A 72089-nucleotide genomic window follows, 5' to 3' on the forward strand; every position below is an offset into this window, starting at 1 on the left:
AGCAGCTCAGGAGCGAAGAAGGCAAGAGGCCGAACGAACGTACAAGGACTTTCAATGGGATAACCTCATCGAGGGTGGCAAAGTTGAAAAGTTGCGGGTAAGAGAGCTAGACCTGTATCTCAACAAGCATGGTTTGACGACTGTGGGTCGGAAACTTGACAAAGTGAAGGCCATTCGATGTCACTATTACCGACAGAATAAAGAGACTGTGATAACAGAAGAACTGTCGAGTGATGAAGATGACGTGGAATCCGAGGATGATGAATCCGAAAGTGGAGAGGCAGAGAGCGACGATGACTATGTTTTCGTGGATTTGGATGAACAGCCTGAGATTGGCACTTCGTCGACAATTCAGTTCGTATCTGACGAGCAAATATTTACCGTTGTGGTTCAAGGTCCATGAGACGTAAGTACCACTATTAAAATATCACTTGCATATTCAAAAAGTTATTTGGCGGTGGCTGGGAGAAAAGGGGGGGGGGGATCATGAAACTTTCCACTACCGATAAGGGGGGATCTCTAAAAAACTAGATACTCTACGGGGGGATCAGGTAAATGCTCCGATGTGACAACAAAAATACTCCGACTCCCCCCCCCCCCCCCAGGCGATAAATAATGACCGGTCCCTAAGGCCTTTTACTTCCCGGCGGACAAAGAAAAGCCCGCGCTGAAGCGATAACAATGATGGCGTGCTCGCATAACTTTCTCCATTTTAATGTTAAGTATTCAGAGGTTGTTCGCCTTTTCACGGCAATTCTTTTTTTTTTCAGGAATGAGATTGCATAGTTTAGAACGTTCACCGCTGTTCACAGATATTCTTGATTTTCTTTATCCAGGAAAAAAGCCTGGACGACTTACACAACCAACACACGGAGTACCTCCGAAAATACATTTTCTGTTCTCTGCTCACTCGAAAGGCAGCCCCTGTAATGACCAACATAAGTGACCTAGGTACGCTTATACTCAAACTGCGTGCGCAGCTGTTGGCGTCCCCATGGCATCATGACCCTAGTACAGGGCACGTGACTCATCCCGCGCATGACATCATGCCTAATACTCATAACGCGTTCAAAGAATACTCTACCTTTCTCTTCACAGGTGAGATGTTTCGGGAAACGACATTTTTCTTAAGGAATTCTTCGTTCACAGTACTTGGGACTGGAGAGTGTGTCAGATGTAACAGGGGTCTGTTGAATATCGTCAGTTGCAGAGCTAAGAACTGGTTTTTTTTTTTTGTTTTTTGTTTTGTTTTGTTTTGTTTTATTGCGCTCAGTCCCTTCACGTTTTTCCGCGCTTCAGGCAATTTCCTTGTTTTTTGTCTCAATTCTCATTGGCTCCTTGTGATAGCTTTCTTGTCTCTGATTTGACGTGGTGATGTTTTCTGTGATGGTTTCATAACACGTTAGAGAAAAGCACTCTGATGGAATTTTTTTATCTTTTGGTCATCTGCGAGTCAGCGATGGGTTCGTACTGCTGCACAAAAAGGGCGCATCCGGCGTGTTGTTCTCTCTGAATAAAGGTGTTCTCCTTATTTTAAGCAGAAGAGGAAAAATAAATTGTCAAACTGATAGAGCAATCTGTTCAATTTTTAAGGATTTTAAGCGATTTTAGGCACTAATAAGAGATACTACAGGCGGTAAATTTTGCCGGTTACCGCCCTAAAGGAGAACACTTTATGCTAAAAAACCGCTTGATTTAAATTAACACTAATGTTTTTCGAATCTTTTTTTTCCAGTTGTTGGTAAACTTGTTCGCAGAGGTTATAAATCGCACTTGGCCGACTTTCTACTAAGAATCAACTTTAACAACTTCTACAATGCAGAATAAATTCGTTACCACTGGACCTCGACGTCACAAACAATATATTCTTATGATTTGTGTTATCAGGGCCGTAGCTAGCATGCGGCAAGACGAGGCAATTTTGACTTTTTTTTTATTTTTTTTTGAAGAAACGTTTAATTGGATTGGTTAAAAGAGCATTTCTGAGCCTCTAGATTTCAAAATTTTCTCGGGGGGGGGGGGGGGAGGGGAAGGGCTTGCCCCCAGACTCCCCCAGCGGCTCGCGCCTTCGGCGCTCCAAACTTGCCTCGTCTTGTTCTGAAGTCTGGCTACGGCCCTGGTTATTTATTATGTAGTGCTTTGAGATACGTAACAAACACATAAAACAGGGCTGTATTTACAGGGCTAATATCTCAACTTCGCAAAGATATGGTAGACGACTCTCAGACTATTAACAACTGGCGACTTGGAGCAGTGTTATTTTTATCAATAAAAGAGAGAAAAATCATTTTAGGAAAAGATATGGAGTCAGAGATGATCATGCGCACCTTTGATTTTTGTCTCAAGTTTTGTCATATAACGCTTTTTTCGCCTCACCCCTCCCCTCAACCTATCTACTCACCGAACTGAACCGAGAGGGGTTTATTTCAGTCTTCCCAATTGTTTGAAACCAGGTGTTTATGAAGGTCGTCTCGATGGGTTTAGATAGACATGATCTACACGGCAGTGCTATCTCTTTTGAGCTTAGTTTCTCACATTTGTTTGTTTTGTTTTGTTTCCTAAATTATCCTTCAAAGTTACGACGGGAAAATAAAGAGATCCGATCGGGCGGACTTTGGTTTTCATACAAGTACATAGCTGTCTTGAAATTTGCAACACACAAGAAATGAACGAAATCTGTTTCTCTAGCGAAATCGACCGTACTGCTCATACGGAGAAAGGCGAGTGCTTTCAGGAAAGTTCACAATGAAGTTTTCGTGAAAAGTCTTCGTGACAGGTTTTGCTCGTGTTCTTAACACACAACTTTTCTTTGAATAGTGGCGCACTTGACCCACACGTCTTGCATGACGTTTATAACGAATATGGAAACGAGCTCTTAGCCTCAAATGACACGGAACAACCTGTAGGTAACAGCACAAAGTAGTACTGACATGATTTCGAGTCAAATTGGTGTTCAAAATCGAGTAAATTTATCAAAGACCAAATATTTCACGTGCCCGTAGCAAATTGCGAGTGCAATTTGTAGTCTTTGAAAATTTATCATGTAAGCCTTTGCACGAGAAATCATGTTGTTACTTAGTAATAATATACATGAAAAAGGCATCTCTCAAAGGGAAGGCAAACGAAATTTTGACAGCGTGCCCGCTATTTGTAATTTGTATTCATATTCCAGCTTTGCACCAGTGTTACATGACTAATGCACTCGGTTTCAGCCAATCAGAAGCGCGTACATTTTTCGTGTATATTTTAAGTATAAATAACAACATGATTTCGAGTGCAATTTGGTGTTAGTAAGCACAAGTAAATTTTTCAAAGACAACAATATTGCATTCGTGTTACAACTTTGCACTCGATTTACATGAAAAATGGACTCGTTTCAGCCAATCAGAGGCGCGTAATTTTTCATGTACATTATTACACGCAGATTGAGAGTGAAATTTCGGATCAAGTTACCGATTGAAATGTTTGCAGCCTTGAATGCGACTCAATTAAACATTATCCATTGTCCTGAGTACATTTAAGGAGTTGATGGGAGCGAGATGGTTTTATAAAACCCTTATATAAACAATTCTTTTTGCCTAAAACGTTCTTGCTTAAAAATTTTCTTAAACTAGAAATTCAAAGAAATTGTGGTTTTGGATCCTCGGCTGGTTCCTCTGCATCCTCACGATGGTTAAAAATGGATAAATTGCCGTGGGAAACCTTTGAAACACTTGACATTGATGAAGCGCCGCCATGTCATTCAAATGGTTTTTACATCTTGGTGAATTCCTTTTCTTTTTATTCTTACTTTTTCTTTATTGTCAGTTAGACTCAATTCATTCGAACATGCGATGATCATCGTCGGCTACTTGTATTTGTTTTTCGAAAAAATCTTGTGCTTGATGCTAATCTTTTTTGCATCCATGTTTCTTGTTGTTTACAATCTGAACTCTAGAGATCGCACTGTAGCCAGGCAATTGAATTTTAATCATCGGATCGTTAAAGTTCAAACACAGAACAAATCAGCTGTAAAATGGGTGGTTTTGGTAACGTGTGTGTTTCTATTGTGTTACGGAATATTCTTGCGTTGTAGTTTATTATTTTTGTTAAATGATAAAATTACAATTATAGTTAATCTATAATATCGTAAGGGTTTTCTGTATTGGTGTTAGAAGGAAAAGAAATGGGAATATTATATTATTCTAAGTCATTTAAAGTAAATTATAAAAAGGGCAGGTTGATTGCTTCGTACGCCTTCTTGGTGGTCTTATCTTATAGGTTGAGTCTAACCACGTTCTTCTTGTGAGTTTGGCCATGTTCACCTAGTGAGTTTAATCACGTTTTTCTTCGTTGTGATCGTGAGGTTGACATGGAACTCGTGATAGGCCATGTTCTTAAATAAGTTAATTTGTTAGTCCAGGAAGAGTAAATCTCCCTGGTAATATGTCGCGTTCGACACCTTCGTGTTCCCAGAGGTAATTTAAGGGTAAACAGGTGATGTCCCTCATGTTTTCGCAACAAGAAGCAATTTGGGGGCGGTACTTGTGAGCGCCCTTCTTCTTTAACTCTTGTGACCAAGATGTTGTTATGTAACAATCCTTAAAGGTGATTTGCTCTTAAAAATACACTTTCAGGTATAAATAATACCCTACACCAAGGTTATTTGTAATTTTTATATTGTCGATCTCGTTTCTGTTCTAGCCGATCTCAACCGTAAAGATATGAAAATTAGGAAAGAAATTGATTTTGTAACTGCGTAGACAACCCTGAGTGCTTACTCAGTGTGTGGGAACTATAATACGTAGTCAAGCGTGATTCGCTGGTTGAGATGGTACGATGGCGACACAAGAAGATTGACGTACTAGAAATGTCATCCGCAGTGACACCTTTATAAGCGGAGACTCTAGTTTTCCTAGTTAGATTGAAGCTAGTCCCTACTGTAACAACTTAACGAGAGAAGCAAATAAAGAAGGTTCCACCAGTCCACAACGAGTGTTAGAGAAAATAATTCTAACATTTTTAACTGGTCATAAATATGGAAACGATTTTTATTGGAAAATAACTCAACAAGCTGTAATCTCCGAATTAAACCGTTAAGTTTACGTTTTCTTCAAAAGAGATATAAAGCAATGATGCGGAAGGCTTCTCTTCAAAAGACGTCGTTACTTAACAACAGAGTAGTTCCGACGCAAGAAAAACATTAGCTGATGCATATACTTAAAACTTTCCTTAGATCCCGAGGACTTCCGGTTCAGAATCTATTCGAGACATATGAATTTTTATCTAAACTGCCGTTCAGTTAAAAAGCTTCCAATGAAACAAAGATAAGTCACCTGTTTTAGAGAAGTAGTGTTGATAAGGCCACATATTGATTATTTTGAGGCCGTTTTTTAGTTACTGGAGAAAATGTTTTTCTTAAATTAATCATTTAGGCTGGCATGTATTTTAGTCTTAGAAACATCTGGTTCTTTTAACTATGAGCTTGCGTTGTATATTTTAATAATACAGAGTAAAAATATATCATTTTCCTCCTCAATTTTACCATGTTTTTCACTGTATGTTCTCTCGATGTTTTAGAGTATTAAGCTCTTGTTGATGAATAACGTGATTACTTTGAAACGATAAATACTGGAAAAAAGTGCTGTATTGCCTGACTTTTCGTCAACGACAGTCGATTTGCATATGTGCAACTTCCCCATGAGCTCTGTTTAATTTAGCAGGGAATTGACCATCATCTTTGTTAGTCAAAGTCGATATAAGATTCACTGATATAAATACTATTAATTTCCCCGTTTTCATTTGGAAATTTTTCACATTTGGTAGCGTAGGTAACAATGATATAACATTTCCGAGATGCTCGTTAAAGAAGACCTTCGTTCGATTAAAAATGAATTACTTGACAAGTATTCAAGTCATGTACTTCATCTGTCGTATGTCAAGATAGATTGTCAAAGGCGAACGCTTTCAGGAAATTTAATTTCTGTTTGTGTGTTTAACAAACAATTTTTTAAGAAAAGAGACGCACTTAATCCACAAGTGTTGCACATGATGAGCTTTTAAACGAGTATGAAAACGAGTTATTTGGTTGCAGCTGATGTAGAACAAGTTGTGAATAAATATAGTTTCTTAGACGTTTTGCTGAGTAGTATTGCTGAGCATTTTTGCGAGTTGTGCCGTATTTTGACGAGCCCGTATGGCGAGTAAAAATACAAACAACGCCGCTTCCGAAATGCTTTACAACAGAACAGTGCTTCGAGGCTTCTTTATTTGTTAATAGCGTCTTTTAATTGATAATAAAAGGGGGCGATTTACGCTTAACACTGACCGATTGAAGATTTTGAAATTATTGTTATTGAAATAAATTATTTGTTGTTGGCTAAGTTTCGTTATTTTGCATCTTATTTACACTATCATGCTGTCTGATAGTCTCAAAAAAGGACTGCCGTAATTTCTTTGAATTAAAACACATTAGAAGACAAATTAAATAAATGTTCCGCGTTTGTTATCAATATCCGATTGCAATTGGTTTATTCTTCTTGGAAACCAATAAAGAGACGTCAAACTCCGCGCATGAGGCGTCTGACAAGAACGTTATTAAGTGATGGATGTTTGCAGCCCTGAATATGACTTAATTAACTTTTACGTAGGTTGGATGGGGTCAGATGGTTGAATAAAAACTCTATATAAACACAATTAAATTTTTTATCGTTAAAACCTTTCAAAACACTCTTGGCTTGACCGAAGAAAGCAACTAAAAAGTCATAGACAGCCATTTCTAAGAAATTAAATGGAAACGTGGTTTTGGGTTCTCGGCTGGTTCCTCAGCATTCTCACGATGGTTGTAAATGGATTTGTCATCTTCCTCGTCTGCAGTAAACGTCAGCTTCGCACCAAAACCAACGCATTTGTCGTGTCTTTAGCGGTGGCTGATTTTGGCGTTGGGATGATCGTTGTTCCCTCATTTTTTTTCTGCAGCCTTGCAACCGAATGCGCTCCACGCTCAAAAAAGAGATTAATTGTAACATTTGTAAGGGTGTTCATTGTTTACACCTCTGGAACAAACTTGGTTGGTTTAGTACTGGAACGTTATGTTGCTGTTGTGAAACCTTTCAAATACTTGACTTTTATGCAGCGCCGTCGAGTCATTCAAATGGTTCTCACATCTTGGGGAATTCCTTTTCTTTTCACTCTTATTATAGTGTCGATTGAACTTAGTGTAATCGATGGTGCCAGAACTATAGGCGGCTACTTATCTTTCCTTTTCGAGGTAATCTTGTGCGTATATCTTATCTTTTTTCTTGCATCCATGTTTTTCGTTATTTACTCTAGAGATCGCACTTTAGCTAAGAAATTGCAGTTTAATCATGTGGTCGCTAGAGCTAAAACTCAGAACAAGGCGTCAGCAGTAAAATGGGTGGCTTTGATAACATGTGTGTTTCTATCGTGTTACGGAATAATGATGCGTTGTAGTTTGTTATTTTTAACTGGTCAATCATGTAACGATTATTCTTTCAAAATACCTCTAGAAGTTATCAACTCTGGAATAAACCCTATAGCTTATGCTTTCTTCAAAAGAGATATACAACAAGAATGCAAAAGGCTTCTCTTTGAAATGCGTCAGTTGATAAACGACAGAATAGTTCCGACGCAAGAAAAAAATTAGTTGATGCATATACTTAAAACTCTCCTAGATCCCGAGGACTTCCGCTTCATTGCTAAATTGTTACTCAGTTTTTGTCAACGACAGTCGATTTGCATAGGTGCAACTTCCCCATGAGCTGTAATTAATTTAGCGGGGAATTGACCATCACCTTAAATAGTTCATACCGATATAAGAGTTTATTATGTATTTCTATCGTGTTATGTAATAATGATGCGTTGTAGTTTGTTACTTTTAACTGATAATCATTCACGTAATGATTCTTATTTCAAAATATCTCTACGAGTTATTAACTCTGGAATAAACCCTATAGCTTATGCTTTCTTCAAAAGAGATATAAAACGAGAATTTAAAACGCTTCTCTGCAGGAGGCGTCAGTTAATAAACAACAGAATAGTTGCGATGCAAGAACAACAGAGTAGTTAAGGACAGTCATTAAAAAGAAATTCAATGGAGATGTGGTTTTGGGTTCTCGGCTGGTTCTTCTGCATCATCAGGATGATTGTAAATGGATTTGTCATCTTCCTTGTCTGCAGTCAACGTCAGTTCTTCGTCATTTGTCGTTTCTTAAGCGGTGGCTGATTTTGGTGTTGGGATGATCGCTGTTCCTCCTCGCTTTTTAAACAACCTTACAACCGAATGCACTCCACGCTTTGAAACCTTTGACTTTAATTTGCAGCAAAATTTACTTTGGAGTAATGTTTTTTCTTTGAACCATTAAAGCTGACTTGTATTTTGATGTAAGAAGCATCTATTTCTTAAAATTATGAGCTTACCTAGCATAATAAAATAAAAAAAGTGAAAACAATTGATGTGTCCGGTTCTGTAACAGATCGCTTGATCCACGCGTAGTTTTATCCGACTATACCATACAGAATATGGTTAGAATTTTAACGTTGAAAGAGAGCTTTGCACAACATTTCCATCGGTTCCTCGAAAGATGTCGTGCATTGGGAACTTTCGACCCTCAACAATCCCTTTGAAAACTTGAACTGAAGCAATTTCTTGCGCAGTTTTATTATTGATCTATAAACGAAGGTTTTGCATAGCAGCCTTTCGCGAGGCATATCACCCTGTTTGTAGCATCGATTATGACCATTGTAGCCATCTGTATCGTCCAACCTCCTCTCCCTCCCCCCACAGGGGGATAAATGACGACCAGTCTCTTAGAGCCAGTTTTTGTTATGGAGAAGTCAAGAGAGTAAGTCAACAGTTGATATTCTCTTGAGAGGTTGAAATGCGTACGGGTCGTCGGCTGGTTCCCCGAAAAAAATGACCCTCGTTAGGATGAGTGCGAGGTTTGTTAACGTCACTCATTTGATATTAAAATGGGGAGATTCACGCTTGAAATTATTGTCATTTGAAATATTTGTTGCTCTTGGCCAAGTAGAGGCTAATTTTTTACTATTTCACATCTTATCTGCACTCTTCTGTAGTTTTGAGAAATGAATACATCAGATGACGAAGTAAAAAATATTTCGCTTCTGTTTCCAATTTCTGATTGGTCCATTCTTTTTTTAAACCAACGACTGGCGTCAAATGTATGTACAGAAGGCGTCTGACAGAACATTCTAGATTGATAAATGTTTGCAGCCTTGAATGTGACGTAACTAAATCCATTGTCCTAAGTAAATTTTAAGAGTTGATGGGAGCGAGATGGTTTTATAAAACCCTTGTATAAACAATTCTTTTTTCCTAAAACGTTTTTGCTTAAAAATTTTCTCAAACAAGAAATTCAATGACATTTTGGTTTTGGATCTTCGGCTGGTTCCTCTGCATCCTCACGATGGTTGTAAATAGATACATTGCCGTGGTGAAACCTTTGAAATACTTGACTTTTATGAAGCGCTGTCGAGTCATTCAAATGTTTTTTACATTTTGGAGAATTCCTTTTCTTTTCTCTCTTCCTTTTTCCTTTTTGTCGATTAGACTCAATTCATACGAACATGCGATGACCATCGTCGGCTATTTGTATTTGCTTTTCGAGATAAACTTGTGCGTAAAGTTGATCTTTTTTCTTGCACCCATCAGTTTTTTGTTCAATTTACAATCTGAACTCTAGGGATCGCACTGTAGCCAGGCAACTGAATTTTAATCATCGGATCGTTAAAGTTCAAACACAGAACAAATCAGCTGTAAAAGGGGTGGTTTTGGCAACGTGTATGTTTCTATTGTGTTATGGAATATTCTTGCGTTGTAGTTTATAATTTTTAACTGGTCATAAATGTGGTAACGATTTTTATTATAAAATAAGTCTGCAAGTTATTAACTCCGGAATAAACCGTAAAGTTTAACTTTCTTCAAAAGAGATATAAAGTAAGAATGCAAAAGGCTTCTCTTCAAAAGGCGTCGTTATTTACCAGCAGAGCATTTCCGACGCAAGAAAAACATTAGCTGATGTATATACTTAAAACTTTCCTAGATTCCGAGGACTTCCGGTTCAGAATCAAAAAGCTTCCAATGAAACAAAGATAAGTCTCCTGTTAAAGAGAGGTAGTTTTGATAAGACCTCATATTGATTATTTTGAGGCCATACTTTGCTGGAGAATATGTTTTTCTTAAATTAATCATGTAGGCTAGCATGTATTTTAGTCTTAGAAACATCTGGTTCCTATAGCTGTGAGCTTGCGTTTTATATTTTAAAGATACAGCGTAAAAAAATATCATTGTCCTCCTCAATTTTGCTGTGTTTTTTACTGCATGTTCTCTTAAATGTTTTAGAGTATTAAGCTCTTGTTGATGAATTACGTGATAACTTTGAAACGATAAACACTGGAAAAAAAGTGCTGAATTGCCTGACTTTTCGTCAACGACAGTCGATTTGCATACGTGCAACTTCCCCATCAGCTGTCACGGTTTAATTTCACGGGGAATTGACGATCACCTTAAGCAGTCAATGTTCACATAAGATTCATTGATATATATATATATATATATATATATATATATATATATATATATATATATATATATATACTTTTAATTTCCTCGTTTTCATTTAAAAATTTTTCACATTTGGTGGCGTAGGCAACAATGATATAACGTTTCCAACACTTTCTATTCTATGAAAACTTAACTCGGAGATGCTCGTTAAGGAAGACCTTCGTTCGACTAAAAATGAACTACTTGACAAATATTCAAGTTATGTAATTCATCGGTCGTATGTCAGGAGAGATTGTCAAAAGCGAGCGCTTTAATGGAATTTTACAATTATGTTTTCTTGATAAGTCTTTGTGAAATGCTTTTAATTCCTGCTCGTGTGTTTAGTAAACAATTTTTCAAAGAAAAGTGACGCACTTGACCCACAAGTATTTCACATGATGACCTTTAAAACGAGTATCAAAAAGAGTTATTTGGTTGCAACTGATACAAAACAAACTGTAGATAAATCTATTTTATTAGACGTTTTGGTGTGTAGCATCGCTGAGTATTTTTCCGCTTCCGAAGTGCTTTACGACTGAACAGTGCTAAAAACGTTTTAAACTTAATAATAAAAGGGGGCGATTTACGCTTAACACTAACCGATAATTTAGAAATTATTGCTATTTGAAATATTTGTTGTTGGCTAAGTTTCGTTAATTCGCATCTAATTTGCACTATCATGCTGTGCCGATAGTCTTAAAAAAAAGGACTGCCCGAATTTTACTTTAATTAAACACACTGGAAGATAAAGTCAAAAATGTCCCGCGTTTGTTATCAATTTCTGATTGCAATTGGTTTATTCTTCTTGAAAACCTACAAACAGACGTCAAACTCCGTACACGAAGCGTCCGACAAGAACGTTGTTAAGTGATGGATGTTTGCAGCCTTGAATATGACTTAATTAAACAGCATATAATTCTCTAATTAACTATTGGTTGGTTGGTTGGGGCCAGATGGCTGAATAAAACTCTATATAAACATAATTAAATTTCGTACCGTTAAGACCGTTCAAAACACTCTTGGCTTGACCGAAGAAACAAATTGAAAAGTCCTAGACAGCCATTTAGAAGAATTTCAATGGAAACGTGGTTTTGGGTTCTCGGCTGGTTCCTCAGCATTCTCACGATGGCTGTAAATGGATTTGTCATCTTCCTCGTCTGCATTAAACGTCACCTTCGCACCAAAACCAACACATTTGTCGTGTCTTTAGCAGTGGCTGATCTTGGTGTTGGAATGATTGCTGTTCCTTCGCTTTTTTTCTGCAGCCTTGCAACCGAATGCACTCCACGCTCAAAAGAGGGATTAATTGTGACATATGTAAGGGTGTTCATTCTTTACATCTCTGGAACAAATTTGTTTAGTTTGGTACTAGAACGTTATGTTGCTGTTGTGAACCCTTTGAAATACTTGACTTTCATGAAGCGCCGTCGAGTCATTCAAATGGTTCTAACATCTTGGGGAATTCCTTTTCCTTTCTCTCTTCCTTTAGTGTCGATTAGACCTAGTGGAATCGATCTTGCCAGGACTATGCTCGGCTACTTGGGTTTGCTTTTCGAGATAATCTTATGCGTAATTCTAATTTTTTTTCTTGCATCCATGTTTCATGTTGTATACTCAAGAGATCGCATTTTAGCGAAACAATTACGGTTTAATCATATGGTGGCTAGAGCTAAAACTCAGAACAAGGCGTCAGCGGTAAAATGGGTGGCATTGGTAACGTGTGTGTTTCTATCGTGTTACGGAATAATGATGCGTTGTAGTTTATTATTTTTAACTGGTCAATCATGTAACGATTTTCATTACAAAATACCTCTACAAGTTATTAACTCTGGAATAAACCCGATAGCTTATGCTTTCTTCAAAAGAGATATACAACAAGAATGCAAAAGACTTCTCTTCGAAAAGGCGTCGTTAATAAACAACAGAACAGATCCGACGCAAGAACAACAGAGTAGTTAAGGACAGCCATTAAAAAGAAATTCAATGGAAACGTAGTTTGGGGTTCTCGGCTGGTTCTTCTGCATCATCACGATGGTTGTAAATGGATTTGTCATCTTCCTTGTCTGCAGTCAACATCAGCTTTGCACCAAAACCAACACATTTGTCGTTTCTTAAGCGGTGGCTGATTCTGGTGTTGGGATGTTCGCTGTTCCTCCTCGCTTTTTCTGCAACCTTACAACCGAATGCACTCCACGCTTTGAAGCCTTTGAAATATTTGACTATAATTTACAGCAAAATTTATTTTGGGGTAATTTTTTTTCTTTAAACCATTGAAGCTGACTTGTATTTTGATATAGGAAACATCTGGCTCTTAAAAATATGAGCTTGCCTTGCATAATAAAATAAAAAGAGTGAAAACATATCATATTCCTTGTCAATTGATGTGTCCGGTTTCGTAACAGATCGCTTGATCCACGCGTAGTTCAATCCGACGATACCGTACAAAATATGGTTAGAATCCTAACGTTGACAAAGAGCTGTGTGCAACATTTCGTTGGCATAGTATCCGTCCATTCCTAGATAGAGGTCATGCTTTGAGGACTTTCGACCTTCAACAGTCCACTTGAAACCTTGACCTAAAGCAATTTCTTGCCTAGTTTTACTATTGATCTATGAACGAATATTTTGCAAGGAAGCCTTTCGCAGCAATCTTCAAGTTTGTAGCATCGCTTATGACCAGTGTAGCATCTGTATCGTCCAATCTTCTCTCTCTCCCCCTACAGGGGATAAATGAGACCAGTCCCATGGAGCCAAGTTTTGTTACAGAGAAGTCAAGAGAGTAAGTCAATAGTTGATATTCTCTTGAGAGGTTGAAAGAAATGATCCTCGTGAGGATATGCGCGAGGTTGTTGGTTGATGTTCGACTGCACGTTTCTTTCTCCTTTCCTTTTCTTTTATCTTTGGCTTTCACCCTTTATTAGAAATTGGAAAAAAGGCACCTATTACTTCGACCATAATTTTCTTAGTCGAGGCAGGTGTAGTTTGAAATAAAGGAGAGACCTCTATCGCGAAATTGCAAGGGAATCGAAAAAAAAAATGATGGCGATTCCAGGAAGATCGAGCACGCTGATAGTTAATAAAATGAAATGGAAATAAATTAGATAATTTGGAATTTAGCAGTGGCTCTTCGAAAGGTTAGTGTTCGTGCGTTGTCTAATTTGAATCAGGACAACGATTTTAATAACTGGAGAGTTATCTACATGCAATAGTTGTGGTATTGCTATGGTCGCTGCGATATTTTTACCCCTTTATTAGAGTCTACTAAGTCTTAAAAATAGCCAACTATTACTTACGATCGTAAAAAAACTAACCGAAAAGCTTGTCGTTGGTATTCAGCCCGTTGTTAAAAGGCGGAAAACTCATTTGAGTGACAAATCATTTAAAAAATTAAAATTCATGAATTTACTATCAGTCTTGGACGTGGAAAGAGCTTACAAACTAAAAAGAAATTTAGCGTCTTTTTCAGCCAGTTTGTGGCCAAGAAAGAGGTCATTTATCAACTTATTAACTTGGATATCGTCAGTTCTACGAAAATTGGCGATTGTTTCTTTAAATCTGCAGATTAGAGTGTTGAAAATTTCGACGTCGCGAATTGATCGATGACACTCTGTTCCGACTTTTCCCAAGGTAAATAACTTATGTATTAATACAAATTGGATTCAAGTACAGTGTTCTTTTTCTTGTTGTTACCGTTGAAAATTAAGTTACAGAGTGACATGTAGAAGGGGGAACTTATTAGACAGTACAGCACGTACGCTGTAAGACGAACTTCTGCCCATTCGTAGTCGCCATGACAGTTTTTATTGAACCAAGTGACTCCTGAGGCAGCAGCGAGAAATTTTTTCTTTCATTGTTGTTGTATTGATCGCTTATTTACTTATTCAATTCCTATTTTAATTTTAAACGTAGTTATACAGTATACACATCGTGCTCAGAGTTTTAGTATTAAGGTAACTGAAGATGGTTTTGATAATTTGAAACAAATTCTATGATGTATCGACACAACACACTTTTGTCATGTTCCCTTTAAAATGGCATCAAAATATTATGAAATTATTCTTAACATTTAAAGGTTATTTTTCTTTCATGACATAAATGGTTAGTAAAAGTACAGCCTCGCTTTGCCTTTATTTGGTCGGTGACCCCTATTTTATGTAGATAAATGCATAAGCATGCTACGATTCATCTTTCTGGGCGCTTTCTCATCGGGAGGAAGGTGCTTGATCGAGGGGGTTCTTATTAACAAACTATGAACCTGTGTTGATTTAGCTGTGGTTGAAGTTTAAAGAGATACAAATTAAGTGTCAGTAGCAATAGGTTTTCCTTGTATCCCTATTATCTAAGAAAGGAAGTGAGGCAAGAAGAGGGTGCTTATTCAAGGTGGGAAGGGGGATGGTTGTTCAGTATGTTGCACATCTCCACGCTTTTATGTTTGGTCTTCATTCAACGCCCGAACCTTGATTAAGTGTACAATTCAAAACTAACTACAGTCGAAAACAAAGAAAAGAAAATCACAAAAACAAGGAAACAACTTCGATTTCTAGAATTGTTAATGTTTTGGATGCCTATCAAATGATCATTATTGCAATCTCCTTTAAGGCTATCTCATTGAGATGGATTTAATTGGAAGTTTAGAACACGGTTTCTGTGAATCAATTGATTCTAAGATTAACTTCAAGGACTATATGCTGGAAAAATCCTCAAAAATTTATTTGAAAGCAAATTTTCATCAATAGCTTGAATTGTAAAATTTTTGAACAGAAATAGGTAAAGAAGAATAAAGAACTCGGAGCCGAATGATAAATATTTTGGCTTTTGAGGAGAAAACCAAATTGAAATGGACCGGTCCTAATTTGATGCTTTTCAAGTTTTCCCTGGAGTTCATTTTTTTTAAAATCTACACACAAGCATAGGTCGGGGAGTGTGTTTATTTCCCTTCTCTGTTTAATTTTTTTGGTAAAAATAAGACCTTTTTGCCGTGCAGCCTGATTATCAACTGTCTTAGCTCTTGAGGCTAAACTAAAGTCAAGAAGTATTTTTCAAACACTGGTCTTTCTCTAAGTCTTTTCAAAACTCGTTTCTATATCCATTATAAGTCTTATACTCTGACGATGTACGTTTTCTAAATTCGAAAGTTTTTCGATAATTTCAACAACAGTCTTGAAGTCTGATTGCTTTTGTTCAGATTTCTACTTTAGGTTTCCTAATTTATTTGTTATCTTATTTTATTTAAAAAGAAAAAAGCATTTTTTCTTTTGGAGCCTTATTGTCAAATGTATCAGCTTTTGATACAATAACCAAACTCGAAGAGTTTGCCTCAAAAATTGATTCTCTAGAAGTTGTTTTCCCCATAATTCATTTATATATTTTAAAATATATGAGTTGATCCACTGATAGATTTTATTAAAAGAAAACGTTTGACGCCTAATTGTCAAGTGTTTTAGCGAACAAGGAGTAAGTCTGTTCCATAGTTTTTTCTTAAATTCGATTCAGTTTTCATTTGCTTTTTAATTTTCTTTTATTGAAAGCTGGAACCTCTTTAAAACCCATGACAATTGATCATTTTAGCTTTTGTGATTAATTCAAAAGAAAACTTGGAGTCTAATTGATTTTAAAAATATTCGAACTATTGAGACTAAAACGAAACCCTAGGAGTTTACTCCAAACATTAGTATTCCCCAAATTATTTCACACTTAATATCTATATCTCTCCCCAACCAAATTCAACACACACCAATGAATTGAACTTTCCCCAATATTTACCTAGTGTCATGTTTTCTTTTATTTTTTTCTCTGATAACAACTTTTCTAAAATAAACCTTTAAACTCTTGGGCCCAGTTTTATAAAGGTCAGAAAACGCCAACAAACAGATAAATTGCTATCCAACAGATAAGTGACAACAAACACGTACTGCACTATCCACCAGATAAAGATTTATCCACTGGATAGCGCTATACCACCTTCGAACAACCGGTGACTAGGTGGAGAGGGACATAATTCGTTTATACTCTTAGGTGGAGAGGAACGGTATTTATTTATACTCTTGGGTGGAGAGGGACAGAATAAATTTAATACCCTTGAGTGGAGAGGGACAGTATCGAATTATACTCTTGGGTGGAGAGGGATAGCATCCACTCATACTCTGGGGTGGAGAGGGACAGTATTCACTTATACTCCTGGGTGGAGAGGGACAGTATCCATTTATACTCCCGGGTAAAGAGGGACAGTATCTATTTATACTCATGGGTGAAGAGACGCAGTGTAAGAATTTTATTGTTTTGCCCAAGCACTCAACAGAATGCCCCGGCCAGGCCTTGAACCCATCCCTTAAGATCAACCGCGTTTCCTGTAGAGAGGATGGAAGCTTGCCGTTAGGTTCTCTTTATTAGCGTCGTAGGACGCGCGTTTCTTAGCCCGCCGTAAGATTTGAGAAGAGTCGGGGAGAAGTTTGCCTTGGGCCTGGTTCTAATAATGAGGTCACAAGTGCCAGGCCCCTTTCAGACCTCTGGCAGGCTCGCGTTGCTTAAGGCCTTTTACCTCTTGGCAGCCAAAGAAAAGCCCGCGCCGAAGCGATAACAACGATGGCGTGCTCGCATTACTTTCTCCATTTTAGTGTTAGATACCCAGAGGTCGGCTGATTTTGTATATTGAAGTGTCTCGCACTTTTTACGATGCCGTGGTCACGTCGTTTTTGTTTCCATTTTTTATGCACGAAATGCAAACTTTAGGCATAATTTTAAAGGACACCTAGGCCTGTCAAACCAAACTCTTAACGTTACCTGGTCAGAGTTTCAAGAAGGACTTTTGAATGTAGGTGGCCTGGGGATGATTTAGCTGCATTATACTTTATAAAGTAAGTTGAATTATAGAGGCATTATGATTGGTAAAACGTTCGCCTTTTCACGGCCATTCATTTTCTTTTTTTTCGGGAAGGAGATTGCATAGTTGGAACGTCAACCGCTGTTCACAGCAATTCTTGATTTTCTTTATCCAGGTAAAAGTCTCTGACGACTTACACAACCAACACAGTAGTATACCTCCGAAAAGCCATTTTCCGTTCTCTGCTCAGTCGAAAGGCAACGCCTGTAATCCATTATAAGTGACCTCGGCACGCTTATACTCAAACTGCGTGCGTATCTGTTGGCGTCCGCATGGAAGCAAGATACTGGCACAGGGCACGTGGCTCATCCCGTTACATCATGTGTAATACTCGTGAAGTATTCAGCAAAACATTCTACCTTTCTCTTCACAGGTGAGGTATTTTGGGAAACGATATTTTTCTCAAGTAATTCTTCGTTCACAGTACTTCAGGACTGAAGAATGTGATAGATGTAACAGGGGTCTGTTGAATATATTCAGTTGCGGAGCTAAAGAAAAAAACCTTTTTTTTGTTTTTTTTGTTTTGCGCCCTAATCGTTTACTTTTTTCCGCGCTTCAAGCAATTTTCTCGTTTTTTTATCTGAATTCTAATTGGCTCCTTATGATAGCTTCTTTGTCTCAGATTGGACGTTGTGATCGTTTCTGTGTTGGTTTCATAACACGTACGAGAAAAGCACTCTGATGGAATAAATGGTTTTTTTTTTCCATCTTTTGGTCATCTGCGAATCAGCGATGGGTTCGTACTGCTACACAAAAAGGGTGCATTTGGCGTGCAATGCTCTCTGAATAATGGTGATCTTCTTATTTTAAGTAGAAGAGGTGGAAGAAATTTTCAAGAATGGAATCGTTTTCAGCCAATCAGACGCACATTGTTTTTTCATGAATATTATCACAGGCAGATAGAGAGTGAAATTTCGGATTAAGTTACCGACGAATACACACCGACCCGCAAATAGTAACAGGAAAGGCAAATGAGAGGTTTGTAAGCATGCTAAGCGCCAAAAAGCAAAGAAAGCACTCGACTACGTCTCGTGTTTCCCCCTACATTTCTTCTGTGCTTCAGCTGCTGCTTATATTTGTTAACGTCACTCATTTGATATTAATTTCAACCGATTCCCGCTTGAAATTATTGTCATTTGAAACATGTGTTGTTCTTGGCCAAATAGAGGCTAATTGCCACTAAATAAACACGGAATAAACCTTAAAGTTTATGCTTTCTTCAAAAGAGATATATGGCAAGAATGCAAAAGGCTTCTCTTAAAAAAGCATCGTTAATTAACGACTGAATAGTTCCGACGCAAAAAAAACATTAGCTGATGCATATACTCAAAACTTTCTCAGATTCCGCGGACTTCTCGTTCAGAATCTATTCGTGACATATTAATTCTTATCTTTATTGCTGTTCAGTTAAAAAGCTTCCGATCAAACAAAGATAAGTCACTTGTTTAAGGGAAGTAGTGTTGATATTACATACGTCTCTAATATTTAAGACCACATATTGATTATTTTACAGGCTGTACTTTACTGGGGAAAATGTTTTTCTTAAATTAATCATTTAGGCTGTCATATATTTTAGTCCTAAAAACATCTGGTTCTTATAACTAGATTAAAAAATATCATTTTCCTCCTCAATTTCGCTGTGTTTTTACAACAGTCCGCCAGTCCACTGTATGTTCCCTTCAATGTTTTGGAGTATTAAGCTCTTGTTGATGAATTACATGATAACTTTGAAACGATAAATGCTGGAAAACAAGAGCTGACTTGCCGGACTTTTCCTCAACGACACTCGATTTGCATACGTGCAACTTCCCCATGAGCAGTGTTTAATTTAGCGGGGAATTGACCATCACCTTAAATAGTCAATACCGATATAAGAGTTTATTATCTTCAATTGATAATCAATTATGGAACGATTTTCGTTACAAAATACTTCTACAAATTATTAACTCTTATAACTATGAGCTTGCATTTAATAATACATAGTAAAAAATATAATTTTCCTCCTCAATTTTGCTGTGTTTTTACAACAGTCCGTGATTCCGCTGTATGTTCATTTCGATGTTTTAGAGCATTATGTTCTTGTCGAAAAAGTACATCAATAATAAATTTGAAACGATAAATCCTGAAAAACAAGAGCTGAATTGCCTGACTTCTCCTCAACGACAGTCGATTTGTGTACGTGCAACTTGCCCATGAGCTGTCACGCATTAATTTAACGGGGAATTGCACCTTTGTTAGTCAAAGCCGATATTAAATTCATTGATATCAATACTTTTAATTTCCCGTTTTCATTTGGAAATTTTTTACATTTGGTAGCGTAGGTCATTATGATATAACATTTGCAACACCTTTTTTATTCCATGAAAAATTATTAACTCTTATAACTATGAGCTTGCGTTTAATGATACATAGTAAAAAATATAATTTTCCTCCTCAATTTTGCTGTGTTTTCACAACAGTCCGTGATTCTGCTGTATGTTCATTTCGATATTTTAGAGCATTATGTTCTTGTCGAAAAAGTACATCAATAATAAATTTGAAACGATAAATCCTGAAAAACAAGAGCTGAATTGCCTGACTTCTCGTCAGCGACAGTCGATTTATGTACGTGCAACTTCCCCATGAGCTGTCACGCATTAATTTAACGGGGAATTGCACCTTTGTTAGTCAAAGCCGATATTAAATTCATTGATATCAGTACTTTTAATTTCCCGTTTTCATTTGGAAATTTTTTACATTTGGTAGCGTAGGTCACAATGATATAACATTTCCAACACTTTTTTTATTCCATGAAAACTTTTCTTGGAGATTCTCGTCAAGGAAGACCTTCCTTCGACTAAAAATGAATTACTTGACAAGTATTCAAGTCATGTAATCCATCGGTTGTATGTCAAGAAAGACTGTTAAAGGCAAACGCTTTCAGGAAATTTTACAACGTTACGTTTTCTCGGTAAGTCTTTGTGAAATGCTTTTAATTTCTGCTGGTGTGTTTAGCAAACATTTTTCCAAAGAAAAGTAACGCACTTGATCCACAAGTCTTGCACACGATGACCTTTAAAACGAGTATGAAAACGAGTTATTTGGTTGCAACTGATGTGGAACAAGCTGTGGATAACTGCACAAATCACATGGAGATGGAAAATGACATTTTGGAAAGTAGCCGCCAAGAAGTAAGGAAAACATTCCACTACGTCTCGTGTTTTTCTCTCCATCACTTTCGCGCTCTGTCGCTTCCGAAGTGTTTTACGACAACACAGAGCTTAGAGGATTCGTTTATTTGTTAAAATGTCTTTAACTTGAGAGTAACGAGGGGCGAATTACGCTTAACGTTGACCGATTGAAATTATTAGTATTTTAAAATATTTGGTGTTGGCTAAATTTCGTTTATTCCCGTATTTGAACTATCATGCTGCACTGATATTCTTAAAATAGGACTGCCGTAATTATCCTTTGAATTAAAACATATCAGAAGAAGAAGTCAAAAATGTTCCGTGTTTGTCATCAATTTCTGATTGGTTCATCCTTCTTGAAAGCCAATTAACGGGCGTTCAACTCCGTGCACAAAGCGTCTGACGAAAAACCTTAAAAGTGATGGATGTTTACATCCTTAAATATGACCTAAGTAAACAATAGATAGTAGCTCAATTAGCTTTTACGTAGGTTGGATGGGGCCAGATGGTTGAATAAAAAAAAAAAAATATATATATATATATATATATATATATATATATATATATATATATATATATATAAGCGCAATTTTTCATCATTAAAACCTTTCAAAACACTCTTGGCTTGACCGAAGAAAACAATTGAAAAGTCCTAGACAGCCATTCAGAAGAAATTCTATGGAAACGGGGTTTTGGGTTCTCGGCTGGTTCCTCAGCATTCTCACGATGGTTGCAAATGGATTTGTCATCTTCCTCGTCTGCAGGAAACGTCACCTTCGCACCAAAACCAACACATTCATCGTGTCTTTAGCAGTGGCTGATTTTGGTGTCGGGATGCTTGCTGTTCCTTTACGCTTTTTTTGCAGCCTTGCAACCGAATGCACTCTACCCTCAAAAGAGAGATTAATTGTGACATTTGTAGAGATGATCATTATTTACACCTCTGGAATAAACTTGTTTAGTTTAGTACTGGAACGTTATGTTGCTGTTGTGAAACCTTTGAAATATTTGACTTTTATGAAGCGCCGTCGAGTCATTCAAATAGTTCTAACATCTTGGGGAATTCCTTTTCTTTTCATTCTTACTTTAGTGTCGTTGATTAAACTTAGTGCAATCGATCTTGCCAGGACTTTGAGCAGCTACTTGGGTTTGCTTTTTGAGGTAATCTTGTGCGTAATTCTTATCTATCTTCTTGCATCCATGTTTCTTGTTGTTTACAATCTGAACTCTAGAGATCGCACTTTAGCCAAGCAATTGCGGTTTAATCAACTGGTCGTTAGAGCTAAAACTCAGAACACGTCAGCAGTAAAATGGGTGGCTTTGATAACGTGTGTGTTTCTTGCGTGTTACGGAATAATGATGCGTTGTAGTTTGTTACTTTTAACTGATAATCAATCATGTAACGATTCTTATTTCAAAATACCTCTACGAGTTATTAACTCTGGAATAAACCCTATAGCTTATGCTTTCTTCAAAAGAGATATAAAACTAGAATTTAAAAGGCTTCTCGATCTGCAGAAGGCGTCGTTAATAAACAATAGAATAGTTCCGACGCAAGAACAACAAAGTAGTTAAGGACAGCCATTAAAAAGAAATTCAATGGAAATGTGGTTTTGGGTTCTCGCTGGTTCTTCTGCATCATCACGATGATTGTAAAATGGATTTGTCATCTTCCTCGTCGGCAGTCAACGTCAGCTTCGCACCAAAACCAACACATCTGTCGTTTCTTAAGCGGTGGCTGATTTTGGTGTTGGGATGATCGCTGTTCCTAGCTTTTCCTACAACCCTACAACCGAATGCACTCTACGCTCTGAAACCTTTGAAATGCTTGAATTTAATCATGATTTGCTGCAAAATTTACTTTAGAGTAATGTTTTTTTTCTTTAAACCATTAAAGTTGACTTGTATTTTGATGTAAGAAACATCGGGTTCTTAAAAATATGAGCTTATCTTGCATAATGAAATAAAAAGAGTGAAAACATATCATATTCCATGTCAACTGATATGTCCGGTTCTATGATAGATCGCTTGATCAACGCGTAGTTTAATCCGACGATACCATACAAAATATGGTTAGAATCCTAATATTGAAAAAGAGCTGTGCATAACATTTCCACCAGGTCCTCGATAGATGTCGTGCATTGGGAACTTTCGACCCTCAACAATCCCTTTGAAAAGTTGTCCTAAAGCAATTTCTTGCCCAGTTTTATTATTGATCTATAAACGAAGGTTTTGCAAGGCAGCTTTTTGCGCGGCAATCTTTATGTTTGTAGCATCGCTTATGACCATTGTAGCCATCTGTATCATCCAACCTCCTCTCCCTCCCCCCACAGGGGATAAATGACGACCAGTCTCATGGAGCCAAGTTTTGTTACAGAGAAGTCAAGAGAGTAAGTCAACAGTTGATATGCTCTTGAGAGGTTGAAAAGCGTACGGGTCGTCCGCTGGTACCCCGAGATAAATGACCCTCGTGAGGATGAGTGCGAGGTTGTTAGTTGATGCTCGACTGCACGTTTCTTTCTCCTTTCCCTTTCTTTTATCTTTGGCTTTCACCCTTTATCGAAAATTGGAAAAAATACACCCATTCCTTCGACCGTAATTTTCTTCGCTGAGACAGGTGTAGTTTGAAATAAAGGAGAGACCTCTATCGCGACATTGCGCGGGAATCGACAAAAATTATTGCGATTACAGGGAGTTCAAGCGAACTGATAGTTAATAAAACAAAATAGAAATAAATGTCATTCAGATAATTTGGAATTTAGCACTGGCTTTTCGCAAGGCTACTGTTTGTGCGCTGTCTCCAAGTCTAATTTGAATATGGACAACGATTTTAATAACAGTTGCCGTGATATTTTTACCTCTTTATTAGAGTATACTAAGTCTTAAAAATGGCCAGCTATTGATTACGATCGCACAAAACTAACCGAGAAGCTTGTCGTTGATATCCAGCCCATCGTTCAAAGTCGGAAAACTAATTTGAATGACAAATCATTTTCAAAAATTAAAATTCGTCTATTTGCCATCAGTCTTGCACGTGGAAAGAGCTTACGAACTGAAAAAAAGACATTTCAGCGTGTTTTTCAGCCAGTTTGCGGTCAATAATAAAGCCATTTCGACCCTATTAACTTGGATATCGTCAGTTCTGTCAAGAGCAGCGACCGTTTCTATGAACCTGCAGATAAGGGTATTGAAAATTCGACGTCGCGACTTTATGGATGATACTCTGTGCCGACTTTTTTTTACAAGGTAAATAACTTTTGTATTAATACATACTGGATTTAATACAGTGTTCTTGTTGTTATTGCTACCTTTGAACATTAAATCACAGAGTGACACGTAGAAGGAGGAACTTATTAGACAGTACAGCACGCACACTGTAAGGAAAAACTCCTTCCTATTCGTAGCCGCCATGACAGTTCTCATTGAGCCCAATGACTCTTAAGGTACCTGCGAGAAATTTGTTCTTTCATCATTGGTGTCTTGATAGCTTATTCACTTATCCTTTCCCAATTTTTAATTTTTCAACTTATTTCAATAATATACACAATCCATCGTGCTCAGTGTTTAAGTATTAAGGTAGCTGAAGATGGTTTTGATGATTTTAAACAAATTCTATGATGTATCGACACAAACACAATTTTATCATGTTCCTTTAAAAAATGGTGTCAAAGTATTATCAGATTTTTCTTAACATCTTAAGGTTTAATTTTTTAGTTAGATAATGGTTGTCATAGTAACGATACAGCCTCGCTTTCGCCTTTATTTTCTCGGTACCCGCTATTTTAAATAAAAATTACAATAAGCATGCTATGATTTATCTATCTGGGCGCTTTCTCATTGGAAGGAAGATGCTTAGTCGAGGGGGTTCTTGTTAATAAACCATTAACCTAATCTGATTCAGCTGAAGTTGAAGTTAAAAAAGATGCAAATGAAGTGTCAATAGCAACTGGTTATCCTTGTATCCCTACCATCTAAGGAAGGAAGTGAGACAGAAGGAGGAGGTGGGGAGGGTGGTTGTTTATATATTGGCCAAGGGAGTGGGCGCTTATCCGGGGGAGGGTGCTTATCAGAGTATAAGCGCTTATTCGAGGAAATACGGTACATGCAGTTCAGAGCCATTTCATTTTCCAGATGATTCGAGGTGGCTCTGTTTCAAGGAAACAAATGAAAAGTGTGGGAGCTAACATCCGACAAAGAATACATTTTCAAAAGTATGTGTATTTATATGTTAATATAAATGTGATCACCACTTTTAAGCTTTTGATCAGAATAATAATGATTTGCATTTACAAATAAAGAGTTCTCACCCGGAACGATAGGCATGGCCATATTCACAATATATTTTTCTTTAGAGGGGCGTCAAGCAAACACGAAAAAATCTGGAAGTAAAGAAATTAAAGGGAATAAAAGGAAATTAGGATTCTTTCTTACCAGGTTAGTTACTTATTACCTTTTTGATAACGAATTAGCTATCCGCGCTTTTATGTTTGGTCCGCGTCAGTGAACGCTCGAACCTTGATTAAGTGAATGTGTGCAATTCAAAACTAACTACAGCCGAACACGAAAGAAAATCACAAACAAGAAAACAACTTCGATTTCTAGAATCGTTAATATTTTGGATACCTATCAAAAGATTATTTACAATCTCCTGTAAGGCTATCCAATTGAAATGGGTTTCACTGGAATTGTAAAACACGTTTTCTGTTAGTTGATCAATTCTAATATTAACTTCAAGGACTAGATGTTTGGAAATTCTCAAAAAAGATTTTGAAAGCAAATTTTCATCAATAGCTGAAATTCTAAAAAATTTTGAACAGAAATAAGTAAAGAAGATTTTGGCGTTGGAATATTTGCTGCTCCTTCACGTTTACTCTGTAGCATGGTAAATGAGTGCATCTCCGATAAAAAAGCAAGTTTACATATAATGAGAGTATGGGTGTTCTTCGTTTGTGCTTCAGTAACAATCTTGTTTAGTTTAGTACTGGAACGCTACATTGCAGTGGTGAAACCTTTGAAATACTTAACTTTTATGAAACGCCACCGAGTCATTCAAATGGTTTTTACATCTTGGGTAATTCCTTTTCTTTTCACTCTTTCTTTTGCTTTATCTCGGTTAATTCTATCCTGTGGTGACTATCGTCGGCTGTTTGTATTTGCTTTCCGAGATAATCTTGTGCGTAATTCTAATCTTTTATCTTGCATCTATGTTTCTTATTGTTTACAAGCAGAACTCTAGAGATCACACTTTAGCTAAGCAATTGCATTTTCATCATCGAGTCGTTAAAGTTCAAACTCGAAACAATTCAGCTGTAAAATAGGTGGTTTTGGTAACGTTTATGTTTCTATTGTGTTACGGAATATTCTTGCGTTGTAATGTATTATTTTTAACTAGTCATAAATGTGGTAGCGATTTTTATTACAAAGTACCATTACAAGTTATTAAATCCGGAATAAGCCCAATAGTTTACGCTTTCTTCAAAAGAGATATAAAGCAAAAATGCGGAAGGCTTTCATTCAAAAGGCGTCGTTTATTAACAACTTAGTAGATCAAGCGACGCAAAAAATACTTAGCTGATGCATTAACTTAAAACTCTCCTATATTCCAAGGACATCCGATTCTGGATCTATCTGTGATGTCTTAATTTTCATCCTAATTGTTTTTTAGTTAGAAGCTTTAAAAAGCTCAAACGAAGAGTAGTCACCTGTTTAAGAAATACAGTGTTGATATTACAGTTATTTCCATCGAATACACTGAGGTATTGTTTTTCTTAGATTATAGAAGCTTATTTGCATTTTAGTCTTTGAAACGTCTGGGTCTTGTGTTGTATATTTTAATGATATAGAGTTAAAAAAATATCATTTTCCTCCTCAATTTTGCTGTGTTTTTACAACAGTGCGCCAGTCTGCAGTATGTTCCCTTCAACGTTTTAGGGTATTATGTTTTGGTTGATGAAGTACATCAATAATAACTTTGAAACGATAAATGCCGAAAAACAAGAGTTGAATTGCTTGAATTCAATTTGCTTACTTGCAAATTCCCCATGAGCTGTGTTTAATTTAGCGGGGAATTGACCATAACCTTTGGTGTAAGTTTCAGTGATATAAATACCTTTAATTTCCCCTATTCGTTTGGAAATTTTTCGCATTTGGTTGCGTAGGTGACAACAATATTTTATTCTATGAAAACTTTTCTTAGAGATTCTCGTTAGAAAATATTCGTTCGACTTAAAATTAGTTATTTGACAATATTTTAGTCATGTAATTCGTCGGTCTATGTCGTCAAATGCAAACGTTTTTAGGAAATTTTGGAACGTTACGTTTTCTTTATAAGTCTTTGTGAAACGTATTAATTTCTTGTTGTGTGTTTAGCAAACAATTTTTCAAACAAAAATTGACGCACTTGACTCACAAGTCTTGCACATGGTGACCTTTAAAACGAGTATGGAAACGAGCTGGTTCGTTTCAACTGATGTAGAACAAGCTGTCGATAACAGCACAAATTACAAATTACAAATTACACGGAGATAAAAAATAAAAATTTTGGCAAAGTGACCGACGAAAACACCAAGCCGGCAAGTAGCAACGGGAAAGGCAAACAAAGGTCTGCAAACATACCAAGTCCTAAGAAGTAGGGAAAACATTTTACTTCGTCTCGTGTTTTTCCCCACATCACTTTCGCGCTCTAGCCGCTTCCGAAGTACGTTACGACCATACAGAGCTTCGAGGCTTCTTTATTTGTGAAAGCGTCTTTAACTTGATAGTAAAGGGGGGGGGGGGGGCGATTTACGCTCAACACTGACCGATTGATAATTTTGAAATTGTTGTTATTTAAAATATTTGGTGTTGGCTAAGTTTCGTTTATTCGCATATTTGAACCATCATGCTGTATTGATATTCTCAAAAAAGGACTGCTGTTATTTCCTTTGAATTAAAACACATTAGAAGAAGAAGTCAAAAATGTTCCGCGTTTGTTATCAATTTCTAATTGTTTCCTTCTTCTTGAAAACCATTTGACGGGCGTTAAACTCCGTGCACAAAGCGTCTGACAAAAACCTTAAAAAGTGATAGATGTTTCCACCCTTAAATATGACTTAAGTAAAAAATAGATATTGGCCTAATTAATTATTACGCAGGTTAGATGGAGCCAGATGGTTGTTGAAAAACTATATCTAAACACGATTTTTTATCATTAAAACCTTTCAAAACACTCTTGGCTTTACTGAAGAAAGCAACTGAAAAGTCCTAGACAGCCATTTAAAAGAAATTCAATGGAGACTTGGTTTTGGCTTCTCGGCTGGTTCCTCAGCATTCTCACGATGGTTGTAAATGGATTTGTCATCTTCCTCGTCTGCAGTAAACGTCAGCTTCGCACCAAAACCAACGCATTTGTCGTGTCTTTAGCAGTGGCTGATTTTGGTGTTGGAATGATTGCTGTTCCTTTACACTTTTTCTGCAGCCTCACAACCGAGTGCACTCCACCCTTAAGAGAGGGATTTATTGTGATGTTTGTAAGGGTGTTCATTTATTACACCTCTGGAACAAACTTGGTTAGTTTAGTACTGGAACGTTATGTTGCTGTTGTGAAACCTTTGAAATACTTGACTTTTATGAAGCGCCGTCGAGTCATTCAAATGGTTGTAACATCTTGGGGAATTCCTTCTCTTTTCACTCTTACTTTAGTGTCGATTAAACTTACTGTAATGAATCGTGTTAGGACTATGCTCGGCTACTTGTCTTTTTATTTCGAGATAATCTTGTGCGTAATTCTGATCTTTTTTCTTGCATCCATGTTTTTTGTTGTTTACTTTAGAGATCGCACTTTAGCTAAGCAATTGCAGTTTAATGTGGTCACTAGAGCTAAAACTCAGAACAAGGCGTCAGCGATAAAATGGGTGGCTTTGATAACGTGTGTGTTTTTATCGTGTTACGGAATAATGATGCGTTGTAGTTTGTTATTTTTAACTGGTCAATCGTGTAACGATTTTCATTACAAAATACCTCTAGTAGTTATTAACTCTGGAATAAACCCTATAGCTTATGCTTTCTTCAAAAGAGATATACAACAAGAATGCAAGAGGCTTCTCTTCAAAAGGCGTCGTTAATAAACAACAGAATAGTTCCGACGCAAGAACAACACTAGCTGATGCATATACTTAAAACTTTACTAGATCCCGAGGACTTCCGGTTCAGAATCTATCCGTGACATATTCATTATCATCTTTATTGCTGTTCAGTTTAAAAGCTTCCGACGAAACAAAGATAACTCACCTGTCTAAGAGAAGTACTGTTGATATCACACGTCTCTAATATTTAAGACCACATAATGATTATTTTGAGGCCGTACCTTACTGGAGAAAATGTTTTTCTTAAATTAATCATCTAGCCTGGCATGTATTTTAGTCCTAGAAACATCTGGTTCTAATAGCAATGAGCTTGCGTTGTATATTTTAATGATATAGAGTAAAAAACTATCATTTTCCTCCTCAATTTTGCTGAGTTTTTACAACAGTCCGCCAATCCGCCATATGTTTCCTTCAATGTTTTACAGCATTATGTTCCTGTTTAAGAAGTTCATCAATAGTAACTTTGAAACGATAAATGCTGAAAAACAAGAGCTGAATCGGCTGAACTTTGTTTACGACAGTCAATTTGCATACGTGCAACTTCCCTATTAGCTGTTACGGTTTAATTTAACGGGGAATTACACCTCTGTTAGTCAAAACCGATATTAGATTCATTGATGTGAATAATTTGGAAATATTTCACATTTGGTAGCGTAGGTAACAACATAACTTTTTTATTCCATGAAAACGTTTCTTGGAGATGCCTTCAAGAAGATCTTCGTTCGACCTCAAATGAGTTACTTGACAAGTGTTCAAGTAATGTAATCCATCGGACGTATGTCAAGATAGCTTTTCAAAGGAAAACGCTTTCAAGAAATTTTAGAACGTTACGTTTCATTGATAAGTCTTTGGGAAAAGTTTTTAATTTCTGCTAACGCGTTTAACAAACACTTTTTCAAAGGAAAGTGATGCAATTGACCCACAAGTCTTGCACATAATGACCTTTAAAACGGATATGAAAACGAGTTCTTTGGTTTCAACTGATGTAGAACAAGCTGTCGATAACAGCTCAAATTACACGGAGATGGAAGATGAAATTTCGGCAAAGTACCCGACGAAAACACCAAGCCGGCAAGTAGCAACAGGACAGGAAAACAAAGGTCTGCAAACGCCAAGCGCTAAGAAGTAGGGAAAACATTCCACTACGTCTCGTGTTTTTCCCTACATTACTTTCGCGCTATAGACGCTTCCGAAGTGCTTGACGACAACACAGAGCTTCGAGGCTTCTTTATTTGTTAAAACGTCTTTCACTCGATTAACACTGACCGATTGATAATTTTGAAATTATTGTTATTTAAAATGTTTGGTGTTGGCTAGGTTTCGTTTATTCGCATATTTGAACCATCATGCTGTACCGATATTCTCAAGAAAGAACTGCCGTAATTTCCATTGAATTAAAACACATAAGATGATGAAGTCAAAAATGTTCCGCGTTTGTTATCAATTTCTGATTAGTTCGTTCTTCTTGAAAACCACTTAACGGGCGTTTCACTTCGTGCACAAAGCGTCTGACAAAAACCTTAAAAAGTGATGGATGTTTCCAGCCTTAAATATGACTTTAGTATGACTTAAGTAAACAGTAGATATTGGCCTAATTAACTTTTACGAAGGTGAGATGGGGCCATATGGTTGAATAAAAGCTCTATATAAACACAATTTTTTCATCCTTAAAACCTTTCAAAACACTCTTGGCTTTACCGAAGAAAGCGGTTGAAAAGTCCTAGACAGCCATTTAGAAGAAATTCAATGGAAACGTGGTTTTGGGTTCTCGGCTGGTTCCTCAGCATTCTCACGATGGTTGTAAATGGATTTGTCATCCTCCTCGTCTGCAGGAAACGTCAGCTTCGCACCAAAACCAACGCATTTGTCGTGTCTTTAGCGGTGGCTGACTTTGGTGTTGGGTTGCTTGCTGTTCCTCCACAATTTTTCTGCAGCCTTGCAACCGAATGCACTCCACGCTCAAAGGAGAGATTAATTGTGATATTTATAGAGGTGTTAATTATTTACACCTCTGGAACAAACTTGGTTAGTTTAGTACTGGAACGTTATGTTGCTGTTGTGAAACCCTTGAAATACTTGAATTGTATGACGCGCCGTCGAGTCATTCAAATGGTTCTAACATCTTGGGGAATTCCTATTCTTTTTACTCTTTCTTTAGTGTCGATTACACTTAGTGGAATCGATCCTGCCATGACTATGTGCGGCTACTTGTATTTGCTCTTCGAGATAATCTTGTGCGTAATTCTTATCTTTTTTCTTGCATCGATGTTTCTTGTTGTTTACAATCTGAACTCTAGAGATCACACTTTAGTTAAGCAATTGCGGTTTAATCAACTGGTCGCTAGAGCTAAAACTCAGAACACGTCAGCAGTAAAATGGGTGGCTTTGATAACGTGTGTGTTTCTAGCGTGTTACGGAATAATGATGCGTTGTAGTGTATTTTTTATTAATGATAATACATCATGTAACGATTCTTATTTCAAAATACCTCTACAAGTTATTAACTCTGGAATAAACCCTATAGCTTATGCTTTCTTCAAAAGAGATATAAAACAAGAATGCAAAAGGCTTCTTCAAAAGGTGTCGTTAATAAACAACAGAATAGTTCCTATGCAAGAACAACAGAGTAGTTAAGGACAGCCATTAAAAAGAAATTTAAGGGAAATGTGGTTTTGGGTTCTCGGCTGGTTCTTCTGCATCATCAGGATGATTGTAAATGGATTTGTCATCTTCCTCGTCTGCAGTCAACGTCAGCTTTGCACCAAAACCAACGCATTTGTCGTGTCTTTAGCAGTGGCTGATTTTGGTGTCGGGATGATTGTTGTTCCTTCACGCTTTTTCTGCAGCCACACAACCGAATGCACTCCACGCTTTGAATCCTTTGAAATACTTGACTTTAATTTGCAGCAAAATTTACTTTGGAGTAATTTTTTTTCTTTAAACCATTGAGGTTGACTTGTATTTTGATGTAAGAAACACCTGTTTCTTAAAATTATGAGCTTGCTTTACATAATAAAATAAAAAGAGTAAAATCTTATTATATTCCTTGTCAATTGATGTGTCCAGTTCTGTAACAGATCGCTTAATCCACGCGTAGTTCAATCCGACGATACCATACACAATATTATTGTTAGAATCTTAACGTTTACAAGGAGCTGTGCGCAACATTTCGTTGACATAGTGTCCGTCAGTTCCTCGACAGAGGTCCTGCATCAGGGACTTTCGACCCTCAACAATCCCTTAATTGACCTAAAGAAATTGCTTGCTTAGTTTTATCATTGATCTATGAACGAAGATTTTGCAAGGCAGCCTTTTGCACGGCAATCTTCATGTTTGTAGCATCGCTTATGACCACCGGAGCCATATGTATCGTCCAACCTCCTCTTTCTCCCCCACAGGGGATAACTGACGACCGGTCTCTTAGAGCCAATTTTTGTTCTAGAGACATCAAGAGATTAAGTCAACAGTTGATATTCCCTTGAGAGGTTCAAATGCGTACAGGTCGTCCCCTGGTACCCCAAAAGAAATGACCCTCGTGAGGATGAGCGCGAGGTTATTAGTTGATGCTCGACTGCACGTTTCTTTCTCCTTTCCTTTTCTTTTATCTTTTCCTTTCACCCTTTATCGGAAATTGGAAGAAATACACTCATTTCTTCGACCGTAATTTTCTTCGTCAAGACAGGTGAAGCTCTATCGCGAAATTGCATGGGAATCAAAAAACATTGTCGTGATTCCAGGGAGTTCAAGCGAGTTGATAGTTAATGAAATAAAAAAGAAATAAATGAGATAATTTGGAATTTAGAAGTGGCTCTTCGCAAGGCTATTGTTCGTGCGCTGTTTCCAAGTCTAATTTGAATCTGGACAACGATTTTAATAACTGAAGAGTTATCTACATGCAGTAGTTGTAGTATTGCTACGGTTGCAAAGATATTTTTACCTCTTTAATAGAGTGCGATCGCACAAAACTAACCGAAAAGTTTGTCGTTGGTATTTAGGCCGTCGTTCAAAGTCGGAAAACTCATTTGAATTACAAATCATTTTCAAAGACTAAAATTTATGAATTTGCCATCAGTCTTGCACGTGGAAAGAGCTTGCGAACCAAAAAGAGAAATTTCAGCGTCTTTTTCAGCCAGTTTGCGGCCAAGAAAGAAGTCATATCGACCTTATTAACTTGAATATCGTCAGTTCTGCCGAGAGCGGCAACTATTTCTTTAAATCTGCAGATGAGAGTGTCGAAAATTCGACGTCGCAAATTGATGGACGACACTCTGTCCCGGCTTTTCCCAAGGTAAATAACCTATGTAGTAATACATATTGGAATGAAATACAGTGTAATATTTGTTGTTGTTACAATTGAACATTAAATTACAGAGTGACATGTAGAAGGGGGCACTTATTAGACAATTCAGCATGTACACTGTAACACGAATTTCTTCCTATTTTTAGCCACCATGACAGTTTTCATTGAACCAGGTGACTCCTGAGGCAGCAGTGAGAAATTTTTTCGTTTATTGTTGTTTTATTGATCGCTTATTTACTTATTCAGTTTCTATTTATTTTTAAATTTATTTCAACAATATACACAGTCCATCGTGCTCAGAGTTTTAGTATCAAGGTGGCTGAAGATGGTTTTGATAATTTTAAACAAACTTTATGATGTATCGACACAAACACACTTTTATCATGTTCCTTTGAAAATAGTGTGAAAATATTATCAAATTATTCTTAACATTTTGAGGTAATTTTCATAACATTTTGAGGTAATTTTCATAACATAAATGGTTACCATAGTAACACTACAGCCTCGCTTTTGCCTTTAATTGTTCGGTAACCCCCTATTTTATATACATAATGCATAAAAGCATGCTACGATTCACCTTTCTATGCACTTAAACTTATTGAAAGGAAGGCGCTTAATCGAGGGGGCTCTTATTGAGAAACTATCAATCAGAAGCAAGGGGTTTTCCTTGTATTTCTACTATTAAAGGAAGGATGTGAGGCAGGAGGAGGGCGCTTATTCTAAGAGGAGGGTGGTTGTTTAATATATTGGTCTAGGGAGTAGGCGCTTATCCTAGGTAGGGTGCCTATTAGAGTGTGGGCTCTTATTCGAGGAAATACGACTTGTGCCGTTCAGAGCCATATTATTTTCCAGATGATTTAGGCTTTGTTTTCAAGGAAACAAATGAAAAGTCTGGGAGCTAAGATCCGACAAAGAATAAGTGTTTAAAAGTATCTGTATTTATATGTCATGATAAAATGTGATCACTTTAAGCTTTTGATCAGGATAATAATGATTTGCATACATAAATAAAGAGTACCCACCGAACGATAGGCACCCGCGTATTTACAATTTATTTTGCTTCAGAAGGGCGTCAGGCATGCATGAAAAAGTCTGGAAGTAAAGAAACAAAAGGAAATAGAAGAAAAGCAAGATTCTTTCTCACCAGGTTAGTTACTATTACCTTTTTGATAACGAATTAGCTATCCGCGCTTTTATGTTTGGTCTGCATTGAACGCTCGAACCTTGATTAAGTGAAAGTGTGCAATTCAAAACTAATCACAGTCGAAAACGAAAGAAAATCACAAACAAAAAAAAATTGATTTCTAGAATGGTTGATGTTTTGGATACCTATAAAGACATTTTTTACAATCTTCTGTAAGGCTATCCAATTGAGATGGATTTCAATAGAAGTTTAAAACACGGTTTCTGTTAATAAATCGATTCTAAGATTGACTTCAAGGACTAGATCCTTGAAAATGGTCAATGGTCTTTGTTTTGGCCAAGCAGCTTTGGCCATGCAGCTTGATTGTCACTTGTCTTAGATCTTGAGGCTAAAAAAAGGATTATTTTTCAAACATTTTTCTTTCTCTAGGTCTTTCCAAGACTCGTTTCTATTTCCACTAGAAGTCTTATACTCTGATAATGTAGGTTTTCTAAATTCGAACGTTTTAAGATAATCCAACAACATCCTTGAGGTCTGATTGTAAATTAAAACCCGAACTTTAATTGCCACCAAAACTGGTATTTCGCCAATTTTTTTAGAATCCTTTGTTTTTTTTTCTCTGAAAGCAACTTTTCTAAATTAGGCCTTTATACTCCTGAGCCCAGTTGTATAAAGGGCAGATAACGCCAACCGACGGATAAATTGCTATCTAGCAGATAAGTGACAACAGAAACGTACTGCTCTATCCACCGGATAAAGATTTATTTATTGGATAGCGTTACACCACCTTCCAACAACCGGTACCCAGGTGGAGAGGGACAATATCCATTTATGCTCCTGGGTGAGGAGGAACAGTATCTTAAAGTTCACACGGCAACCAGGTGGACAATCAGACACAGTTTGATGCTACACTGGTTTGCAGATTTAATGAATGTAACCGAAGAAGCTACAATTCATAGACCCAACGTTTCGACACTCCTGTCTAGTGCCTTCATCAGGGGTGATCTAAACGCTGCAACAAGAGGTCCTTTTATATGATCACTAATTAGCGGCCTTTTTTTCTGACGAGGTGTAAATAGGCGTCAGGAAGCAGACCGCCATCGTCACGATTTAAAGGAGCATGGGCGGAGTTAATGTGCCAAGCCTCCAAACAAAGGCGCCGGTGGTAACACCGATTAGTGGTGATAATTTTAGAATTTTCCCACCCAATTGTATGGTTGGTTAGGCAAGTATGCTCCGATAAAGCTGAATTTTCCTTTTTGCGAAGAAAAACCGTTTTTTGGTGCTCTTTTAACCGTGTACCAAACTGGCGTTTGGTCTGTCCAATGTATTCGTTGTCACAGTCATTGCAAGGAATAGAATAAATGGCGTCGGTTCGTTGTTCTTTCGTGACAGGATCCTTAGGTTTGGCGAAAATATGCCCCAAAGTCTGAAAAGGTTTTTGAGCAACTTTAACGTTGTGGCTTTTCAAAATTCTCTTGATGGGTTCAGTAACACCCTGTATGTAAGGAATAACAGCAAAACCAGTCGCTGGTTCCCTTTCATCAAGAGCGTTACTATTTGTAACTGGTTTTTGGCAGTTACGGAGAAAAGTTTTTGTATAGCCATTTGCCTTTAGGACATTGGAAATATATTTCCTCTCCTCAGCCTTCGAATCGAGTGATGATGGTAGACAGTCAGCCCTCCTAAGTACTTACACCTCGTCAGAAAAAAGGCCGCTAATTAGTCATCATATAAAAGGACCTCTTGTTGCAGCGTTTAGATCACCCCTGATGAAGGCACTAGACAGGAGTGTCGAAACGTTGGGTCTATGAATTGTAACTTCTTCGGTTACATTCATTAAATCTGCAAACCAGTGTAGCATCAAACTATGTCTGATTGTTCGCAGAGGTTATTAATTGCACTTGGCTGACTTTCTACTAAGAATCAGCTTTAACAACATCTACAATGCAGAATGAATTCGTTGCCACTGGACCTCGACGTCACAAACAATTATATTCTTATGACTTGTGTTATTAGGGCCGTAGCTAGCATGCGGCAAGACGAGGCGATTGCCTCGTCTTGATTTTGGCTTTTTAAATTTTTTTTGAAGAAACGTTTAATTGAGGAAATAATCCCTAGAAAAATTGGATCGGTTAAAAGAGCATTTCTGAGCCTCTAGATTTCAAAATTTTCTCGGGGGGGGGGGGGGGGCATGCCCCCAGACTCCCCTAGCGGCTCGCGCCTTCGGCGCTCCAAACTTGCCTCGTCTTGTTCTGAAGTCTGGCTACGGCCCTGGTTATTTATCATGTAGTGCTTTGAGATACGTAACAAACATATAAAACAGGGCTGTATTTGCAAGGCTAATATCTCAACTTCGCAAAGATATGGTAGACGACTCTCAGACTATTAACAACTGGCGACTTTGAGCAGTGTTATTTTTATAAATGAAAGAGAGAAAAATATTTTTAGGAAAAGGTATGGAGTCAGAGATGATCACGCGCACCTTTGATTTTTGTCTCAAGTTTTGTCATATAACCCTTTTTTCGCCTCACCCCTCCCCTCAACCTCTCTACTCACCGAACCGAACCGATAGGTGTTTATTTCAGTCTTTCCAATTGTTTGAAACCAGGTGTTTCTGAAGATCGTCTCGATGAGTTTAGCTAGACATGATCTACACGGCAGTGCTATCTCTTTTGAGCTTAGTTTCTCAGATTTGTTTGTTTCGTTTTGTTTTGTTTCCTAAATTATCCATCAAAGTTACGCCGGGAAAATAAAGAGATCCGATCGGGCGGACTGGTTTTCATACAAGTACATAGCTGTCTTGAAATTTGCAACACACAAGAAATGAACGAAATCTGTTTCTCAAGCGAAATCGACCGGACCGCTCTCAAGGAGAAAGGCGAGTGCTTTTAGGAAAGTTCACAATAAAGTTTTCGTGGAAAGTCTTAGGTGACAGGTTTTGCTCGTGTTCTGGCGTACTTGATCCACACTTCTTGCATGAAGTTTATAACGAATATGGAAACGAGCTCTTAGCCTCAAATGACACGGAACAACCTGTAGGTAATAGCACAAAGTAGTATTGACATGATTTCGAGTGAAATTGGTGTTAATAGTCAGGTAAATTTATCAAAGACCAAATATTTCACGTGCCCGTAGCAAATTGCGAGTGCAATTTGTAGTCTTTGAAAAATTATCAGGTAAGCCTTTGCACGAGAAATCATGTTGTTACTTAGTAATAATATACATGAATCAAAGTGCTCTGTGAGCAAACTCGTGAATTGAAAAGAAAAGGTTGGAGGTAAATGTGGGTGAAAAGTAAAATTCAATGTCTTTCGTTGTAAATATAAGTAAATCAAGGCAATACTGTCTTAATGAAAACATTAACGATTCCCTCTTTATCAAATGAGACAAACGGGAACGAGTTTCGAGTGATATAACTAAGCCAAGCCTACCACCGTCATTTTGGTTGTGTCCTCGTGTACCGGTACACAAAGGAACGAAACATTAACGAACTGCGTCACAACTCCATGAATGAATATGAAAACAATAGGAATTCCCCCGTGTACCGGTACACCAGGACAGCCCCGTCATTTTGGATCTTCGCCTGGGAAGATTTAAGTCACGTGCTAGGCAACGTATAATCAATAACAAGACAGAATTTCATTTCAGGCCTATTTATCAATTTTGTGGTGTGTAACTTTCGCATTTTAGTACCTTGTATGTATGTTGAATCTTCAAATTGTCTTGAAACTTGAAAGAAAATTGTTCTTTAAAAATTCACTGAAAATCGGTGGCTAAAATTGTTTGTTTAGGTATTATATGATTTTCGTGTTAACTTGTTATTTCGTCAGTCGCCGGCATCTTTTGTTGCTTCACACAGGAAAAACACACGCGACGAAACGTAATGATCAATTTTGTCCTCAATCTCACGCCATAACAGAAAAAAGCTTTTGAACATCTGTAAACTCCGAGCGCTTCGCAGTAAGTGATATTTTCAATGAATCTTCGGATTGTTTTCAAGTTCAAGGATTGTAAATTACAATTTTATGAAAAACGAAGGTTGTTCTGTTACTTCAGTGTGAATCCTTGCATGCCTGCCAGTCGCTGGCGCCGCTTGTTGAAACTAAAACGAAAAAAAAAACTCTTTTAAGATTATCACTGGCTTCTTTTTCACCCCACCACTATTCTTAGCAGCAAAGGTCGCCATTTCGTCTGTTTATTGCTCGCCAAAAACTATCAAATGCACTCAAAAGCCTAAAATCTAAAAAAAGTTTACAGGAATCGACCAATCGAGCGAGCGAGCGAATGGCATTCCCCACATCGTATCTATAACTCGCTCTTGCGCATGCGCGCAATTCACGAGTTAAAAAGGCATCTCTCAAAGGCAAGGCAAACGAAATTTTGACAGCGTGCCCGCTCTTTGTAATTTGTATTCATGTTCCAGCTTTGCACCAGTGTTACATGACAAATGCTCTCGGTTTCAGCCAATCAGAAGCGCGTAAATTTTTCGTGTATATTTTAAGTATAAATAACAACTTGATTTCGAGTGCAATTTGGTGTTAGTAAGCACAAGTAAATTTTTCAAAGACAACAATATTGCATTCGTGTTACAACTTTGCACTCGTTTTACATGAAAAATGGACTCGTTTCAGCCAATCAGACGCGCGTAATTTTTTTTCATGTACATTATTACACGCAGATTGAGAGTGAAATTTCGGATCAAGTTACCAATTGAAATGTTTGTAGCCTTGAATGCGACTTAACTAAACATTATCCATTGTCCTAGGTAAATTTTAAGAGTTGATGGGAGCGAGATGGTTTTATAAAACCCTTATATAAACAATTCTTTTTGCCTAAAACGTTCTTGCTTAAAATTTTCTTAACTAGAAATTCAATGAAATTGTGGTTTTGGATCCTCGGCTGGTTCCTCTGCATACTCACGATGGTTGTAAATGGATAAATTGCCGTGGGAAACCTTTGTAACACTTGACATTGATGAATCGAAGCGCCGCCGAGTCATTCAAATGGTTTTTACATCTTGGTGAATTCCTTTTCTTTTCTCTCTTACTTTTTCTTTATTGTCGATTAGACTCAATTCATTCGAACATGCGATGACAATCGTCGGCTACTTGTATTTGCTTTTCGAAAAAATCTTGTGCTTGATGCTAATCTTTTTTACATCCATGTTTCTTGTTGTTTACAATCTGAACTCTAGAGATCGCACTGTAGCCAGGCAATTGAATTTTAATCATCGGATCGTTAAAGTTCAAACTCAGAACAAATCAGCTGTAAAATGGGTGGTTTTGGTAACGTGTGTGTTTCTATTGTGTTACGGAATATTCTTGCGTTGTAGTTTATTATTTTTAGCTCGTCATAAATGTGGAAATGATTTTTATTGCAAAATAATTCAACAAGTTATAAACTCCGGAATAAACCGTTAAGTTTACGTTTTCTTCAAAAGAGATATAAAGCAATAATGCGGAAGGCTTCCCTTCAAAAGGCGTCGTTATTTAACAACAGAGTAGTTCCGACGCAAGAAAAACATCAGTTGATGCATATACTTAAAACTTTCCTAGAACTCGAGGGCTTCCCGTTCAGAATCTATTCGTGGCATATGAATTCTTATCTAAACTGCTGTTCAGTTAAAAAGCTTCCAATGAAGCAAAGATAAGTCACCTGTTTTAGAGAAGTAGTGTTGATAAGACCACATATTGATTATTTTGAGGCCGTACTTTACTGGAGAAAATGTTTTTCTTAAATTAATCATTTAGGCTGGCATGTATTTTAGTCTTAGAAACATCTGGTTCTTATAACTATAAGCTTGCGTTGTATATTTTAATAATACATAGTAAAAATATATCATTTTCCTCCTCAATTTTACTGTGTTTTTCATTGTATGTTCTCTTCGATGTTTTAGAGTATTAAGCTCTTGTTGACGAATAACGTGATAACTTTGAAACGATAAATTCTGGAAAAAAAGTGCTGTATTGCCTAACTTTTCGTCAACGATAGTCGATTTGCATATGTGCAACTTCCCCATGAGTTGTGTTTAATTTAGCGGGGAATTGACCATCATCTTTGTTAGTCAAAGTCGATATAAGATTCACTGATATAAATACTATTAATTTCCCCGTTTTCATTTGGAAATTTTTCACATTTGGTAGCGTAGGTAACAATGATATAACATTTCCGAGATGCTCGTTAAAGAAGATCTTAGTTCGACTAAAAATGAATTACTTGACATGTATTCAAGTCATGTACTCCATCTGTCGTATGTCAAGAGAGATTGTCAAAGGCGAACGCTTTCAGGAAATTTATAACGTTACGTTTTCTTGACAAGTCTTTGTGAAATGCTTTTAATTTCTGTTTGTGTGTTTAACAAACAATTTTTTTTAAGAAAAGAGACGCACTTAATCCACAAGTGTTGCACATGATGAACTTTTAAACGAGTATGAAAACGAGTTATTTGGTTGCTGCTGATGTAGAACAAGTTGTGAATAAATATAGTTTCTTAGACGTTTTGGTGTGTAGTATTGCTGAGCATTTTTGCGAGTTGTGCCGTATTTTGACGAGCCCGTATGGCGAGTAAAAATACAAACAACGCCGCTTCCGAAATGCTTTACAACAGAACAGTGCTTCGAGGCTTCTTTATTTGTTAATAGCGTCTTTTAATTGATAATAAAAGGCGGCGATTTACGCTTAACACTGACCGATTGAAGATTTTGAAACTATCGTTATTGAAATAAATTATTTGTTGTTGGCTAAGTTTCTTTATTTTGCATCTTATTTACACTATTATGCTGTACTGATAGTCTAAAAAAAGGACTGCCGTAAATTTTATTTTAATTAAAACACATTAGAAGATGAAGTCAAAAGAAGTTCCGCGTTTGTTATCAATTTCTGATTGCAATTGGTTCCTTCTTCTTGAAAACTAGTAAACAGACGTCGAACTCCGAGCACGAAGCGTCTGACGAGAACGTTGTTGAGTGATGGATGTTTGCAGCCCTGAATATGACTTAGTTAAACAGCATATATTGCCATACTGATTACCTTTTGTGTAGATTGGACGGGGCCAGATGGTTGATTAAAACTCTATATAAACACAATTACATTTTTCATCCTTAGAACCTTTCAAAACACTCTTGGCTTGACCGAAGAAAGCAACTGAAAAGTCACAGACAGCCATTTCTAAGAAATTAAATGGAAACGTGGTTTTGGGTTCTCGGCTGGTTCCTCAGCATTCTCACGATGGTTGTAAATGGATTTGTCATCTTCCTCGTCTGCAGTAAATGTCAGCTTCGCACCAAAACCAACACATTCATCGTGTCTTTAGCAGTGGCTGATTTTGGTGTCGGGATGCTCGCTGTTCCTTCATGCTTTTTCTGCAGCCTTGCAACCGAGTGCGCTCCACGCTCAAAAGAGAGATTTATTGTGATATTTGTAAGGGTGTTCATTCTTTACTCCTCTGGAACAAACTTGGTTAGTTTAGTACTGGAACGTTATGTTGCTGTTGTGAAACCTTTGAAATACTTGACTTTTATGAAGCGCCGTCGAGTCATTCAAATGGTTCTAACATCTTGGGGAAGTCCTTTTCTTTTCACTCTTACTTTAGTGTCGATAAGTGCAATCGATCGTACCCAGACTGTGCTCGGCTACTTTTTTTTGCTTTTCGAGATAATCTTGTGCGTAATTCTAATCTTTTTTCTTGCATCCGTGTTTCTTGTTGTTTACGATCTGAACTCTAGAGATCGCACTTTAGCTAAGCAATTGCGGTTTAATCATGTGGTCATTAGAGCTAAAATTCGGAACACGTCAGCAGTAAAATGGGTAGCTTTGTTAACGTGTGTGTTTCTATCGTGTTACGGAATAATGATGCGTTGTAGTTTTTTAGTTTTAACCGGTCATATGTGTGATAATGATTTTCATTACAAAATACCTCTACAAGTTGTTAACTCTGGAATAAACCCTATAGCTTATGCTTTCTTCAAAAGAGATATACAACAAGAATGCAAAAGGCTTCTCTTTAAAAGGCGTCATCAATTAACAACAGAATAGCTCCGACGCAAGAACAACAGAGTAGTTAAGGACAGCCATTAAAATGAAATTCAATGGAAACGTGGTTTTGGGTTCTCGTCTGGTTCTTCTGCATCCTCACGATGATCGTAAATTGATTTGTCATCTTCCTCGTCTGTAGTCAACGTCAGCTTCGCACCAAAACCAACACACTTGTCGTTTCTTAAGCGGTGGCTGATTTTGGTGTTGGGATGTTCGCTGTTCCCCCTCGCTTTTTCTGCAACCTTACAACCGAATGCACTCCACGCTTTGAAACCTTTAAATACTTGACTTTAATTTGCGGCAAAATTTACTTTGGAGTAATTTTTTTTCTTTAAACCATTGAAGCTGACTTGTATTTTGATGCAAGAAACATCTGGTTCTTAAAATTACGAGCTTGCCTTGCATAATAAAATAAAAAGAGTAAAAAAATTTCATTTTCCTTTTCGGGAACTTTCGACCCTCACAGTCCCTTTAAAAACTTGACCTGAAGCAATTTCTTGCCCAGTTTTATTATTGATCCATGAACGAAGATTTTGCAAGGCAGCCTTTTGCGCGGCAATCTTCATGTTTGTAGCACCGTTTATGACCATTGTAGCCATCTGTATCGTCCAACCCCCTCCTCCTCCTCCCCCCACAGGAGATAAATTATGACCGGTCTCTTGGAGCCAAGTTTTGTTATAGAGAAGTCAAGAGAGTAAGTCAACAGTTGATATTCTCTTGAGAGGTTGAAATACGTAAGAGTCGTCCGCTGCTGGTACCCAGAAAGAAATGGTCCTTGTGAGGATGAGTGCGAGGTTGTTAGTTGATGCTGGACTGCACGTTTCTTTCTCTTTTCCCTTTCTTTTCTCTTTTCCTTTCACCCTTTATCGGAAATTGGAAAAATACACCCATTCCTTCGACCGTAATTCTCTTCGCCGAGACAAGTGCAATTTGAAATAAAGGAGAGACCTCTTCGCGAAATTGCAAGAGAATCAAAAAAAAATTATCGCGATTCCAGGAAGATCGAGCGAGGTACTAAAATAGAAATAAATGAGATAATTTGGAATTTAGCAGTGGCTTCTCGCAAGGCTACTATTCGTGCGCTGTCTAATTTAAATCTGGACAACGATCTTAATAACTTAAGAGTTATCTACAAGTAAGTTTTTGTATTGCTAAGAGTGCAAAGATATTTTCACCTCTTTATTAGAGTCTTAAAAATAGCCGATTATTTGTCACGGTTGTACAAAACTAACCGAAAAGCTCTTCGTTGGTAGTCAACCCGTCGTTCAAAATCGGAAAACTCATTTGAATTACAAATCATTTAAAAAAATTAAAATTCATGAAGTTGCCATCAGTCTTGCACGTGGAAAGAGCTTACAAACTAAAAAAAAAGAAATTCAGCGTCTTTTTCAGCCAGTTTGCGGCCAAGAAAGAGATCATTTCGACCTTATTAGCTTGGTTATCGTCAGTCTGCCGAGAGCGGAGACTGTTTCTTTAAATCTGCATATCAGAGTGTTGAAAATTTCGACGGCGCGAATTGATGAATGAAACTCTGTCCTGACTTTTGCCAAGGTAATAACTTATGCATTACTACATAATGGATTGAAATACAGTGTTCTTGTTATTGTTGTTATCTTTGAACATTAAATTACAGAGTGACATGTAGAGGGGAGCCGAGAACTTATTAGACAATACAGCACGTACACTGTAAGATGAAATCGTTCCCATTCGTAGCCGCCATGACAGTTTTCATTGAACCAAGTAACTCCCGAGGCAGCAGTGAGAAATTTGTTCGTTCATTGTTGTTGTGTTGATTGCTAATTTCCGTCCTATTTTCATTTTTAAACTTGTTTCAAAAATACACACAGTCCATCGTGCTCAGAGTTTTAAAATTAGGGTAGCTGAAGATGATTTTGTTAACTTTAAACAAATATTCTATAATGCATCGACACAAACGCACTTTTGTCATGTTCCTTTGAAAATGGTATCAAAATATTATCAAATTGTTTTTAACGTTTTGAGGTTATTTTTTTCTCATGACATAAATGTTTACCATATTAGTGCTACAACCCCAATTTTGCCTTTATTTGCTCGGTAACCCCCTATTATATATAAAATTGCCGCCGTAAGATTTGAGATGAGTCGGGGAGAAGTTTGCCTTGGGCCTGGTAATGAGGTTACCAGTGCCAGGCCTCTTTCAGACTTCTGACTGGCTCGCGTTGCTTAAGGCCTTTTACTTCCCGGCGGGCAAAGAAAAGCCAGCGCCGAAGTGATAATAATGATGGCGTGCTCGCATCACTTTCTCCATTTAAGTGTTAGATATCCAGAGGTTGTTCGCCTTTTCACGGCAATTCTTTTTTTTTTTTTTTTTTTTTTTTTTAAGGAAAGAGATTGCATAGTTTAGAATGTTCACCGCAATTCTTGATTTTCTTTATCCAGGAAAAAAGCCTGGACGACTTACACAACCAACACGCGGAGTACCTCCGAAAATACATTTTCTGTTCTCTGCTCAGTCGAAAGGCAGCCCCTGTAATGACCAACATAAGTGACCTACGCACACTTATATTCAAACTGCGTGCGCAGCTGTTGGTGTCCCTTTGACATCATGACCCTAGTACAAGGCACGTGACTCATCCTGCGCATGACATCATGCGTAATACTCATAACGTGTTCAAAGAATACTCTACCTTTTTCTTCACAGGTGAGATGTTTCGGGAAACGACATTTTTCTTAAGGAATTCTTCGTTCACAGTACTTGACACTGGGAAATGTGTTAGCGGTAACAGGGATCTGTTGAATATTGCGCTCAGTCATTCACCTTTTTCCGAGCGTCAGGCAATTTCCTTGTTTTTGTCTAAATTCTCATTAGCTCCTTGTGATAGCTTCCTTGTCTCTGATTGGACTTTGTGGTGTTTTCTGTGTTGGTTTCATAACACGTTAGAGGAAAGCACTCTGATGGAATAAATGTTTTAATTTTTTTATTATTTTGGGCATCTGCGAGTCAGCGATCGGTTCGTATTGCTCCCCAAAAGGGTGCATTCAGCGTGCTGTGCACTCTGAATAAAGGTGTTCTCTTTAATGTAAGAAGAAGAGGAAAAATAAATTTTCAAACTGGCAGAGCAATCTGTTCAATTTTTAAGGATTTTAAGCGATTTTAGGCACTAATAAGAGATAATACAGGCGGTAAATTTGGCCGGTTACCGCCCTAAAGGAGAACACTATATGCTAAAAAACCGCTTGATTTAAATTAACACTAACGTTTTTTTTTTTTTTTTTTTCAGTTGTTGGTAAACTTGTTCGCAGAGGTTATTAATTGCACTTGGCCGACTTTCTACTAAGAATCAGCTTTAACAACTTCTACAATGCAGAATGAATTCCTCACCACTGGACCTCGACGTCACAAACAATATATTCTTATGACTTTGTTATCAGGACCGTGGCTATCATGGGGCAAGACGAGGCGATTGCCTCGTCTTGATTTTGGCTTTTTTTAACTTTTTTTCGAAGAAACGTTTAATTGAGAAAATAATCCCTAGAAAAAATTGGATCGGTTAAAAGAGCATTTCTGAGCCTCTAGATTTCAAAATTTTCTCGGGTGGGCATGCCCCCAGACTCCCCTAGCGGCTCGCGCCTTCGGCGCTCCCAACTTGCCTCGTCTTGTTCTGAAGTCTGGCTACGGCCCCGGTTATTTATTATGTAGTGCTTTGAGATAAGTAACAAACACATAAAACAGGGCTGTATTTACAGGGCTAATATATCAACTTCGCAAAGATATGGTAGACGACTCTCAGACTATTAGCAGTGCAGTGTTATTTTTATGAATGAAAGAGAGAAAATTCCTTTCAGGAAAAGATATGGAGTCAGAGATGATCATGCGCACCTTTGATTTTTGTCTCAAGTTTTGTCATATAACCCTTTTTTCGCCTCACCCCTCCCCTCAACCTATCTACTCACCGAACTGAACCGAGAGGGGTTTATTTCAGTCTTCCCAATTGTTTGAAACCAGGTGTTTCTGAAGGTCGTCTCGATGGGTTTAGATAGACATGATCTACACGGCAGTGTTATCTCTTTTGAGCTTAGTTTCTCACATTTGTTTGTTTTGTTTTGTTTTGTTTCCTAAATTATCCTTCAAAGTTACGACGGGAAAATAAAGAGATCCGATCGGGCGCACTTTGGTTTTCATACAAGTACATAGCTGTCTTGAAATTTGCAACACAAAAGAAATGAACGAAATCTGTTTCTCAAGCGAAATCGACCGGATCGCTCTTACGGAGAAAGGCGAGTGCTTTCAGGAAAGTTCACAATAAAGTTTTCGTGAAAAGTCTTCGTGACAGGTTTTGCTCGTGTTCTTAACACACAACTTTTCTTTGAATAGTGACGTACTTGACCCAAACGTCTTGCATGACGTTTATAACGAATATGGAAACGAGCTCTTAGCCTCAAATGACACGGAACAAACTGTAGGTAACAGCACAAAGTAGTACTGACATGATTTCGAGTCAAATTGGTGTTAAAAATCGAGTAAATTTATCAAAGACCAAATATTTCACGTGCCCGTAGCAAATTGTGAGTGAAATTTGTAGTCTTTGAAAATTTATTAGGTAAGCCTTTGCACGAGAAATCATGTTGTTACTTAGTAATAATATGCATGAGAAAGGCATCTCTCAAAAGCAAGGCAAACGAAATTTTGACAGCGTGCCCGCTATTTGTAATTTTTATTCATGTTCCAGCTTTGCACCAGTGTTACATGACAAGCGCACTCGGTTTCAGCCAATCAGAAGCGCGTAAATTTTTCGTGTATATTTTAAGTAAAAATAACAACATGCAATTTGGTGTTAGTAAGCACAAGTAAATTTGTCAAAGACAACAACATTGCATTCGTGTTACAACTTTGCACTCGTTTTACATGAAAAATGGACTCGTTTCAGCCAATCAGACGCGCGTAATTTTTTCATGTACATTATTACACGCAGCTAGAGAGTGAAATTTCGGATCAAGTTACCGATTGAAACGTTTGCAGCCTTGAATGCGACTTAACTAAACATTATCCATTGTCTTAAGTAAATTTTAGGAGTTGATGGGAGCGAGATGGTTTTATAAAACCCTTATATAAACACTTCTTTTTGCCTAAAACGTTCTTGCTTAAAATTTTCTTAAACTAGAAATTCAATAAAATTGTGGATTTGGGTCTTCGGCTGGTTCCTCTGCATCCTCACGATGGTTATAAATGGATAAATTGCCGTGGGAAACCTTTGAAATACTTGACATTGATGAAGCACCGCCGTGTCATTCAAATGGCTTTTACATCTTGGTGAATTCCTTTTCTTTTTATTCTTATTACTTTTTCTTTATTGTCAGTTCGACTTGTTTCATTCGAACATGCGATGACCATCGTCGGCTACTTGAATTTTCTTTTCGAAAAAATCTTGTGCTTGATGCTAATATGTTTTCTTACATCCATGTTTCTTGTTGTTTACAATCTGAACTCTAGAGATCGCACTGTAGTCAGGCAATTGAATTTTAATCATCGGATCGTTAAAGTTCAAACACAGAACAAATCAGCTGTAAAATGGGTGGTTTTGGTAACGTCACAGAATATTCTTGCGTTGTAATTTATTATTTTTAATTGGTCATAAATATGGAAACGATCTTTATTCAAAATAACTCAACAAGTTATAAACTCCGAAATAAACCGTTAAGTTTACGTTTTCTTCACATATCAAACTCTTTCCCCAGTGCGACGAACATTTGTTTTTCTCGGTTTCAGGTGTACGCGCATACGCAACCACTAACCCCACGTAATGTGCATGCTCTCCGTTACGAATTTTCCAGATGGCGGACAGGTCAAAGAGGGAAATTAAAAAACACAAAGCGATTTTGCAATGAATTCTCAGCATACACCCTCGTTAGAAAGGCGAATCCACGGAAGAAAGATACAAAACTGTATGATATTGAGATCGATATGATATTAAATCGATACCGAGGGCCCGTTTAATTACCTTCCGCCACGATTATTAGCTTTCTTGACAGCTTTCTGAAGGCAGAATACTTTCTTTCTGAAGACTTCTGACATGCGGCTATTGATTATTACACCTCGTATACCTGATTGCTCAAACACTTTGTTTACGATTGTTGAAAGGACCGATTCATGGTTCTCCGTCTTCGTCTTGACATTGCTTTTAAATAGTATAGATTAATAAGCTGAAACGAAAAATTAATCAGGGAAGTTTACGAAAAATCCAGCAAACAAGCTTTAAAAAGGCATTTATTTAGACTTCATGCTTCAACGAACTTCACAAATCTTACTTGTTTATCTTGTAAGTAAACGATGGCAGATTAATTCCCGAAGCGCTCTCTGAGTTTCCCGATCCCTCTCCTACTGCTTTCACGCTTACAAAACAGGAAAAATCGAAAGGAGGAAGATACAGCTGTTTTGAAACGCCATTTGACGAAGGTAAATCTGCTTTTCGTTCGACACTTTACATATCAAAACAAAGGAAATTTGTTCCTCTTTTTGATTCTGGCGGTACATTTTTAATTTGCGCCTGCGTAAAAGAGATATCGCCCGAGACCCTTCGCTCGGTCGTGTTTTGATCAAAAACGCCTTGTTAATCTCACGCAACCGCTCGGAGAAAAGGTAAAAATGACGAGGGAAAAACTTTACCTTCAAGTTAGAAAATTAGCGAAATAGAAAGCCACAATATTATAGTTTAATATTTCAGAGGTACATTGAGTGCTTTTTCCGTAGAGAATCCGCACGATGGTAAAACATTCGAAAATTACACTCGATTTAAGTGGGGTGTTGAAGTGGGCGTGGTCACTACATTTATGTTAAGACTATTTGTACCCCATGAGTTTGATATGAAGAGATATAAAGCAAGAATGCGGAAGGCTTCTCTTCAAAAGGCATCTTTATTTAACAACAGAGTAGTTCCGACGCAAGAAAAACATCAGCTGATGCATATACTAAAAACTTTCCTAGATCCCGAGGACTTCCGGTTCAGAATCTATTCGTGGCATATGAATTCTTATCTAAACTGCTTTTCAGTTAAAAAGCTTCCAATAAAACAGAGATAAGTCACCTGTTTTAGAGAAGTAGTGTTTATAAGACCACATATTGATTATTTTGAGGCCGTACTTTACTGGAGAAAATGTTTTTCTTAAATTAATCATTTAGGCTGGCATGTATTTTAGTCTTAGAAACATCTGGTTCTTATAACTATAAGCTTGCGTTGTATATTTTAATAATACAGAGTAAAAATATATCATTTTCCTCCTCAATTTGACTGTGTTTTTCACTTTATGTTCTCTTCGATGTTTTAGAGTATTAAGCTCTTGTTGATGAATAACGTGATTACTTTGAAACGATAAATGCTGGAAAAAAGAAGTGCTGTATTGCCTGACTTTTCGTCAACGACAGTCGATTTGTATATATGCAACTTCCCCATGAGCTCTGTTTAATTTAGCAAGGAATTGACCATCATCTTTGTTAGTCAAAGCCGATATAAGATTCACTGATATAAATAATTTTAATTTCCCCGTTTTCATTTGGAAATTTTTTATATTTGGTAGCGTAGGTAACAATGATATAACATTTCCGAGATGATTGTTATCTGTCGTATGTCGAGAGAGATTGTCAAAGGCGAACGCTTTCAGTAAATTTATAACAGTACGTTTTCTTGATAAGTCTGTGAAATGCTTTTAAGCGAGGCTTCTTTATTTGTTAATAACGTCTTTTAATTGATAATAAAAGGGGGCGATTTACGCTTAACACAGACCGATTGATGATTTTGAAATTATTGTTATTGAAATAAATTATTTGTTGTTGGCTAAGTTTCGTTATTTCGCATCTTATTTACACTATCATGCTGTCTGACAGTCTCAAAAAAGGACTGCTGTAATTTCTTTGAATTAAAACACATTAAAAGATAAATTAAATAAATGTTCCGCGTTTGTTATCAATTTGGTTTCTTGGAAAGAGACGTCAAGAGACGTCAAACTCCGCGCATGAAGCGTCTGACAAGAACGTTATTAAGTGATGGATGAAGAAGAAAGCAACTGAAAAGTCATAGACAGCCATTTCGAAGAAATTCAATGGAAACGTGGTTTTGGGTTCTCGGCTGGTTCCTCAGCATTCTCACGATGGTTGTAAATGGATTTGTCATCTTCCTCGTCTGCAGTAAACGTCAGCTTCGCACCAAAACCAACGCATTTGTCGTGTCTTTAGCAGTGGCTGATTTTGGTGTTGGGATGATTGCTGTTCCTTCACGCTTTTTCTGCAGCCTTGCAACCGAATGCACTCCACGCTCAAAAGAGAGATCAATTGTGATATTTTTATGGGTGTTCACTCTTTACGCCTCAGGAACGAACTTGGTTAGTTTAGTACTGGAACGTTATGTTGCTGTGGTGAAACTTTTGAAATACTTGACTTTTATGAAGCGCCGTCGAGTCATTCAAATGGTTCTAACATCTTGGGGAATTCCTTTTCTTTTCACTCTTACTTTAGTGTCGATTGGACTCATTGCAATCGATCGTATGGAGACTCTCAGCGGCTACTTGGGTTTGATTTCAGAGGTAATCTTGTGCGTTATTCTAATCTTTTTTCTTTCATCCATGTTTTTTGTTGTTTACAATCTGAACTCTAGAGATCGCACTCTAGCTAAGCAATTACGGTTTAATCAACTGGTCACTAGAGCTAAAACTCAGAACACGTCAGCAGTAAAATGGGTGGCTTTGATAACGTGTGTGTTTCTATCGTGTTACGGAATAATGATGCGTTGCAGTTTGTTATTTTTAACCGGTCATAAATGTGGTAATGATTTTCATTACAAAATGCCTCTACAAGTTATCAACTCTGGAATAAACCCTATAGCTTATGCTTTCTTCAAAAGAGATATACAACGAGAATGCAAAAGGCTTCTCTTCAAAAGGCCTCGTTAATAAACAACAAAATAGTTCCGACGCAAGAACAACAGGGTAGTTAAGGACAGCCATTAAAAAGAAATTCAATGGAAACGTGGTTTTGGGTTCTCGTCTGGTTACAACCGAATGCACTCATTGCTTTGAAATACTTGACTTTAATTTGCAGCAAAATTTACTTTGGAGAAACATTTTTTCTTTATATCATTGAAGCTGACTTTTATTTTGATGTAGGAAACAGCTGGTTCTCAAAATTTTGAGCTTGCCTTGCATAATAAAATGAAAAGAGTAAAAACGTATCATATTCCTTGTCAATTGATTTGTCCGGTTCTGTAACAGATCGCTTGATCCACCCGTAGTTAAATCCGACGATACCAAACAAAATATGTTTAGAATCTTAACGTTGACAAGGAGCTGTGCGCAACATTTTTTTGACATAGTATCCGTCAGTTCCTAGAGAGAGGTCGTCCTTCGGGGACTTTCGACCCTTAATAATCCCTGTGAAAACTTGACCTAAAGCAATGTCTTGCCTAGTTTTATTATTGATCTATTAATAAATATTTTGCGAGGCAGCCTTTCGCGGGGCAATCTTCATGTTTTTAGCATCGCTTCTGACCATTATCGCCATCTGTATCGTCCAACCTCCTCTTTCTGCCCCCACAGGGGATATATAAATGACGACCGGTCTCTTGGAGTCGGTTTTTTTCGAAATTGCAAGCGAATCGAGAAAAAAAAAATATCGCGATTCTAGGGAGTTCAAGCGAGCTGATAGTTAATATGAGACAATTTGGAATTTAGCTGTGACTCTTCGCAAGGCTACTGTTCGAGCGCTGTTTCCAAGTCTAATTTGAATCTGGACAACGATTTCAATAACTGAAGAGTTATCTTCAAGCAATAGTTGTGGTATTTCCACGGTTGCCGCGATATTTTTACCTCTTTATTAGAGTCTACTAAGTCTTAAAAAAATCCAGCTATTGCTCACGATCGCACAAAACTAACCAAAAAGCTTGTCGTTAATATTCAGCCCGTCGTTCAAAGTCGGAAAACTCATTTGAATTACAAGTCATTTTCGAGGATTAAAAATTAATGAATTTGCCATCAGTCTTGCACATCGCAAGAGCTTACAAACTAAAATCGATACAAACACACGTTCCTTTGAAAATGGTGTCAAAATATGATTATCAAATTATTCGTAATGCTTTAAGGTTATTTTTTGTCATGACATAAATGGTTACCATAGCAACTCACCAGCCTCACTTTTGCCTTTGTTTCCTCGATGACCCCCTTTTTCATAGATACAAAATTGCAGTAAGCATGTTACGATTCATCTTTCTGGGTGCTTCCTTATCGGAAGGAAGGCGCTTAATCAAGGGGGCTCTTAGTGACAAACTATCAACTTTTTCTGATTTAGCTGTGGATAAAGTTTAAAAAGTTACAAATTAAGTGTCAATAGCGACAGGTTTCCCTTGTATCCCAACTATCTAAGGAGAGGGCGCTTATTCGAGGGGGGGGGGGGGGGAGGGTGTGGTTGTTTAATATGTTGGCCCAGGGAAAGGGCGCTTATCCGGGTGAGGGTGCATATTAGAGTGAGGGGTGTTATTCGAAGAAATACGGTACATGCAGATCAGACCCAACTTATTTTTCAGATGATTTAAGCTGACTCTGTTTCAAGGAAACAAGTGAAAAGTGTAGGAGCTAAGATCCAACAAAGAATAAGTGATTAAAAGTATCTGTATTTATAAGTCTATAAAATTTGCTCACCACATTTGAGCTTTTGATCAGGATAATAATGATTTGCATTCACAAATAAAGAGTAATCATCAAACGATAGGCATGCGCATATTCACAGTTTATTTTTCTTTCGAAGGGCGTCAAGCATACACGAAAAAATCTGGAAGTAAACAAATGAAAGGAATCATAATAAAGTTCGGATGTAATGCGTGCTGTCATTGGTTAAAAGAGCGTGCTCTATGAGAGTATAGAGCATAGAACTGAGCTAAAGCTGTCACGCCATCTGCCAAATTGTACTATGTCTGACGTTTTCCGGGACTTCATTATAGCTTTTCTCTCGTTAATTGAAAATGAAATTTCGGAACGAACGAGCAAAGGTTTGCAAAAATGCAAGGCGCAGTAATTTAAGTTACAATAACGTGAGCAGAGACAAAAATCCTCAAAGATAAAACAAAATGAACAGTCCGAGTTTTAAAGGTTTTCACGCTCAGTTAGATGGCAAGTTTACATACGGTAATAAAATCAAACACAGCTAACACTTGTATACTATATAAAGTTTCGTGTTCAGAAACAAAACAGAAAAAAACAAGAATGATGAAAAATATAACTTGGCATAACTGTTAAAATTTATAAAAATTATGACGGTGTCAGAGCGACTGCGATCATGCTGAGGTCTGATTGCGGCTAACTCATCATGGCGATCTTCGGTCATCGCAGTGGAGCAAGCCTCAAGAACTACATCGACTACCCTTTGGATGGAAAAATAAGAGCTTGCTCTGATAACCTTTCCGATGCACTGAGTGGAAGGCCACATCAGTTACTGCAGCCGAGGTTTACGGCGCTGTCATTCCGATCGATCTTCATGTCCTGGTGAATTCGGCTGTCGTTCATAGTAAAGATCTTTATTAAAAGAAACACGTCCACAAACAATTTCCTACATATATCTATCTATTATGTATATACAAGACTAAGTAACTACACAAATTCGAAAAGACATCTATTGAAAAAGCAACGTTTAAATTATGGCTTATAAAAACACGCGAGTTTTTTCCACATGACAAGGTAGAAAACAAGCTGTTCAAGGCGAGTGTTTTTTGAATGAAAGACAGCCGAATTCACCGGAACATGAAGATCGCTCGTGATGACAGCGCCGCAAAACTCGGCTGCAGTGACTGATGTGAATTGCTAATCAAACGTATTGGAAATGATATCAGAGCAAGCTCTTATTTTTTTACTCGAAGGGCGGCCGATGTAGTTTCTGAGGCTTGCTTTACTGTGATGACCGGAGATCGCCATGATGAGCGAGCCGCGATGAACTTAGCATGATCATATTCGCTCAGACACCGTTTTGATTAGTATGAATTTAACATTTACGCCAGTTTGGTTATTTTTTCATCATTTCTGTTTTGTTCTGTTTTGGTTTTGAACACTGAACTTTATATACTATACGAGTGTTAGCTGTGTTTGATTTTTATTACCGTACGTAAGCTTGCAATTTAACTGAGCGTGAAAATCTTTAAAACTCGGAATGTTTATTTTGCTTTTCCTTTGAGGATTTTCGTATCTGCTCACGTTTTAATAACGTAAATTACGGCGCCTGGTATGTTTACAAACCTTTGTTTGATTCTTCTGTTGCTACTTGCCGGCTCGCTTCAGTTCCGAAATTTCACTTTCAATTATCGGGAAAAAGTTGAAAAGAAGTCCCGGAAAAGGTCGAACATAGTACAATGGGCAGATGGCGTGACAGCTTTAGCTCAGTTCTATGCTCTATACTCTCATAGAGCACGCTCTTTCAACCAATGACAGCGCGCGTTATATCCGAACTTTATTATAATGTCAGTTAGACTCAATGCACTCGAGCATGCGATGACCATCGTCGGCTATTTGTGTTTGCTCTTCGCGATAATCTTGTGCCTAATGCTAATCTTTTTTCTTACATCCATATTTCTAGTTCGATCTGAACTCTAGGGATCGCTCTGTAGCCAGGCAATTTAATTTTTATCATCGGATCCTTAAAGTTCAAACTCAGAACAAATCAGCTGTAAAATGGTTGGTTTTGGTAACGTGTGTGTTTCTATTGTGTTACGGAATATTCTTGCGTTGTAGTTTATTATTTTTAGCTGGTCATAAATGTAGTAACGATTTTTATTGCAAAATAACTCAACAAGTTATTAACTCCGGCCTATACCGTAAAGTTTATGCTTTCTTCAAACGAGATATAAAGCAAGAATGCGGAAGGCTTCTCTTCAAAAGGCGTCGTTATTTAAAAACAGAGTAGTTCGGACGCAAGAAAAACATTAGCTGATGCATATACTTAAAACTTTCCTAAATCCTGAGGACTTCCGGTTCAGAATCTATTCGTGACATGTTGAATCTTATCTAAACAGCTGCTTGGTTAAAAAGCTTCCGATTAAACAAAGATAAGTCACCTGTTTAAGAGAAGTAGTGTTGATATGACATATGTCTAAAATATTTAAGACCACATATTGTTTATTTTGAGGCCGTAGTTTACTGGAGAAAATGTTTTTCTCAAATTAATCATTTAGGCTGGCATGTATTTTAGTCCTAGAAACACGTGGTTCTTATAACTATGAGCTTGTGTTATATATTTTAAAGACATAGAGTAAAAAAATATCATTTTCTCCTCAATTTTGCTCTGTTTTTCAATGTATGTTCTCTTCAATGTTTTAGAGTATTAAGCTCTTGTTGTTTAATTACGTGATAACTTTGAAACGATAAATGCTGGAAAAAAAATTCCTGAATTGCCTGACTTTTCGTCAACGACAGTCGATTTGCATACGTGCAACTTCCCCATGAGCTGTGTTTAATTTAGCGGGGAACTGATCATCACCTTAAATAGTCAATACCGATATAAGATTCATTAATATATATACTTATAATTTCCTCGTTTTCATTTGGAAAATTTTTTTTCACATTTGGTAGCGTAGGTAACAATGATATAACATTTCCAACACTTTTTTTACTACATGAGATATTATCTTGGAGATGCTCGTTAAGGAAGATCTTCGTTCGACTAACAATGAAATACTTGACAAGTATTCAAGTCATGTAATCCATCGGTCGTATGTCAAGAGAGATTGTCAAAGGCGAACGTTTTCATGCAATTTTACAACGTTACGTTTTCTTGATAAGTCTTTGTGAAATGCTTTTAATTTCTGCTTGTGTGTTTAGCAAACAATTTTTCAAAGAAAAGTAACGCACTTGACCCACAAGCCTTTTACATGATGACCTTTAAAACGAGTATGAAAACGAGTTATTTGGTTGCAACTGATGTAGAACAAATTGTGGATAAATACATTTTATTAGACGTTTTGGTGTGTGGTATCGCTGAGTATTTTTGCGAGTTGTGCCGTATTTTGACGAGCCCGTATGGCGAGTAAAAATACAAACAACGCCGCTTCTGAAATGCTTTACAACAGAACAGTGCTTCGAGGCTTCTTTACTGTTAAAAACGTCTTTAACTTGAATAAAAGGGGGCGATTTACGCTTAACAGTGACCGATTAATAATTTTAAAATTATTGTTATTTGACATATTTCTTGTTGGCTAAGTTTCGTTAATTCGCTTCTTATTTGCACTATCATGCTGTACTGATAGTCTCAAAAAAGGACTGCCGTAATTTTCTTTGAATTAAAACACATTAGAAGATGAAGTCAAAAAAGGTTCCGCGTTTGTTATCCATTTCTGATTACAATTGGTTTATTCTTCTTGAAAACCAAGAAACAGACGTCAAACTCCGAGCACGAAGCGTGTGACAAGAACGTCATTAAGTGATGGATGTTTGCAGACTTGAACATGACATAATTAAACAGCATATATTGCCCTAATTACCTTTTGCGTAGGTTGGATGGGGTCAGATGACTGATTAAAAACTCTATATAAACACGATTACATTTCTCATCCTTAAAACCTTTCCAAACACTCTTGGTTTGACCGAAGAAAGCAATCGAAAAGTCCTAGACAGCCATTTAGAATAAATTCTATGGAAACGTGGTTTTGGGTTCTCGGCTGGTTCCTCAGCATTCTCACCATGGCTGTAAATGGATTTGTCATCTTCCTCGTCTGCAGTAAACGTCAGCTTCGCACCAAAACCAACGCATTTGTCGTGTCTTTAGCAGTAGCTGATCTTGGTGTTGGGATGATTGCTGTTCCTTTACGCTTTTTCTGCAGCCTTGCAACCCAATGCACTCCACAGAGATCAATTGTGATACTTTTAAGGGTGTTCATTATTTACACCTCTGGAACAAACTTGGTTGGTTTAGTACTGGAACGTTATATTGCTGTTGTGAAACCTTTGAAATACTTGACTTTTATAAAGCGCCATCGAGTCATTCAAATTGTTCTAACATCTTGGGGAATTCCTTTTCTTTTCTCTCTTACTTTAGAGTCGATTAGACGTAGTGGAATCGATCTTGCCAGGTCTATGCTCGGCTACTTGGGTTTGCTTTTCGAGATAATCTTGTGCGTAATGTTAATGTTTTTTATTGCATCCATGTTTTTCGTTATTTACTCTAGAGATCGCACTTTAGCAAAGAAATTGCAATTTAATCATGTGGTCGCTAGAACTAAAACTCAGAACAAGGCGTCAGCAGTAAAATGGGTGGCTTTGATAACATGTGTGTTTCTATCGTGTTACGGAATAATGATGCGTTGTAGTTTGTTATTTTTAACTGGTCAATCATGTAACGATTATCATTTCAAAATATCTCTACAAGTTATTAACTCTGGAATAAACCCTATACCTTATGCTTTCTTCAAAAGAGATATACAACAAGAATGCAAAAGGCTTCTCTTCAGAAGGCGTACGTTATTTAACAACAGAATAGCTCCGACGCAAGAAAAACATTAGCTGATGGCTATACAGTCGAACCTCGATTATCCGGACATCGATTATCCGGACTTTTCGATTATCCGGACCTCAATTATCCGGACTATTTACCCTAGTCCCACCGAGTCCGGATAATCGAGGTTCGACTGTACTTAAAACTTTCCTGGATCCCGAGGACTTCCGGTTCAGAATCTATCCGTGACATATTAATTCTTATCTAAACTGCTGTTCAGTTAAAAAGCTTCCGATAAAACAAAGATAAGTCACCTGTTGCCGCGATATTTTTATTAGAGTCTATTGCTCACGATCGCACAAAAATAACCGAAAAGCTTGTCGTTAGTATTCAGCCCGTCGTTCAAAGTCAGAAAACTCATTATAATATCAAATCATTTCCAAAGATTAAAATTCATGAATCTTGAATCAGTCTTGCATGTGCAAAGCTGACAAACTAAAATCGATACAAACATGCTTATCACGTTCCTTTGAAAATGGTGTCAAAATATGATTATATTATTCTTAACATTTTGAGGTTATTTTTTTGTCATGACATAAATGGTTACCATAGTAACACTACAGCCTCACTTTTGCCTTTGTTTGCTCGATGACCCCCTTTTTCATATATATAAAATTGCAATAAGCATGTTATGATTCATCTTTTTGGGCGCTTTCTCATCGAAAGGAAGGCGTTTAATCAAGGGGGCTCTTACAAAATATCAACCTGTTCTGATTTAGCTGTAGATAAAGTTTAACAAGTTACAAGTTCGAGTAAACTTTGACTGCCGAAAAAAATCGGGAAAACAAAAAGATCCAATCAGGCGGATTGTGGTTTTCATATAAGTACATAGCTGTCTTGCAACACACAAGAAATTAACGAAATCTGTTTCTCGAGCGAAATCGACCGGACCGCTCTTACGGAGAAAGGCGAGCGCTTTCAGGAAAGTTCAAAGTAAAGTTTTCGTGAAAAGTTTTCATGACAGGTTTTGCTCGTGTTTTTAATACACAGCTTTTCGTTGAAAGGTGGCGCACTTGACCCACACGTCTTGCATGACGTTTAAAACGAATATGGAAACGAGTTCTTAGCCTCAAATGATACGGAACAGCCTGTAGGTAACAGCATAAATTAGTACTGACATGATTTCGGGTGAAATTTGGTGTTAAATTCGAGTAAACTTTTCAAAGACCAAATATTTCACGAGCCCGTAGGGTGAGTGCAACTTGTAGTCTCTGAATATTTTTCAAGTGCCCTTTTACAAGAAATTGCACGAGAAATCATGTTTTTACTTAGTAATAATATACATGAAAAAGGTATCTCTCAAAGGCAAGGTAAACGAAATTTTGAAAGCACACGCGCTGTTTGTAATTTGTATTAATGTTCCAGCTTTGCACCCGTGTTACATGACAAATGCACTAGGTTTCAGCCAATCAGACGCACGTAAATTTTTCATTTATATTTTTTAGTATAGGTAACAACATGTTGTCGAGTGCAATTTGGTGTCTGTAGTGTCGTCATTCAGACATAGAGAGACTATTCCTTCTTTGTTGCCAAAGGCTAACTGAACTTTATTGATAAACACGTTACACATATACAAGTATAATAGTTTACTGACTTATAGTAATTTTACAGCATGCAGGTATTTCCAGGACAGTAGGATTACTGCGAGTAGTACATTTACTGAATTAAGTACAAAGTGCTCACCTTAGAACCCATACTAAGGTTGTTGTCAATAACTAAGATAGGTACATGTATAATCAATACACTACAGTGTCAATAAGCACTAGTAAATTTTTCAAACATAACAAAATTGCACTCGTGTCGTGTTACATGAAAAACGCACTCGTTTTCAGCCGGTCAGACGCGCGTAATTTTTTCATGTATATTATTACACGCAGATAGAGAGAGAAATTTCGGATCAAGTTACCGACGAATACACACCTACCCGGAAGTAGCAACAGGATAGGCAAATGAGAGGTTTGCAGACTTGCCAAGCGCCAAAAAGTTGAAAAAGAACTCGATTACGTCTCGTATTTCCCCTACATTTCTTTTGTGCTGCAGCTGCTTCCAGTTGCTTCTCGCTGCTTTACAACAAATCAAAGCTTCGAAGCTTCTTAATTTGTAAACGTAACTCATTTGATATTGAAAGGGGGCGATTTACGCTTGAAATTATTGTCATTTGAAATACTCTTTGCTCTCGGCCAAATAGGGGCTAATTCTCTCAATTCCACATCTTATCTGCACTCTGCTGTAGTTTTGACGAATGAAACACATCAGATGATGAAGAAAAAAATATTCCGCTTTTGTTTTCAATTTCTGACTACTAGTCCATTCTTCTTAAAAACCAATGACAGACGTCAAACTCTGTGCAGAAGGCGTCTGACAGAATGTTCTAAGATCGTAAATGTTTGCAGCCTTGAATGCGACTTAGCTAAACAATATCCATCGACCTTACTACTTTTGAGAGTTGATGGGAGCCAGTGGTTTTGGATCTTCGGCTGGTTTCTCTGCATCCTCACGGTGGTTGTAAATGGATTTGTCATCTTCCTCGTCTACAGTAAACGTCAGCTTCGCACCAAAACCAACGCATTTGTGGTGTCTTTAGCAGTGGCTGATTTTGGTTTGGGAATGTCTGCTGCTCCTTCGCGTTTAGTCTGTAGCATGGTAAATGAGTGCATCTCCGATAAAATAGCAAGTTTACATGTAATGAGAGTATAGGTGTTCTTCATTTGTGCTTCAGGAACAAACTTGTTTACTTTAGTACTGGAACGCTACATTGCTGTGGTGAAACCTTTGAAATACTTGACTTTTATGAAACGCTACCGAGTCATTCAAATGGTTTTACATCTTGGGGAATTCCTTTTCTTTTCACTCTTATTTTTGCTCTATTTTCGATTAGACTCGATTCATTCTATTGATGACTATCGGTGACTATGGGCTATTTGTATTTGCTTTTCGAGGCAACCTTGTGCCTTGCATATATGTTTCTTATTGTTTACAGCTTGAGATTACACTTTAGCTACGCAACTGCATTTGAATCATCGTGTCGTTAAAGTTCAAACTCGAAACAATTCAGTTGTAAAATGGGTGGTTTTGGTAACGTGTGTGTTTCTATTGTGTTACGGAATATTCTTGCGTTGTAGTTTATTATTTTTTGATACCACGAATCACGATGGTGCCGCCTACTTTTCGAAGGCAATACCTAGCTATTTGTTGAAGTTATCATGGATTTCACCAATTTGGTTATTAGAAAAATTCTTAAGTGAACCATGAAGCCGGACTGCAAAGCGGGTAAGCTGTATTTATGACGAAATCTGCTCCAATGGTTCGATTTTGGTGTAGGCGAAAAAATCGCGAATTTTCGTACGTGTGCTGATTCAAACGGTCATAACTTTTGAAAAATCGAAAACGTACAGGGGTTTTTGTATATTTTTGCTTATAAAGGTCTAAACTTAACGGCTGTGTAGGATACAATCGTCAACCAGGTCCCAAATCCCAAAACTTAACGTCTAGATCAAGGTTATTTACGGCCATCGGCCGATGGCGATTTCTAGTGGTCAGAACATGCTAAAATTCGCCTTTTCAAATATATTGAGAGGGAAAATTCTAACTTTCTTGGCAAACTAGAAAGGTTTTTAAGCAATCTGATATAAATTCTGTGGCTTAACTATGCGAATCAAATATTTTACAATGTTACAAAATATGCCTATTTTTTTAATTTTTGAGACGTTGCGACGGTCCCAACGAACTGGAAAAAAATTATGGCCCCTAATGCAGTCAGAAAATTATTTCGAATCAAACCAAATCTAATTTAGTTCTTTCCTAGGTAAAGTCTTTCTGTTGACAGAGTTTCAGGCAAAATTATTTTTGACGCAAAATTGACCGGGTGGAAATAAGAGAGACAGCCTCTTAAATATGACATAAGTAAACAATAGATATCGGCCTAATTAACTTTTACGCAGGCTAAATGGGGCCAGATGGTTGATTAAGAACTAAACATAAAAACAGTTTTTAATACTAAAACCTTTCAAAACATTCTTGGCTTGACCGAAGTAAGAAATTGAAAAGTCCTAGACAGCCATTTAAAAGAAATTCAAAGGAAACGTGGTTTTGGGTTCTCGGCTGTTCCTCAGCATTCTCACGATGGTTGTAAATGGATTTGTCATCTTCCTCGTCTACAGGAAACATCAGCTTCGCACCAAAACCAACACATTCATCGTGTCTTTAGCAGTGGCTGATTTTGGTGTCGGTATGACTGCTATTTTTTCACGCTTTTTCTGCAGACTTACAACCGAATGCCCTCCAAGCTCAAAAGAGGGATTAATTATGATGTTTGTAAGGGTGTTCACTTTTTACGCCTCTGGAACAAACTTGGTTAGTTTAGTACTGGAACGTTATGTTGCTGTGGTGAAACCTTTGAAATACTTAAATTTTATGAAGCGCCGTCGAGTCATTCAAATGGTTCTAACATCTTGGGGAATTCCTTTTCTTTTCATTTTTATTTTAGTGTCGACTAGACTCATTGCAATCGATCGTATCATGGCTATGCCCGGCTACTTGTGTTTGCTTTTCGAGATAATCTTGTGCGTTATTCGAATCTTTTTTCTTGCATACATGTTTCTTGTTTTTTACAATCTGAACTCTAGAGATCGCAGTTTAGCTAAGCAATTGCTGTTTAATCAAATTGCCGCTAGAGCTAAAAATCAGAACACTTCAGCAGTAAAATGGGTGGCTTTGATAACGTGTGTGTTTCTATCGTATTATGGAATAATGATGCGTTGTAGTTTGTTATTTTTAATTGTTCAATCGTGTGACGATTTTCGTTACAAAATTCCTCTACAAGTTATTAACTCTGTAATAAACCCAATAGTTTACGCTTTCTACAAAAGAGATATAAAGCAAGAATGCAAAAGGCTTCTCTTAAAAAGGCGTCGTTAATAAACAACAGAATAGTTCCGACGCAAGAACAACAGAGTAGTTAAGGACAGCCATTAAAAAGAAATTCAATGGAAACCGTGTTTTGGGTTCTCGGCTGGTTCTTCTGCATCATCACGATGGTTGTAAATGGATTTGTTATCTTTCTCGTCTGCAGTAAAGGCCAGCTTCGCACCAAAACCAACACATTTGTCGTTTCTTAAGCGGTGGCTGATTTTTGTGTTCGGATGATCGCTGTTCCTTCACGCTTTTTCTTCAACCTTACAACCGAATGCACTCCACGCTTTGAAACCTTTGAAATACTTGACTTTAAATTGCAGCAAAATTTACTTTGGAGTAATGTGGCAATCTTCATGTTTGTTGCATCGCTTATGACCACTGTAGCATCTGTATCGTCCAACCTTCTCTTCCTCCCCCCACAGGAGATAAATGAGACCAGTCTCATGGAGCCAAGTTTTGTTATAGAGAAGTCAAGAGAGTAAGTCAACAATTGATATTCTCTTTAGAAGTTTAAATACGTACAGGTCGTCCGCTGGTACCCCGAAAGAAATGACCCTCATGAGGATGAGCGCGAGGTTATTAGTTGATGCTCGACTGCACGTTGCTTTCTCCTTTAATTTCCCTTCCTTCTCTTTTTCCCTTTCACCCTTTATCAAAAATTGGAAAAAAAAACACCCATTCCTTCGACCGTAATTTTCTTCGTCGGGACAGGTGTAGTTTGAAATGAAGGAGAAACTGCTATCGCGAAATTGCAAGGGAATCGAAAAAAAATTATCGCGATTCCAGGGAGTTTGAGCGAGCTGATAGGTAATAAAATAAAACAGAAGTAAGTGAGCTAATTTGGAATTTAGCAGTCGCTCTTCGCAAGGCTACTGTTCGTGCGCTGTTTCCGAGTCTAATTTGAATCTGGACAACGATTTTAATAACTGAAGAGTTATCTACAAGCAATAGTTGTGGTATTGCTACGGTTGCAACGGTATTTTACCTCTTCATTAGAGTCTACTAAGCCTTAAAAATAGCCAATTATTGCTTACGATTGCACAAAACTAATCGAAAAGCTCGTCGTTGGTATTCAGACCGTCGTTCAAAGTCGGAAACCTCATTTGAATTACAAATCATTTAAAAAATTAAAATTTATGAATTAGCTATTAGTCTTGCACATGGAAAGAGCTTACGAACTAAAAAAAGAAATTCAGCGTCTTTTTCAGCCAGTTTGCGGCCAATTGATGAACGACACTCTGTCCCGACTTTTCCCAAGGTAAATAACTCATGTATTAATACATATTGGATTGAAATACAATTAAATTACAGAGTGACAAGTCGAGGGGGCAATAATTAGACAGTACAGCATGTACACTGTAAGGCAAACTCCATCTCATTCGTAGCCGCCATGACAGTTTTCATCTAACCAGGTAAGTCCTGAGGCGGCAGCGAGAAATTTGTTCGTTCATTGTTGTTGTATTGATCACTTATTTACTAATTCAGTTCCTATTTTTATTTTTAAACTTATTTCAACAATATACACAGTCCATCGTGCTCAGAGTTTTAGAATTAGGGTAGCTGAAGATGGCTTTCATAACTATTCTATAATGTATCGACACAAACACACTTTTGTCGTGTTGCTTTGAAAATGGTGTCAAAATATTATCAAATAATTTCTAACATTATGAGGTTATTTTTTCTCCATGACATAAATGGTTACCGTATTAACCCTAAAGCCCCGATTTTGCCTTTATTTGCTCGGTAACCCCCTTGCCGCCGTAAGATTTGAGAAGAGTTGGGGAGAAGTTTGCCTTGGGCCTGGTACTAATAATGAGGTTACCAGTGCCAGACTCCTTCCTGACCTCTGGCTGGCTCGCGTTGCATAAGGCCTTTTACTTCCCGGCGGACAAAGAAAAGCCCGCGCTGAAGCGATAACAATGATAGTGTGCTCGCATAACTTTCTCCATTTTAGTGTTAAGTATCCAGAGGTTGATCGCCTTTCTTTTTTCTTTTCCTTTTTTTTTTTTTTTTTTTTTTTTTTTAGGAAAGAGATTGCATAGTTTAGAACGTTGACCGCTGTTCACAGCAATTCTTGATTTTACTTATCCAGGAAAAAAGCCTGGACGAGTTACACAACCAAAACACGGAGTACCTCCTAAAAGCCATTTTCCGTTCCCTGCTTAGTCGAAAGGCAGCGCCCGTAATGACCATCATAAGAGACCTTGGCACGCTTATACTCAAACTGCGTGCGCAGCTTTCGGCGTCCCCATGGCAACATAACCCCAGTGCAGGGAACGTGACTCATCTCGCACATGACATCATGCCTAATACTCATAACGTGTTCAAAGAAACTCTACCTTTCACTTCACAGGTGAGACGTTTCGGGAAATGACATTTTTCGCAAGGAATTCTTCGTTCACAGTACTTGGGACAGGAGTATGTGTTAGGTGTAACAGGGGTCTGTTGAATATCGTCAGTTGCGGAGCTAAGAACTGGTTTTGTTGTTGCTGTTGTTGTTGTTGTTTTTTTTTTTGCGCTCAGTCAGTTCACGTTTTCCCGCGCCTTTGATGTTAAAAGGGGGCGATTCACGCTTGAAATTATTGCCATTTGAAATATTTGTTGTTCTCGGCCAAATAGAGGCTAATTTTCACTACTTCGCATCTTATCTACACTCTGCTGTAGTTTTGAGAAATGAAACACATCAGATAATGAAGTAAAAAAATATTTCGCTTCAGTTCTCAATTTCTGATTGGTCCATTCTTTTTTGAAACCAATGACTGGCGTCAAATTCTGTGCAGAAGGCGTCTGACAGAACATTCTAAGATAATAAATGTTTGCAGCCTTGAATGCGACTTAAATAAACATTATCCATTGTCCTAAGTAAATTTTAAGAGCTGATGGGAGGGAGAAGGTTTTATAAAACCCTTATATAAACAATTCTTTTTGCCTAAAACGTGTTTGCTTAAAATTTTCTTAAATAAGAAATTAAATGAAATTGTGATTTTGGATCTTCGGCTGGTTCCTCTCCATCCTCACGATAGTTGTAAATAAACGCATTGCCGTGGTGAAACCTTTGAAATACTTGACTTTTATAAAGCGCCGCCCAGTCATTCAAATGGTTTTTACATCTTAGGGGATTCCTTTTCTTTTCACTCTTACTTTTTCTTTATTGTCAATTAGACTCAGTGTATTCGAGCATGCGATGACCATCGTCGGCTATCTGTGTTTGCTCTTCGAGATAACGATCTTGTGCCTAATGCTAATCTTTTTTCTTACATTCATATTTCTTGTTCAAGCTGAACTCTAGGGAGTGCTCTGTAGCCAAGCAATTTAATTTTTATCATCGGGTTGTTAAAGTACAAACTCAGAACGAATCAGCTGTAAAATGGGTGGTTTTGGTAACGTGTGTGTTTCTATTGAGTTCGGGAATATTCTTGCGTTGTGGTTTATTATTTTTAGCTGGTCATAAATGTAGTAACGATTTTTATTGCAAAATAACTCACCAAGTTATTAACTCCGGCCTAAACCGTAAAGTTTATGCTTTCTTCAAAAGAGATATAAAGCAAGAATGCGGAAGGCTTCTCTTCAAAAAGCGTCGCTATTTAACAGCAGAGTGATTCCGACGCAAGAAAAACATTAGTTGATGCATATACTTACAACTTTCCTAGATCCCGAGGACTTCCGGTTCAGAATCTATCCGTGACATATTGATTCTTATCTAAACTGCTGTTCAGTTAAAAAGCTTCTGATGAAACAAAGCTAAGTCACCTGTTTAAGAGAGGTAGTGTTGATATTACATACGTCTCTATTATTTAAGACCACATATTGATTATTTTGAGGCCGTACTTTACTGGAGAAGATTTTTTTTCTTAAATTACTCATTTAAGGTGGCATGTATTTTAGTCTTAGAAACATCTGGTTCTTATTATTATGAGCTTGCGTTGTATATTTTAATGACATAGAGTAAAAAAACTCACTTTTCTTCTTAATTTTGCTGTGTTTCTTACTCTATGTTCTCTTCAGTGTTTTAGAATATTAAGCTCTTGTTGATGAATTACATGATCACTTTGAAACGATAAATGCTGGAAAAAAGTGCTGAACTGCCTGACTTTTCGTTAACGACGGTCGATTTGCATATGTGCAACTTCCCCATGAGCTTTGTTTAATTTAGCGGGAATTGATCATCACCTTAAATAGTCAATACCGATATAGGATTCATTGATATAAATACTTTTAATTTCCCCGTTTTCATTGGAAATTTTTTCACATTCGGTAGCGTAGGTAACAATGGTATAACATTTCCAACACTTTTTTATTCCATGAAAACTTATCTTGGAGACGCTCGTTAAGGAAGATCTTCGTTCGACTAAAAATGAAATACTTGACAAGTATTCAAGTCATGTAATCCATCGGTCGTATGTCAGGGGAGATTGTCAAAGGCAAACGCCTTCAGGAAACTTTATAATATTACGTTTTCTTGATAAGTCTTTGTGAAATGCTTTTAATTTCTGCTTGTGTGTTTAGCAAACAATTTTTTTAAAGAAAAGTGACGCACTTGACCCACACGTCTTGCACACGATGACTTTTAAAACGAGCATGAAAACGAGTTATTTGGTTGCAACTGATACAAAACAAGCTGTGGATAAATATATTTTATTAGAAGTTTTAGTGTGTAGTATCGCTGAGTATTTTTGCGAGTTGTGCCGTATTTTGACGAGCCCGTATGGCGAGTTAAAATACAAACAACACCGCTTCCGAATTGCTTTACAGCAGAACAGTCCTTCGAGGCTTCTTAATTTTGTTAAAAACGTCTTTAACTTGATAATAAAATAGGGCGATTTACGCTTAACACTGACCGATTAATAATTTGGAAATTATTGTTATTCAAAATATTTGTTGTTGGCTAAGTTTCGTTAATTCGCATCTCATTTGCACGATCGTGCTGTGCTGATAGTCTAAAAAAAGGACTGCCGCAATTTTCTTTGAATTAAAACACATTAGAAGACGAAGTCAAAAGAAGTTCCGCGTTTGTTTTTAATTTCTGATTGCAATTGGTTTATTCTTCTTGAAAACCAATAAACAGACGTCGAACTCCGAGCACGTAGCGTCTGATAACAACGTTGTTAAGTGATCGACGTTTGCAGCCTCGAATATGACGTAATTAAACAGCATACATATATGCATATTGTCATATTAACTTGTACGTAGGTTGGATGGTGCCAGATGGTTGATTAAAAACTCTATATAAACACAGTCAAATTTTTCATCCTTAAACCTTTCAAAACACTCTTGGCTTGACCGAAGAAAGCAATTGAAAAGTCCTAGACAGCCATTTAGTAGAAATTCTATGGAAACGTGGTTTTGGGTTCTCGGCTGGTTCCTCAGCATTCTCACGATGGTTGTAAATGGATTTGTCATCTTCCTCGTCTGCAGCAAACGTCACCTTCGCACCAAAACCAACGCATTTGTCGTGTCTTTAGCAGTGGCTGATTTTGGTGTTGGGATGCTTGCTGTTCCTTCACGCTTTTTCTGCAGCCTCGCAACCGAATGCACTCCACGCTCAAAAGAGGGATTAATTGTGATGTTTGTAAGGGTGTTCATTATTTACACCTCTGGAACAAACTTGGTTGGCTTAGTACTGGAACGTTATGTTGCTGTGGTGAAACCTTTGAAATACTTGACTTTTATGAAGCGCCGTCGAGTCATTCAAATGGTTCTAACATCTTGGGGAATTCCTTTTCTTATCACTCTTACTATAGTGTCGATTGAACTTGGTGCAATCGATCGTGCCAGGACTATAGACGGCTACTTATATTTGCTTTTCGAGGTAATCTTGTGCGTATATCTAATCTTTTTTCTTGCATCCATGTTTTTCGTTATTTACTCTAGAGATCGCACTTTAGCTGAGAAATTGCAGTTTAACCATGTGGTCGCTAGAGCTAAAACTCAGAACAAGGCGTCAGCAGTAAAATGGGTGGCTTTAATAACATGTGTGTTTCTATCGTGTTACGGAATAATGATGCATTGTAGCTTGTTATTTTTAACTGGTCAATCGTGTAACGATTATCATTACAAAATACCTCTAGAAGTTATTAACTCTGGAATAAACCCTATAGCTTATGCTTTCTTCAAAAGAGATATACAACAAGAATGCAAAAGGCTTCTGTTTGAAAGGCGTCAGTTAATAAACAACAGAATAGTTCTGAAGCAAGAAAAAAATTAATTGATGCATATACTTAAAACTCTCCTAGATCCCGAGGACTTCCGCTTCAGAATCTATTCGTGACATATCAATTCTTATCTAAATTGTTATTCAGTTAAAAAGCTTCCAATTAAATAAAGATAAGTTACCTCTTTAAGAGAAATAAGGATGATGCTACTAATGTCTCCAATATTCAAGACCACCTATTAATTATTTTGAGACCGTACTTTACTGGAGAATATGTTTTTCTTAAATTAATCATTTCAGCTAGCGTGTATTTTAGTCTTAAAAACTTCTAATTCTTATAACTATGAGCTTGCGTTGTGTATTTTAATGATATCGAATAAAAAAAATGTCATTTTCCTCCTCAATTTTTCTGTGTTTTTACAACAGTCCGCCAGTCCACTGTAGGGACTTGAAACAAACTACGACGGTGACGGCAACTAGGATATGGAAAAACAAAAGATCCAATTGGCACAAAAATAGTTCAGCACGTGCGTTTTAAAGCTTTGTACTTTCTTAGCCGTCCTCTGCAAAACAACAACGTGAAATCTCCACAATTTGCATCGTCTGCGAACCGAAATCGCGACGGGAAATTATTTTAATTTCCATTTGGAACTCAGCGCTTCTTTAATACGTTATGCTGATGTTGAGGTGTGGCGCCGTAGGAGACGGTAAACAAATGCAGCCATTCTCGAAATTCTAATTATAGGCAGAAATCCATTTTTTAATTGAAGTCTTCCTTGAAGTTACCCACCTGACTGCGTAAGGTCCCTTATATGTTCTCTTCAACGTTTTAGAGTATTAAGCTCTTGTTGATGAATTCTACAATAACTTTGAAACGATAAATGCTGGAAAACAAGAGCTGAATTGCCTGACTTTTCGTCAACGACAGTCGATTTGCATACGTGCAACTTCCCCATGAGCTGTATTTAATTTAGCGGGGAATTGACCATCATCTTAAATAGTTCATACCGATATAAGAGTTTATTATCTTCAATTGATAATCAATTATGTTACGATTTTCGTTACAAATACCTCTAAAAATTATTAACTTTGGAATAAACCCTATAGCTTATGCTTTATTCAAAAGAGATATTAGTCTTAGAAACATCTGGTTCTTATAACTATGAGCCTGCGTTTCATATTTTAATGATATAGAGTAAAAAATATCATTTTCTTCCTCAATCGTGTTTTTACAACATTCCGCTATATGTTCATTTCAATGTTTTAGAGCATTATGTTCTTGTCGAAGAAGTACATCAATAATAAATTTGAAACGATAAATCCTGAAAAACAAGAGCTGAATTGAATGACTTTTCGTAAACGACGCTCGATTGGAATACGTGCAACTTCTCCATGAGCTGTCACGGTTTAATTTAACGGGGAATTGCATGTAAAGCCCATATTAGATTCATTGATATAAACACTTTTAATTTCCCGTTTTCATTTGAAAATTTTTTACGCTTAACACTGACCGATTGATAATTGTGAATTATTGTTATTTAAAATATTTGGTGTTGGCTAAATTTCGTTTATTCGCGTATTTGAACTATCATGCTGCACCGATATTCTTAAAATAGGACTGCCGTAATTTCCTTTGAATTAAAACATATCAGAATATGAAGTCAAAAATGTTCCGTGTCTGTCATCAATTTCTGATTGGTTCATTCTTCTTGAAAACCAAAGCGTCTGACGAAAAACCTTAAACGTGATGAATGTTTACATCCTTAAATGACGTAAGTATGATTTAAGTAAACAATATATAGTAGCTCAATTAACTTTTACGTAGATTGGATGGGGCCGAATAGTTGATTGAAATATTTGACTTTTATGAAGCGCCGTCGAGTCATTCAAATGTTTCTAACATCTTGGGGAATTCCTTCTCTTTTCACTCTTACTTTAGTTTCGTTGATTAAACTTAGTGCAATCGATCTTGCCAGGACTTTCAGCAGCTACTTGGGTTTGCTTTTTGAGATAATCTTGTGCGTAATTCTAGTCTTTTTTCTTGCATCCATGTTTCTCGTTATTTACAATCTGAACTCTAGAGATCGAACTTTAGCTAAGCAATTGCGGTTTAATCAACTGGTCGCAAGAGCTAAAACTCAGAACACTTCAGCAGTAAAATGGGTGGCTTTGATAACGTTTGTGTTTCTATCGTGTTATGTAATAATGATACGTTGTAGTTTGTTACTTTTAACTGATAATCAATCATGTAATGATTCTTATTTCAAAATATCTCTACGAGTTATTAACTCTGGAATAAACCATATAGCTTATGCTTTCTTCAAAAGAGATATAAAACGAGAATTTAAAACGCTTCTCTGCAGAAGGCGTCAGTTAATAAGCAAAAGAATAGTTGCGATGCAAGAACAACAGAGAAGTTAAGGACAGCCATTAAAAAGAAATTCAATGGAGATGTGGTTTGGGTTCTCGGCTGGTTCTTCTGCATCATCACGATGATTGTAAATGGATTTGTCATCTTCCTTGTCTGCAGTCAACGTCAGCTTCGCCTTCGTCATTTGTCGTTTCTTAAGCGGTGGCTGATTTTGGTGTTGGGATGATCGCTGTTCCTCCTCGCTTTTTCTGCAACCTTACAACCGAATGCACTCCACGCTTTGAAACCTTTGACTTTAATTTGCAGCAAAATTTACTTTGGAGTAATGTTTTTTCTTTAAAACATTAAAGCTGACTTGTATTTTGATGTAAGAAGCATCTAGTTCTTAAAATTATGAGCTTACCTTGCATAATAAAATAAAAAAGTGAAAAAAACTGAAGTGCCCGGTTCTCTAACAGATCGCTTAATCCACGCGTAGTTTTATCCGACGATACCATACAGAATATGGTTAGAATGGCTAGACTTCATTTACAAGCTTGATAATTTAGAGCTCGAGCGTGCGTCCACGGAGAAACACGTTGGAGATAACATCACCAACTCCCTCACCTGGAACACACATATCCATGCCATTACTGCTAAGGCCAACAAGTTACTTGGACTTTTAAAACGCACGTGCCCACTATTAAACGATGTCTCTGCTAGACGCTCACTTTATCTTGCACTTGTCAAGTCTCAGTTATCCTACGCGACCCAAGTCTGGTCCCCGGACAAGATTGCATTAAAAACTCAAATTGAAAGGGTTCAAAGGAGGGCCACAAGGTGGATCCTCAAACAACGTGTAGGCGTGATGTCATACAGAGACAGACTCTTAACTTTGAAACTTCTTCCTCTGACATTTGATGGCGAACTCAAAGATCTTGTTTTTTTTTACAAATGTCGGAATGG

At 37.3% G+C, this 72089-nt stretch overlaps 1 protein-coding gene across 1 annotated transcript; it reads left to right on the forward strand.

The window, feature by feature from the left end:
* The first annotated feature begins 11641 nt into the window (after positions 1-11641).
* LOC149045857 (adenosine receptor A2b-like) lies at positions 11642-12523 on the forward strand. Its single transcript, XM_089205963.1, has one exon. The coding sequence runs from the start codon at positions 11642-11644 to the stop codon at positions 12521-12523; it is 882 nt and encodes a 293-aa protein (XP_089062089.1).
* Positions 12524-72089: the final 59566 nt, after the last annotated feature.

The sequence above is a fragment of the Pocillopora damicornis genome, chromosome 5, assembly GCF_964200805.1.
Source record: "Pocillopora damicornis chromosome 5, jaPocDami1.2, whole genome shotgun sequence".
Classification (NCBI taxonomy): domain Eukaryota; kingdom Metazoa; phylum Cnidaria; class Anthozoa; order Scleractinia; family Pocilloporidae; genus Pocillopora; species Pocillopora damicornis.

What these genes read in the sequence shown, in the direction of transcription:
- LOC149045857 (XM_089205963.1), top strand. Translation starts at nt 11,642, where the DNA reads ATGGAAACGTGGTTTTGGGTTCTCGGCTGGTTCCTCAGCATTCTCACG.